A 72089-nucleotide genomic window follows, 5' to 3' on the forward strand; every position below is an offset into this window, starting at 1 on the left:
ACAAACACTCATTGAAGATACTGGTAATCAATCATAGCTCTCTTTTTCACTAAGCTTGGGTTTAGCATCAACATTCTTCTTATACAGTGCTCCAGGCAGCCATCCCCAATCAACTGACATTGATTTGAGATGGAAAAAATTTGCTATCCGTTGCCTGTTCAGTAAATCTATCACCTACCTGTTTCGTATAAAATCACGGAGGAAAAACAGAACATGATTGAGACAATTAGAATGAAATAAATAAATGTCATTTTTTAAAAAGGGAAAAGAAAAAACGAGAATAAGATACTTTTCCAGTCCTTGCATACTCTAGCAAGAAAAGAAATCTGAGATACAGATGGTGGCCACAGCCCTTGTTTCTAGAATTAGTCATGCAGCCACAACTGGCATTGAAGGGTCTCTTCATTGGTACCATTACTAAGTATTATTATTTAACATATACAGTGTGCTACACAGTTTTAAATACTTTATACAATTATCTCATTTAATTCTTATGGCAATTATGGGAAGTTATTTTCGCCATTGCACAGATGAGGAAGCTGAGGATTAGTAAGGTTAAGTAACTTGTCCTAAGTGATGAGTGAGTGACAGAGATGATACTCAAACTTAGATCTGTCTGATGCCAAAGCTGTGCTCTTGATCTTTAGGCAATATAACTTATATTTCAATGGCTCCTTTGTTTTTGGCAAAAAATTTTGCTGCCTGGAGAACCAGTGAGGTCACCTCCTTGAGACCCTCCCTCCCTCTCCCACCACTTAATAAAAGCAGTTGACTTCTGCCTGGTTTTCCAGTAAGAGCAAACACTACTGTGTTTATGCCTATAACCCTTGTATCTTAGATGCACATGTGTGAAGGGCCTGGGCAATCATGCACTACAGTACACTTCTGCCAGATCCAGCCCCCACCCAGCAATTGAGAAAATCTCTACACTGGGCAGCAGGCTGGCATCATCTCACTGTGCAGGAAGGAGGCTCCCCACACACAGATAAATAAGGTATTGTGTAAAGTAAAGAAAGCCAAGACTTTCTCTGGTTAGGCTTTATTCAACAGATATCTAGTGAATTCTGTGTCAAGCACGTGCTGAGTGCTGGGAGAATTAGGATGAATAAGACATCTCTGCTGCCTTCAAGGTGCTTAAAGACATCAGAATAGTCCAGAGTTCCACAGTACACATTTTCCAGTGTCGTTTGCCATCCTGGGGCAAGATTAAGTTCATTTAGGAACTCAACACACATCCATCAATCTTGGACTGAAGTGACTAGTTTCCTCATTGTCCTTCTCAGCAGCAACTTTTAGCTGAGATCTCTTGAAGAAGCTGCTCCAGCCATTTCTGTTATCAGTGTGTTTGGCTGGGTCCTGCTAATCTTGATTGTGTCCCTCTTGATTGCTACTTTCCTAGTATGATGGAGTCTTCAACATCTCTCTCAGATGATCTTTCCCTGATTATACTGAACAGTATACAGACTGAGGAATCAAGTGTCCTGAGTTTGGACCTCAGCTCTGCTATCTACTCTCTGTATTATTCTGGGAAAGTCACTTTCCCTCTCTGGGCTTTATGCCTTTAGGTGACAATAGCTTCCACAACCTTGGTATTGCAGTTATCATAGACATTCATAAATTTTCTGGAATGTCAGGCTACGTCAGGTGTTTTAGCAACATCTCTTTTCCTTGACAGGGGGAGTCTTTTTGTAGTTGCTCTGGCTATTTACAGCTTTATTGCCTCCGAATGGGTCAGCCAATGTCAGAGTTTATTTAGCTACTTGTTTCTCCAAGTGTGGTCTGTGGACCAGTAGTGTTGACATCACCTGGGAGCTTATTAACAATGTAGAATCTCAGACCCTAGCCAGCCATGCTGAATTAGGATCTTCAGTTTTAAGGACCCCCAGGTGATTGGTCCTTACAATAAAGTTTGGGAAGCAGGAAGCCCAATGCACATGAGAATCATATTGATTCCTAGAGCAATTAAATCAGAACCACTGCGGTTGAGTTCTGGGTACTCAGGTGCTCAGGTGAATTTTAGCATGCAGCTAGAGTTGAGATTCTCTGAAAAGCCTTACACAGAGTGGAACCTCTTTGTGTAGAATGGGAGACAGAAAATGGGCCTCTAATTCAGCCAGGGGGAAGGATCAGGACAGAGAAAGCCTTCTGGAGGTAATGCTTGAATTGCTTGGAGAACACATAGGGTCAGCTAGGCGGAAAGGAGCTGAAGGACCCTCCTGGTGCATTGACTATGGGGGAGGCAACTGCTAGTTCACGTGGCTGGAGCGTGGGGCTGGGGGTGCTGCAGGAGAGGAGGCAGGGGCCACCTATGCCATGCTTGAGAGTTTATACTTTATCTCAGGGACAGTGGAGTGGATTGGGTTGATGGCTGAAAACATTGTTTTAAGCATAGAATGATGTAATTCGATTTGCATTTTAGGAAGCTCCCTCTTTCCGCAGATGTGGCAGATTGTTTGAAGGTGGAGGAGAATGGAAACAGAGAGAACACTCTGGGGACTATCTAAAATAAGAAACAAACTAATGTGAGGGTCAGGAAGGATAGAAAGGCGGAGAGAAATGGTGACATTCTTAGTTGGTGACTAATTTTATGAAAGAAGATAACGAGGGAGAAGTTTAGAGTGATTTCAAGATTTCTGTTGTGGTAGTGTGGGGGATGTTAGGCAGGTCACCAAGATAAGGTATAAAATATAAGAGAAAGAACAGGCTTGTGGGAGGAAGTAAAGAAAAGGAGAAAGGAGGAGAAGATGTGCAAGACTTTTCCATGTTTAAGTTGCCTGTAAGATGAACTAGTGTAGGTGTCTAGGAAGCAGTTGGATATCAAAGCTCAGAGGGATGATCTGGCCTAGAAATGTAGGCTTGAGAATTATTCATAAATGAAAAAGTAATCCAATGCTTGTATTTAAAGGCAGTCTTCCAGGGAGAGGGTAAAGAATCAGAAAAGTAGAGAGCCTTGTGTGGGGAATCAATCATTTGAAGATCAGAAGAAGAGAGAGGTCCCATTTGCAGACTGAAGAAGTAGCCTGAGAGGTAAGCAGAAAACTAGAGGGGAGGGTGTCACAGAGACCAAAGAGAAAAGAGCACCGGAGGATGGTACATAGAAGTCAAGAAGGATGCGGAGGGAAAATATCCCTGGACCCAACAACCAGACCATTCTCAAGACAATGAGACCTGATGATTGTTTGTGGCATTAGTTAGAGCAGCGTCATTAGTGTGCCAGATGTAGATTCTTGCTCGATACATAATGGCTTGCATTCAAGCAACTAATTTTTCATTTCAACAACTCTTTATTGAATGCCTGGTCTGTGCTACAATCATAAATAAGTGTAGGACTCTGGTCTCTAGGAATTCACTGAGCCTCAGTAAGCTTTTCCAGTGCAGACACTGAGCCCTCTGTCCCCTGGACTGCCCTCAGGATGGCTGAAGACAGATGCACAGATGCAGCCAGCTGCACAGATGCAGCCACTTACTTGTTGGGCCCCTATGATATGCTGGGAACCATGCCAGCCACTTGGGATACAAACACACGTGTTTATTGTGTGAACTGATTCTCTGACCTTCTGGGGTTCTTTGGGTGAGATAGATGGATATTTAAACTATTTCACTAAATTTTAGTACTTTAGTAGAAGTTTCAAGAAGATGTCTTATGGAGAACATTCATTGAGCTTCAAATATATGCCTAGGTAAACTAATAGTGTGAATTATTTATTGTGCTTCTGCTTGGAAAATCAGCTCCAGCTTGTGAACACAGGCTATGGAGTTGCAGGATATAATCACATGGGAGTAGGCTGACTCCACATGGCTGTTGTCAAGATAAAGCTTTGGAATACGTTCCTTTAGCATCATTTGAGTAGTTTCACAGACACTTTACAGAGTGAGGTGCGGGGGAAGGTGGTTATCAGGGACAGGTGGCTAAGATTTCATTGTCTCATCATATAGGCTCATATAGGCTTCAAGTTCTAGGAAGCATTATTGGTATGAAGATGGCAGAAGAGGTGCAAACTTTCATTGAATAGCTTTGGCTGCTTGCAGTTAAGTTTAGGTCAGAGGTGCTTTTCTCTTTGAGTGTGTCTGGGGGAGAATCCTACTGTGTGAAAGTCACTCTAAATGTTTCAGACTGAACAACCTTTGAATGGCCTGGGAAGCCAGATCTGCATTTTGGGGAGTTTGGAGGTTGTTTCTAGGTTCTTTCTGAAGATGGGGTGACTGGCTGGGAAGCCCATGATCTTCTTCTTGACCATGTGCAAAATCACCAAGGCTGAGGGTTGAAATAGCAGCATATGAGCATCTTTATATGTAGCTGCTCTCTGTTTCCTTGAAGGGAAGGATGAGGTTCAATGTTATGTCAAAGCACACATTTGGAAGGTGATTCAATCTAACACATAGAATGTTTACAAAATTCCTTTTTATACATCTGGAGGTCAAAGATGAATATGACGCTCTACTCAAGAAAAACAGCCTGGTCATGGAGATGACAAAAAACAACTAAGTCTAGTCCAACAAATGCATAACATAATTTGGAAACCTAAGAGAGTGGTTGATTCTTCTGTGGGCTATGCTTGGGAGGAGGCGGTCGAGAAAGTCAGAGAGAAGGTGGCGCTAGTGCTGGCCTTGCAGGATGAGCAGAGACTCCCAGCAAGGGGCATCCTGGAAAGAAGAGCAATAGCAACGGCACTGGAAACTGGTGATGCCCAAATAGGACCCAAGTAGGCAGCTTTGTTTAGGGGATTCAGTCCTAAGAAATACTCTCAGTGTTCAGAGGCATGAACTCAGACTGTTGGACTAGAAGAGACCTCATTGTGGTCATGCATCCCAGCCCCTCAGTGAACAAGGAAGGAAACTAGTTGAGGATCTGAGAGGTGGGGCCTACAAAGTCAACATGAGGTCTTGGGCCTGAGCCAGGATTTGAAGCATTTCTTTACTCACAGTGCTTTCCCCAATATAGTCACTGCCTTTAGCCTCTCTCCCATGTCTTCTAACTTATTATTACTCATGCATGAAGACAGCAAAGATTTAAAATAAATCCCAATGTTCATGGACTGCAATACTGTTGGCAAAGTAAGACTGGGCAAAACCTGCCCTTTTAAGCCACAAACACTACAAGCCACAGACTCCAAGACTGGTTTCAGCTCTACTCTGGTTACTTTAGGGAAGATTCTGTTCAGTGAAATCCAATTTAAGACATGTTTATTGAATCTACACTGTGTGCAAAACCCAGAGGAAATCAGACCTTCCATTTCAGGACCAGCATGGAAGTTGCTATGATTTCCTGTCTGGGTTGGAGCAGCCTTGATCATTCTGAGTGTGCTTTGTACTACTATCCTACCCAGAGTGACGCGTATCACAGTATGCTTTGTTTGTAGAAGCTTATGATGGACAAATCTTTGAATTACTGTGAAGTGAATGTGAGTCAAATAATGACAGACTTTTCTGGGTGCCTGGCTGATCTCTGAGGGAATTCCATCCACACTAGGTGCTGTGCCAGATGTTGTGAGTGGCACAGAGCATTTCAGACAGAGCTGGTAGTGGGTTTCTTTTCCACCTCAGGGTCACTGTGAAGCAGTGGTCCCTGGGTTTTCATCAAGAGTAGTTCGGGGCTGGCCTGGTGGCACAGTGGTTAAGTTCACTTGTTCCGCTTCTCAGCAGCCCAGGGTTTACCCGTTTGGGTCCCGGGTGCAGACGTGGCACCACTTGGCAAAAGCCATGCTGTGGTAGGCGTCCCACGTATGAAATGGAGGAAGATGGACATGGATGTTGGCTCAGGGCCAGTCTTCCTCAGCAAAAAGAGGAAGATTGGCAGTAGTTAGCTTAGGGCTAATCTTCCTCAAAAAAAAAAAAAAAGAAAAGAGTAGCTCATGTCCCCATGCCGCCATTGCCAAACATGTGGGAGTCAGTAGCATTTGGTCCATTAAGGGTTTGAATTATCCTCTCTTTATTTCTAACATGTTTATTTACCATTCTAGGAGCTTAGCTATCTGTTCTTTCAACTGATTCTTGGTGCTGCTCTGTTTCTCTTGAGGGCTGTTGCTTAGAACGCTAATGTAGGGGACTGGAATTGGCCACCCCAAGATACGTCTCTTTGGCATGAGGATTATTTTGGGGTGGTTACTTTTAAAAACTGCAGGCAGGAAAGAAACTGAAAAGTAGAGTTTACTTACCCTTTGTTAAGAGACATTTACATTTGTAAAGGAAATCTCCATCTGTAAATGTGTCTCCCTCTCTGTACCAGAAAGAAGAGGGTATGACCTTATCTCTAGAAACTCTCATCAGCGCAGAAGGCAAGGACTTAAATCTGCATAATAATCTTACTCTTGTTTACTGTACTTGTCTGGTAACCTCCTGTATCTGACTCCCCCCATCCCCAACATCCTCCTTTGTCTTTAGCTGAAGATGGTGTTTAAGGTGGTGGCTTTGGCTGTTTTGGCAAGTTGCTCAGGTTGCCTGAGCCTCTCCCATGTATATATGTTATAAAGCTTTGTTTAATTTTCTCCTGTTATTCTGTCTCTTGTGAATTTAATTCATTCTCCAGCCAGAAGAACCCAGAGCGGGTAAAGGAAACGTCTTCCTCCCCTACACTAATAACGTAGTTTTGAAGACATAGACCATCAGGAACACGCCTGGAGTAAAAACAGAGTTAGGTTTATTGGGCTTGCTGCAGCAAGGAAGAATGTACTGGAAAGGAACTGTGGGAGTGCCCTCTTACAGGATTCGGACTTATGTTGGATAATTCCAAGGAGGGATTAGGAGAGTAGGGGCCAGTTCTGGATTGGATGATGTCAAGAAGCAGGGGCAATTTGGTGATTGGGTATCTTAATAAATATTCTCAAAGATGCTGGTGGATTAAACGTAAGCTGGGAGATGTTGTTGGAAGAGAAACAGCAGTCTCTCTCTCGTGTTAGTCAGAAGAGGGGATGTTTTGTCACTGTTAAGTTGCTGGGTGGCCTGGTCTCTGCCTTGTTCCACGCACAGCAGCAGTGTGCCCTTGTCTGAGCACTGTTTACATTCTCTGTTTATGTTCAGTTGGGAACAGCACTGTGGCTGCTGGCAGGGCCATTTTTCATGTTCTCAGTAGCTTCCTCATTTGTAAAATGAGAGGATTGCCTATGATCAGTGGTTTTTAAACTGTGCTCCCCATTCTGTGGAGGAGACTTGGGGGCCCCCAGAGGTGCCTTGGGGAGGCAGAGAGGGCAGGGCTCCTGGTGCTCTGGCTCCTCTATAACAGAGCAGCTGTGATTTTCCAATTTTATATTTGGGAGTTATGTGTTAAACCACATTTTAAACAAAGATTCCTTTGCTAAAAAAGAGCTTGAAAACTGCTGGACTGGATGAACTCTAAGGTCTCTCTAGTGCTTCATGGCACAGAGAAGTAAAACAATTTATCCCAAATTTATAGAGCTAATTGGACTCCATAGCTCATGTTTGAACCTCAGCTCTGCCATTGATTTCAGAATTTTGCTTATTTTATTTTTTCTCACTGTGTTGGGATTTTGGCATGCCATATCGAAAGAGCTGGTGGGACAGACACACTGGACATTTATTTGAATGAGACTCCCCCAGAAACCTCATGGAAAAATTGTATTCTTAAAAAATGAGACTCATATGAGTTTGGCTTAATGGTGTGGGAGGTCAAGAATCAGAGAAAATTAGTAATGGAATCGATTTTTGCCATCCAGTGGGTGAGGTCTGGGGAATTATGGGCTTCACGTTATTACATGATAGGACAAATTTAGCACAGATTAAGCTAGATTCTTGTTTATTCTACAATTCTTTTGGGGATAGCTATGCTTGCATTAATTTTATGAGACTCATGCTTATTTATTTATATTATCAGCCACTTGCTTATTGGATGTCTATTTCCACTTTATCTCTACTGTGGCAATGTGGCTGTTGGAATTTTCCTTTTATTCTATAGAACATTCTTAGTACATTTTGACTCTGTGTGCATATTGGATATTTGAGATCCTAAAGTTTTATGGTTATAAGTTATGTCTTTATAATTATCACCAATCAGACTAGCAATTGATTCAACTCATAACTTGTCTTAATTTGAACTTATTTGAGTTGGCAGTGACGTACTAGAATTTACAGTAGTGATGCTGAGTGATTTTGCTTTCTCTGGGAATTTAATAGCTGCTGTTACCTCCATATTAAACTCTTTGCTCCGTCAAATATGAGATCTGGAACTTCAACTGGTTATATCAACTTGGGGCAACAAAGGACAAACTTGTAAGACTCATCTGAATCTGGAAACAAACTTATTAATGCACCATGAGAGAGAACACTGCTTCTGGAGTCCACTCTTTGATTTTCTGATTGAACCAATTCACCAGAAGGAAGTACCACATACAAACTGATTAGATTACAGATCAGGAGAAGGTTGCTCAGCAAACAGGGCCAGGAGAGTTGCACATTATTAAGCTGTGTTTCTCACTGAGGCATTTTGAGAATTAATTACTTCAGTTAACAAGAGATGTTAGTCTACTTCAGAGGTTGGTAAACCATGGTGCATGGGCCAAATGCAATCTGCTGCCTGTTTTGTGTGTTCTCTGAGCTAAGAATAATTTTTAGATCTTTAAATCACTGACAAGAAAAAAAAAGAACAATGTTTCATGAGATGTTAAAATGATATAAAATTCAAGTTCCAATGTCTATTCTATAAATAAAGTTTTATTAGAACACAGCCACACTCATTTATTTCTGTATCATCTATGGCTGTTTTGTGTTGTAACGACAGAGGTAAGTGGTTGGAAAAGAAACCTTAAGACTGCAGGCTAAAATACTTATTAGCTGGCCCTTTACAGAAAAGGTTAGATGACCCTTGGTCTATATGATAGTGTTACATAATAAAAACGTTAAGAACTGCTCTTGATAAATAATCTCATTGATTTATGACTGCCTGCTGGTGAACAAATTTATTCTAATTTTGGGGGGTAAAATCTTTTGGAATCAGCATATTTTGTCTTATAGACAGGACCAGCGAGGGGCTTTAAACTTCTTCCTCTCCACATATTTTTTTGTTGAGAGGTGCATTTTCCAGTTATGGCGTTGGTCTTTACTGTTTTTATGGAAAAAAATCAAATTCTGTATCCCAGTTGTCGTTTTTCTCCATGTTTCTGCTCATGGCTGTTTTGCCCATAGCCAGGTTTATGCACGTTAATTTAGCTCGTAGGTACTGGGGAAGTGAGTGTGCTTAGGCTTGAAGGTATTGGCGTCAAGTAAGGAATGCGTGGAAGTCGGATCCAACCCAAGAATGCAAGGTTCCCAGGGGCAGGAGGAAGGAGACAGAAGACCTTAATAGAGTCATGGTGATAATTTGTCAGCAGATGCAGGCCAGCAAAACGCTCCTGCTTGAAATTTCAGGGAACTGCTTCGGTTGCAGTTTACATTGCAGTTTACATTGAATCTGGAGTAACTGGGTGAAAAATGCCTATTTTTCTTTTCCACGTTCTGGGTCACTGAAGGATAGAATGAATTAATCTTTGGTTTGGGTAGATGCAGAGAAGAGAATCTGAGTTTTCGAGGAGCAAGGCTAATGTGTGAGTGCTGTTTGTTATGAGCTACCAAGAATTCACAAGAAGACAACTAAATTTCCAGGTAAGAACCCCTCCCTAGGGACAAAGAATTCTAAATTGAGGAGCATATTTTGCAATTGCAGGCTCATTCCATCTGTCTTTCCTAATCATACTTGTTACTTACTGTGGAATATGGGTTGTTATGGTGATGTAAGGACAGAAACCATCTGCCTTGCAGAATCTTAGAAAACTTTATGGACTCTATAATGTTTGGCAAAAAGAAGGGAGGAGAGGGTGTGACATCTGAAGACCGGCTCCAAAGTATAAACTTTCACCACGATTTATGTAAGTTACATTCCACTCTTCCTTCATGGCATAATCTTTCACAGTATTCATCTAGTTCTACTCTCTCTTGTCACTCTAAAAACCTCCAAAAAGTCTGTTGAGTAAGAAAGTACTGCCCCGTAAGTCTGACGACCAGTATACTGACGCCATTCCATGAGTAGCACCTTCTTAAGCCTTCCCCAACCTGGTAATTTTGAACATCTGGTTGATCAAGTGAAAATAGCATCCTGTATGTCATCAACTTTGTAACAAATAGACTCTATATTTTCAGTATAATTGCTGAGGGAATTTATTAGCATTTGCCTCTCTAGTGAGAGACAATACAGATTTTCACACTATCCAGCTCACCTTCACAGAAGAGTGGACTTAAATCAAGAAAGTTGTAGGGCCGGCTCTGTGGCCAAGTGGTTAAGTTCTTGCGCTCCGCTGCGGCAGCCCAGGGTTCCGATCCTGGGCGCGGACATGGCAGCGCTCGTCAGGCCACGTTGAGGCGGCATCCCACATCCCACAACTAGAAGGACCTGCAACTAAGATATGCAACTATGTATGGGGGGTTTGGGAAGATAAAGCAGAAAAAAAAAAAAAAAGAAAGTTGTGAGAATCTTTACCATATTCCCTTCTAACGATATATACTAATCACAGGCATGAAGACGTTGACCTGTTGTATGAGTTTAGTCAGTTTCCTGATCTCTTGACCATTAACGTGACTTTCTTGTTACTAGAAATTTCTAAGAAAAAGAAACAGTAAAAATGAAATCATAGAAATAGAATAAACTAGAAGACAATATTTTATCACAGAGTAGAGAAGGACTTTCTAAGCACAAATGCAAAGGGGGAAACCATAAAAAATCTGACTTGTTCTAGAAAAGGGTTTCTCAACTTCAGCACTATTCATGTGTTGGGCTAGATAATTCTTTGTTATGGGAGGCTGAGCGTTGTAGGATGTTTAGCAGCATCCCTGGCCTCTGCTCATTAGATGCTAGTAGTGCTTCTCTAGTCATGACAATCAAAAATGTTTTCAGATATTTCCAAATGTTCCCTATGGGCTAAAATTGCCACTAGTTGGGAACCATTATTCTAGAATGATTGTTTTAGATTCAAGGAGAAAAAAGCCGTCTCAAAGTCAAGTCATGGGGTCTTATAATATGCCTGCCTGAGGCTTCATCTTGGAAATGTACAATTTCAAGGAAACAAGGTGCTAAAGAGGCTGGCTCAGGTCTCTGTATCTCTCTAGTAGGGTTTGTGGAGTTTCTCTCAGGGCAGCACTGCTTGTGTTCTTGGGCTCATCCTTTGTCCTTTCTCTACTCCCTGGCTACCTTTGCTTATTCCATTTCTGATCCTGTCTCCCTTCTGCTTGCCTATTCCTTTAGTTTTCCAACTCTTCCTGTGGAATCTGTTCCTTCAGATCCTGCCCTGCTGCTATCTGTAAAAGATAGAAATTTAGCTCCACTAATGACCACATCTCTGCTATGATGTCAGGCTGCATGACAGGCATAGGTTGAAGGTCAACCTATGGAGCAGCTGTTCTTGGGTCAGGTGCATACCTCTCCTCCTCCAGTTGGGACCAGGAAGGAAGGGGTCACAGTATAAAGCATGGGTGCCAGGCAGCAGGAGCCATGGACTGCTGACTCACTCACAAGGAGGTGTGGACAGGTAGGTGCTGACTGAGATCTCTAGACTAAAGAGAAGTTTAAAAAAATTCCATCTATCAAAAAAACCACACACAAAACACAAACAAACCCCATAAGCATAACTAATTTACATGAAGTAAACTGAGTAGAAAATGGTAACATGAGATCACAATAAAAAGTGATTTTATGAATCAGTGTATAAAGACAATATGCAAAGGGCAGGAACGAGCAAACTCATGAAACAAGAACTACAATGACCACAAATATTGAAAAAATTTTCACACAAAGTATAAAAGAAAAGCAAATTATTACAAAGCAAATATAAAATTTAGCCTTCCAAATTATTCAAAAATTAAAAATGATAATCTTTCATCCAATGTTGGTGAAAGATTAGGAAAACTGTCATTCTGGCACCAAAAGGGAAATTGCTGATGTTAGTGAAAATCAGTTCAGCTAGTTTTTGGGTACAATCTGGCAATATAGATGAAAGCTTCAAAAATGTTCACACCTTTTGAGTTGGTATTTTCCTTCTAAGAATTTACCTTAAGTAAATATTCAGAGATGTGAGTAAAGAATTATATATGAAGATGAAACGTTCATCAGAGCATGTTTTATTTTAACAAAATAGTGGAATTAACTTAAGTATCTGCAAGGGGATTGATTAAAATATTTTCAAAGCATATTTAATGATATGAGAAATGCTCAGAATATTATATTTAGTGAAATGAACAAGTTACAAAGCTATTTCTAGTATCATTCCAATTTTGCATGCATTTGTAGTGAAACACACAGAGTCAAAGCTGGGAGGAAATCTTTCAAATATTTAACAGTGGCTATCTATAGTTGACAGGATGAGTGATTTTTATCTTCTTTTAGCTTTTCTGTATCTTCTAAACTTTCTACAATGAGTCCATTTCTCTGTATATAATAAAAAAAAAGTGATTAAAAAATGCACCCCTTGCAAGTGATAAGTATTAAGATGACTAATAGGCTGTCTTCCAAGAGGCCTCCCAGAGTGAGAATTCATTGCAGTCCAGGGTCCAGCCCTTCAGATTGAGAAATTCATTTTTTTTATCTCACTAAACGCAGAAACGTTTCTCAGGGCAGACTCTCACTTACTAAGCTTACAGAGACTGAAATCTAAAACCAGAATGCAATGAATTAAGTTACAATAAGAAATAGAACTGTGGAGAAAACTAGACACTTGTGTCCTCTGGCTAACTTGTCTTCTCTCTGTAGCTCATGGTATGGGAAATCAGATTATAAACATAATATTGTCCTGTAAGCAGGTGATCAGAACTAGGAGTGTTAATTATAAGATCTTAATGTTTCATGGCATCAAGTTTTGATTGCATGAGGCAGCCTGGTCCACAGGAGGGCTAGACACACCATCAGGACCAGATAAGTTGAGTCCTCCTATGTGGACTGAGATTGAACAGGTATTGCCAAAGTTTGCCTTGACCATTTTAAAATCATGGTCATCTTCTTTCTTTAATTATCTGCAGTGTTTCAGGTGGGCTTCACATGGGCACACACCCACCTGCACACATTCTAAGGTAAGATTCAAGTCTCAATTTATTTAATAAAGGATACAGAACTTAGCTGAAGGGAGGGGCTGTGCAGAAACGGAGCAAACATCCTGTGTCTCAACCCAACTTCCCAAGACCTGAGAACCCCCACTGGGCGGGTGTGCATCCAGCAGTGACATTGTGCAGATCTTGCCAAAACTGAGAGTCTTAACTTTGAGTTGCAACACTGTCCCCTTTAGACTTGGGGCTTATACATCACCCATCTTTATACGTATGTGTGTGTATGTACATATAAACATGCATATATGCATTTATGTCTCATTGTTCTTGGTATAGTGGATATCTAGGCTTGATAGAGCAGGAATCTATGCTTGGAGGTGGAATTTTATTGAAGAGAAAGAGGGAGAAAAGTTCTGGAACAATTGTAGTGTGTAGGGAAGTGGAATGGAGAAACAAACCTCCTTTATGCTACTCAAGAAATGTAAATAAAACACTTGACTTCCTGAAATTACTTTTTTGTCTGCTGACTGTGTTTCTTTGGAGATGATATTGTTCTGAGAACTAGACCATATGAATCATTGTTTTATTTCTATTCATGTTTCATTAATTTCTGTTTAATTAATATATGTGCACATGCTTAAAGTCTATATAAAACAAAATGAAAAGTAAGCCTCCCTCCCATCTCTGACCCTGAGTTGCCAAGTTCTCTTTCCCCGATGCAGCCATGCTCTCAGTTTACCTCTGTTCTTCCAGAGATAGTCCATATATTGAAAAACATGTGTGTATAAGTGACCTCTTGCCTTAAAAAAAAAAGTAAAGTATTATGCTCATTGTTCAGATCCCTGCTTTTTAATTTAAAAACGTGTGTGTGGGGGCCGGCCTGGTGGAGTAGTGGTTAAGTTTGCACCCTTTGCTTTGGCAGTGGAGTTTGTGAGTTTGGATCCCAGGCGCAGACCTACACACTGCTCCTCAAGTCATACTGTGGTGTCCCACATAAATAGAAAATTGGCACAGATGTTAACTCAGGGACAATCTTCCTCAAGCAAAAAGAGGAAAATTGGGAACAGATGTTAGCTCAGGTCCAATCTTCCTCACCAAAAAAAAAAAAAGTGTGTACGTGTGTGTATGTGTGTGTGTATACAGTCATGTGCCATGTGATGACATTTTGGTCAATGACAGATCACATATATGACAGTGGTCCCATAAGATTACAATGGAGCTGAAAAATTCCTGTCACTTACTCACATTGTAACATCATAGTGCAATGCATTACTCGTGTTTATGGTGAAGCTAGTGCAAACAAACCTACCACACTACCAGTTGTATAAAAGTATAGCACACACAATTATGTACAGTACGTAATACTTGATAATAATAAATGACCATGTTGCTGGTTTATGTATTTATTATGCTGTGCTTTTTATCATTATTTTAGAGTGTATTCTTTCTGCTTATTACAAAAGGTTTACTATAAAATAGTCTGCTGTGTTATGCTGGCAGCAGCCTCATACTTTTCATGTGATTGCATCATTTTCTCTTGTGCTTGATTTAATCTCATGTTGTTTTGCTCATTATGGTCCCTAAGTCTAAAAAATCCACAGATAATGTTGCCAGTAAGTGACCACCTTGAGTGACTGACCTGGAAACAAAATCAAAAGTGATTAAGGGCCATCAAGGTAGAAAATTAGTGATGGTTGTTGCTCGCCAGTCAGGTATGTCCCATTCCACCATAGCTGTGATCTAGAAGAACAAGAACAAAGTGATGGAAGCTGTTAAAGGATCTGCTGCATTGAAGGAGACTAACAAAAATTCGAGAAGGGCCTATATCAGACATGGAGACGTGTCTAGTGACCTGGATTGAAGACCAGAAACAGTGTATCCCTCTCAGCACCGTGTTGACCACTGCCAAAGCAAAAAGTTTGTTTGCAATGTTGAAAGAAAAGGCTGGACTCGACTACGATGTTGAACTTACTGCTGGCTCGGAGTAGTTTAAATGATCCTAGAATCATTAAGCATTACATAATGTGAAAGTGAGGGGTGGGCCTGTGAGTGCTGATATGAAGGCAGCTGAAGAATTTTTGGAAACTCTAGATAAGTTGATTGTGGAGAAAATTACATGTCAGATATGAAATCTCCATATTCTGGAAACGGATGCCTGAAAGGAATTTCATCCATAATGAGGCCAAGTCAATGCCAGGTTTCAAGGCTTTTAAGGACAGGATAACAGTCTTGCTAGGGAGCAATGTTGGAGGCTACAAATTGAAGCTCTCTGTGATCTGGCACAGTGAGAACCCCAGGGCCTTCAAGCATATCAATAAGCACGCACTGCCAGTGTACTAGAGGAACAATGGGAAGTCATGGATGAGCCAGCTCCTCTTCCAAGATGCCCTCCTGAATTGCTATACCAGTGAAATGGAGAAGTGCTGTTGAGAGAATAACATTCCTTTGAAGATTTTGCTTATTGTTGATACTTCTCCTAGACATCCTCCTTTTATTGGGAATCTTAGTCCCAACATCAAAGCAGTGTTTCTCTCTCCAAACACCACCTCTTTGATCTAACCAATGGATCAAGGAGTTATAGCAGGTTTTAAGTCCTACAACCTGAGGGGGAACTTTGCCCAGGCTATTGCTGCAACTGAGGAAGACACGGATGCAATTCTGGAAGGATTACAACATCTGTAACTGCATCAAGATCCTTGCTTGGGCTTGGGGTGATGTCACCAAGGAGTGTATGAATGGCATCTAGAAGAAGACACTCAAGGGGTTCATCCATGACTTCAAAGGATTTGCCAGGAATGAAGAGGTTGCAAAAATCAACAAGGCTGTAGTTGAGACGGCAGACAACTTTAACCTGTGGATAAGGCGTGTGGATAAGGATGACATTGAGGAGCTCCTAGAGGTGGTTCCTGAGGAATTGACTGATGAGTTGTTGGAGCTGGAACAGGAACGCATAGCTGAAGAAGAGGCTAGAAAAAAGGAGACTGCAGGAGAAGAAAAAGAAGAACCCCCAAGAAAATTCACAGTGAAAGTTTAGCAGAAGCATTTGCAGACATCAAGAAACTCCTTAAAAAGTTTGAAAACATAGACCTCAACATGAGAAGATTTTCATTAATAGAGAGGAATGTTCATGGGGCGTTATCTGCTTACAAGCAAATCTATGATGGAAAAAGAAACAGACCAAGCCGAAAAGAGTGACACCTCCTCAAGAAGAGCCTCAAGCAGGTCCTTCAGGAGATATTCTAGAAGGCATTGTTGTCCTAGGAGATGACAGCTCCGTGTGTGTTATTGTCCTGAAGACCTTCCAGTGGGACAAGATGTGGAGGGGGAAGACAGTGACATCAATGATTCTGACCCTGTGTAGGCCTGGGCTAATGTGTGTGTTTGTGTCTTACGTTTTAAACTTTTTTTCTTAATAACTAAGAAAAAATAAAAAATTTTGAAAATAGAAAGCTTACAGAACAAAGATATAAAGAAAGAAAATATTTTGGTACAGCTCTACAATGTGTTTGTGTTTTAAGCTGTATTATTACAAAAGAGTCAAAAAGTTAAAAAAATTAAGAAGTTTATAAAGTAAAGTTGCAGTAAGCTAAGGTTAATTTATTATTGAAAAAAAGAACATTTTAAAAAATAACTTTAGTGTAGCCTCAGCGTGCAGTGCTTATGAAGTCTACAGTGGGGTGCGCGACGTCCTAGGCCTTCACATGCACTCACCACTCTCTCACTGACTCACCCAGAGCAACTTCCAGTCCAGCTGGCTCCATTCCTGTTGAGTGCCCTATACAGATGTACCATTTTTTATCTTTTATATCCTATTTTTACTGTACTTTTTCTATGTTTTGATATGTTTCGATACATAAATATCGTTGTGTTACAAATGCCTACAGTATTCAGTGTGTAGCATGCGATACAGGTTTGTAGTCTAAGAGCAATAGGCTATACCATACAGCCTTGGTGTGTAGTAGGTTATACCATCTAGGTTTGTGTAAGTACATTCTATGATGTTTGCACAGTGATAAAATCGCCTAACAATGCATTTCTCAGAACATATCCTCTTCACTAAGCGACGCACGACTGCACATATATATATGTATCTGCTTCATTTAAAAGTATAAATCATACCTTTATAAGCATTGCAGATACATGAATGAGAAGGTGCTGTCTCACTGCTATTGTAAGCAGTGGCTATGTTTCGATGCAGTGTCTTACCGATGATTTCTGACCGGTGATCCCTGCCTGCTCACTTGCCATTCTGGCGTCCTCACTATGTTTCAGCCCATTGTAGGTGGACATAGTCCAGTGGGGAGTCAAATGCAGTGAGAGAAGTGAGATATGCTCTGTTTGGTGGAATCCAACGATCAGAGAAATGAGATATGAGACAGAAGGGAGGACTACTACTGTCCGAGAAGTCTTCACTGAATTTAAGTTCAGTGGATTTCTACCCAAATCTCCCTTTAGGTCTCTCCCAGACCCCAGACAGCACAGCCAGAGCGTCTCTGGATTACACACAACTCTTCGCCATCAAGAAGCTCACAGCACATCATATAGTACGACTTTTGTATATTAGCTTAGTAACCCTCAGAATAGCAATTTTACTTTCAAGTACCTCACCTTGGACTTGTTCATACATTATACTCATAATGGAAGGCTGAAAAAGCTATTTTTCATATTCTCCCAGGCGAAGTGAAAATGGTTTTCTCAAGTGCGTCTAAATAACCGTGGAGACGAAACTCAGTTACCACTGTTTCCAATCTCCTCACTGGATACCGCCCTTTATACAGCGGCCGTTCAAACTTTGAGCCTATGAGACACACATAACAAAAACCAGTGATGTTTCTTTTAATATCCGTGGTAGGACTCGGGCATTTTTTTTCAATTATAGTTGGGGGAAAAAAGAAAATTACAAGGCTAGAGAGATGAAACAGATTCCCCATAAGACACTTTATTTATTTATTCAGGCTTTTCTCATCTCCTTTCTCAGTCTACATCTCCCTCCTTCCCACCACGTTAACTGAGAAAGTAATTATAGACAACACCAAAGAGCATATAAACACTTCCAAAGCCAATTCCTGTTATAAATGAGCCTTTAGGAAGTAAAGAGCCTTGCAGCAGTTTTAAAAATCTCTGAACCTGGCTGGGATGTCAGGACTAAGGATTTGATCCATAAAAAATTTTTAAACAGCTCCATAGAAATTGTAACCATCTGTTTACAACTTTAAAATGCATATCTGAATTGAGATAAACCTGGCATTGGATGCATATGCTGTTGATGCAAATAAAGCATTTTTTCACAGAATACAATTTACTTAAATGAGGAAGCAAGTTAGATATGGTGGGGTCTCAATGTTTCATTTTAGCAAATTGCCTCGAAGTAATGTTACGATTTTAAAATTTGCTTGGGTCTCATTCTGCACCAGGTTTCCCTGGGTAGGCTGTTCCAGTGAATGCCAACACTAGGATGACTTTCCCTCTTTGGCCTCAATTGTACTGATTCTTCTGAATACAAGAATATGGATATTTTGGGACACCTAGAGTCAAAGAGTAACTGAAGGATTTTATTCACCTTTTGTTTCCTGTCAAATAACATGTCACATTATCTTCGGATATTATCTTTGCTTTCAAATAACGCCTCCTACAACTAGCTCCTCTGAACTCAGAACATGGTTTAAGCACTTCGGGGATTTTGAGCTGCCTTGCATATTGGTGTTCACACTGGGATTTTGTCTGCAGCCCATTGTGGGTACTGAACCCTTGTGGGGACTGTAGGATGGCTATTGCAGCACAAGGTGGGAGAACATTCTGAGCCCGTTTATTACCTTCCTTAGGTCTGACATATATCCTATCCTAACATGCCTTTGCCTTATATGGGATTCCAAGGAACATGTTTTCTGTTTATGTTTTTAGACATTTCTACACCCATGTAAATATCAAGCAAGCAGAATTTCTAGTCAAAATATATCCACTTTGCATGTCTTAATATTTTTTTCTTGGAGTGGATAGGTATCATATAGATTGTTGCATATTTTGTATCTGTAGATTTTGAAGACGTACAGCAATCTTGGCAGCGTCATGCTTAAGGACAGGGGTTCCACATGCTCCTGTGAGAAGGAAACATCATTACAAGATGGAGCCAAGGATCAGAGACCCTGTTTAGGGAGGTGGCCCCAGGCCCTCCTCGTACACAGATTAGTTATTTGAAATTCCACCCAGTCATGGTAGGAAGCAAGAAAGGCTTCAGAGATGAATTGAATGAGTACACAGCAAGCATTCCTGGTCTGATTCACAGGGAATTGTTTGCTGAATATAGCATAGTGGTGTTTTTGAATATAGCGTATTAATAAAAAAATTTAAGTGTAGTAAAGCCAACAGATTAGGAGATGATTGACATTGAAAAGGTAGTTTAATACTCATAGTTCCCAAGAGGAGAGGACGTTTCTTTTCTTCATTTTTTTTTTTTTTTTCCTGAGGAAGGTTAGCCCTGAGCTAATATCTGCTGCCAATCCTCCTCATTTTGCTGAGGATGACCAGCCTTGAGCTAACATCTGTGCCCATCTTCCTCCATTTTATTTGTGGGACGCCTGTCACAGTATGGCTTGCCAAGTAGTGCCATGTCTGCACCTGGCATCCAAACTGGCGAACCCTGGGCCGCCGAAGTGGAATGTGCACACTTAACCGCCGTGCCACCGGGCTGGCTTCAGGAGAGGGCATTTCATACCATGGGGGGCTACATAGGGAAGCACTGGGGTTGGTCAGGAGGCAGAGGAAAGGGTGAAACTGTGAGCAAGAATCTTTATTGTGGTTTCCCTGGAAGGAATGCATGAGGCAAGGTACAGAGACTTAGCATTGCCTAGTTTGAATAATTTCAGTGGCTCTGGGGCATAGGCACTATTCCTAGCCTGGTATCTGGCCATAGGGTAATTAGGGCAGATGGATAGTGGTCCAGAGTGTGAGAGCCTGAGAGAGGAGGTGGTTGGGGGTGTGAACTCTGGATTGGTTGGTTTGTATTTGAAAAGCATGCTCTTGGGAGGAGAACACCTCCCAAGGAAGGGAGTGTTGGGTGACAAGGGAGGCAGGAAGCCAAGGCAAAGTGACTAGATCATATTGTTGTATTGTCAGATACAAGGCATGTCTGACATATGCATGTAGGGCAAGTGTTAAAGCATCAAGTTTACAGAAGCTAGAAACATAGTTAATACAATGGTTAAAAGCACAGATTCCAAAATCAGACTGCCTGAGTGTGAATCTTGGCTCCCCACTGTGTATGTTGGCCATGTATCATTGGGCACATTTCATAACTCATTTAATCTTTATAATAACTCAAGAGGGCAGATACTATTATCAGACCCATTTTGCATGTGGGATAATGGAGACTCAGAGAGGGTAATACATGAAAATTCTTAGGACAGTCCCTGGGGTCCAGTAAGTGTCCAATAAGTATTTGCTACTATTATTTTTGCTATTATCATTATTGGTATTTTCTGGGGACTAAGCCAGTTGTGGTTAACCTACTACACATATACGATGGACAAAGTTGGTACGACTGTGACCTTGAAGATTGGGATCACTGAGTCAAGTTAATATTATTTTTGGCAGGGGATGTCCTACTATACAACAAAGAACCATCAAACCTTTCTTTGGAGCAAATAAATGTCATGTTTGTGACCAAGGAACCGGGCAAAGAGGAGGATCTGAGGATCTGGTCAACAACTAACATGGTGTTTTAAATGATTTTCAGACAAGAAGAAACTATGTGTTCTGTTTTGCAGAAATTGATGCCCCCATTTTGCAGATGTTGCTGTCTTACAGAGAAACTCACACGTTTGCAGCAAGACTCCTGCAAAATGTTCCAGGACCAAGTGTCCTGAAGTTACCTTAACTTATTAGCATGCTAAATTCTCCTCCTCTTGGAGGGTCCAAACAGCCATTTTTAGATCATGTGATGTATGTAGTAACATGTTTACCTGCTATGCATGCACCTTAAAAGAATACAATTGTTATACCGTTGTTGCAAATAAACCTGTTATCTTCTGCTCTCTTGTGTATAAAGTCTCCATCAGCACTGAGCTCTGAGGGACACTGCATTGGGAGCCCTTCCAGGTGTTCTCCATTGCTTGTGCAAGCAATAAACCTCTTCTTCACCCACTTCTGCCTTTGTTGTGCTTTTTGGCTCTGCACTCACCAAGAGATGAACCCATTGAGTTTGGTTACATGGTGAGTGGAACCATCTGGAACTATCCACATACAGAAGATGATGGTTCACTGGCTCTTCTGAGAGGCTCTTCTCTGTGGCCTTGGCCTGGAAAATGAATGCACTTCCCTTTACCTTGTCCACCCTCCAAAGGCAAGTCTCAACAAAAACAGCAATATAGTCTCAAGTCAGGCTTCTAGAGTACAACAAAACCTGCTGTGGGTATAGGATATAATGAATGGAACAGGTGGGCATCCAGGTGCTGTGGTGAGAGACAAGCTGTGTACTGAGACAAGGATGCATCAAGCAGGTACAGAATCTAAGTATAGAATTTAGGGTATGAGTCTTAATTCTGAATGCTGGACCTAGCCTGTCCTTAGCCTTTGTCCTTACCTGGCTCCCGAGGAAGTCTTGGAAGCATTTTTATTCAAGTTCCAAGTTCTGAAATACTTCTTGTTTTAACTGAGATTCACATAGCAAATCTTCAGCTACTCAGGAAACAGAGCCTGTCTGAACAACTTCTAATGACTTAACTTTTTTCCTTCTCTAACCATCCTCTTTGTTACCATTGCTTTTTGGTGTGAAGGATACTTCTGTGTTTTCTGAGCATATTTCTTGCTCATTTAACCAAATGTATATATCCTCAGGATGCATAGCCAATGATATTGAACTTCAACATTGTTCAGTTGGATCGTTAGGTTCAGTGGAAGGAAGAAATGGGTTTGAGGATGCATTTTCAGCAGGAATAGTGGAAATTTGGAAAAAATGCGTTCCTACGTTCAACAGTACAGGCTAAACCCTCCTCTGTACAAGTGCACAGATAACAGTGTGAGTGACCCTGTAGGAACTGCGCTGGGGTGACAATGTTCCACTTGATCTGATTACAAGGAATTCTTGACAATGAATAATGAGCAGAGTAGATACTGCTCCCAGCAACTACCAATGCAGGAATCACTCTTCTTGATGAAAGTACCAGATTGTTCTGCAAACCAGTGAGCAGGGCTCTGTGGAAACAGAACATACATTTATTTTGGAGAAACATAAGTTTAGGACAGTCAGTAATACTCCCAATTTCATTTCCTCCACAGCAATGTTTTAAACAAGGTTTCCCCCGATTCCTAGTTCTGGGGAAGAGTTTTTTAACCTATTCTTCAGAAGGCGTAAAAAGAAGCAATGAGCCAAAAACAGACCTAATACTTCTCTTTAAGAAGAGTAGAAATTGATCTTTGTACCTAGCAGATGAATTTATTCTTGACTTACGGAGGCCATTAGTTCTGAGACTTAATGTATGACGATTCCTTAGGACATAGAAAGGATGCCTTCTTTTCTTGCCAGAGTAGAAACATTTGAAACCCTTTGCCTAAGACTTCATACCAATTCTCTTTTAAGATTCATAAACCTGGGTTGAAGCCCAAGTTCTATGCCAGCTAGGTTGGATGGACTTGAGTAAATCATTTAATTTCTCTGGAGGTCCAACTCCTTCATCAGCATCAGTTTAACTTAAAGACTTAAAAAATAAGTCATCATGTTTATTGTATAGAATTCAGAAATGTCAGGGAACAAAAAGAAGAAACTAAAAGGTAATCATAGTTTCATCACTTAGAAAAAGCAGTCTTAGAAGCTGGTGAATATCTTTTCCTCCCTTTCTTCCTCCTTCTTTTGTTCCCTCTCTCCCTTCCTTCCTTTTATCCATTTGTCTGTTCATCCCTTCATCCATCCCTCCCCCCCCCACCCATCCACTCACACATTCAATAGAATCATAATATGCGTAGGGTTGTATAATTTGCTTTCTCTTCTCAACAATGTTCATGAATGTCTTTCTGTGTCACTATTGTGGGTTACCTTTTTGTTGTCTCTAGAAAGGAAGATCTGCACAATCCAATGTAACTTAGTCAACTAATTTGTAAGTTAGTTTATAGATATTTCAGTAATATAAAAGTAATATTATTAATATTTTGGTATTTGTCTTTATCTTTTTAAGGGAAAAAGTAAACCTAGTCCAGTCTCAGGCTCATACCTTCTAATTTGTAAATGGATACTTCTCATTTTTTCCCACTGTGCAATTCCAGCACATTCTGTAACAAGAAGGAGTAAGCTCCCATGTAAACTGGGATTTGAGAAAACCACAGATTCTTGGTGCAAAATGTTACTTGTGTGACAATGTTATTTAAACCTCTTCCTGATATTTAAAGTTTATGGTTTGTGTCTGTCCTTCCAGCAGAGCCTGTCCGTCCAGACTCCGGAGAGGCGGAGTCCCATGTTCTACAGTGTGGGGAATCCCACTGGCCATACCCAGTGTTTTTCCCTTTATCAAGATTAATTTTTAAGAGCTTCTTGTGACATTAAAAAAAAAATGTATATTTTCCCTTTTAAAAAAGTAAGGCATGTTTTTTGAGGAATATTTGGAAAATACAGAAAACTATGGAGAAGAAATACAGTGATAAGTCCATTTCTTTGTGCAATTATATGGCACATACAGTTACTTTTTAAATGAAAAATGCTTATAAAAATTCAGAGAGTATTCAGAGATAATGAGAAGTAAGTCCTTTCCCACCCTACGCTTTCAGACTTCCTCCACAGGAGTGACCACGATCAGAATGTTTGCATGTGCTCCATATATTTTCCTATTTATTTACATGTTTTTCAAAGACGGCTTTAATGGCTTCATGTTATTCCTTTGTGCAGATGATGCAACTTTCTTCTACTATTATCTGATTGGTGGAAATTCATGTTGTTTCTAATGTTTATTGTAGTATATCCTTAAAATATATGAGTGCTAAATCCTAAGGTCTTTGCAAATCCCAATTCTGCAAGTACCTTTAAGTTGAGGGTCAAAGCACAAAAAAGGCTTTGCTTTACATTTTTATAATCTCATTGTGATGGTTTTAACTTGAAAAGGAAAAAGCTTATGAATATATTGTCCTGATGGTTTGTGGTCATTGAACATAATCCAGAGTTGGCAATGAACCTATCTTTTCTTCTATATTCAAAAGAGAATAGTCCACTACTTTTTTTATTCAAATTCCAAAAATCATCCACTATATAAATTTATAAAGGAACCAGGCTACCTTCTGCAGCCTGCAATTCAATATTTGAAATTGGGGCTGAAATGAAAAATTACAACAATTGCTCTAAAAGTTTCAGGTTACTATTAGTATACCTGTAAACTTTCCTCAGACCGTTCAGACAACATTGGGTCTCACCTCCATCTTTATTTGAACTCATAACATGTGACATTATAAATTCAGAAATTAAGCTGGATTGCCAATACAGAACTACTTCTGGAGGCAGTGCATGAATGCCAATTAGCAACCTTAAAATATCCCCAGACATCAAACATTTTCCGAAATAGCTCTGTTATAATAAATACATCTGTAAATCATCCTTTTATGGTCACAATTCATGTGTACACACAGTTCCAACGGTGTGAGAAGATGTAGGGAGTGAGAACAATCATTTTCACCCTTCCTTGAACCTTCCTGGCCACCGGAGAGAACTCAGGTAGACCTGTTGAATGTAGAGTGCCTGTGTCTTCAGTACTTTACTGTAGATAAGAGGTGGACTCATGACTTAGTAACTTTATTTCTCTTAGACATACAAGGTCCTAGTCCAAATGGAAGTTTTTACTTAGGCCCTGGGCTTGTTAGGGCTCAGGTGGAATCAGGATCTCCCACGTGATTCCATTTGAAGCTGCAGGAGGGCCCTTAGCCCTGTTTTACCCATCTCCTTGAACTTCTGAAATTCTACAGTTAGGGCACATTCCTTGGACAAAGCAACTATCCACTCAAATGTCTTCTTTTAAAATGGATTTACTGTGCAGGGTGAGATTAAAAATACAGATCTGTATCTTGGGATCTAGATATCTAGGTAAGAGAAAACTGTACGGGCACTACGTTAACCTACTGGACAGTGAATCTTAGTATAAACAAATTTACAAAACTTAGAACAAATGTATAATTGATCAACAATGAGTCTTAGCCTTGATTCTATTGCCTTGAGGATTCTGAGGCTCCAATTGCAGGGAGTTCTGTGTCTCAATGACAATTTCTACCATGGATTTGGAGGGAGGAAGCTGTGGCATTCAGGCTGATTTTTGGCTATGCAGGGGCTCAGATCCTTTGGTAATGGATCCATAGTCTATTTTTTAATAAAAATTGGGATGAAAAGTATGGCAGGAAGATTTTTATGCTATTTCGGGTGCAAAAAGGCACAATTTAGATGTGGAAATAGTGGAATTTCTTGTATAGTTTTATGACTTATGGGAACAATCAAACCTTTGAAATGAAGGCTGTCCTGGAAAATCCATGGCTAAAAAAGTATGCTGGAGGGGCTGGCCCGGTGGCACAGCAGTTAAGTTCCCACATTCCTCGTGGGCGGCCTGGGGTTCTCCGGTTCGGATCCCGGGTTCAGACATGCTCACAGCTGTCAAGACATGCTGCGGTAGGCGTCCCACATATAAAATAGAGGAAGATGGGCATGGATGTTAGCTCAGGGCTAGTCTTCCTCAGCAAAAAAAGAGGAAGATTGGCAGCAGATGTTGGCTCATGGCTAATCTTCCCCAGAAAAAAAAGTCTGCTGGATTAGCTGGATCCATAGCCTTGAAGAAGTGCTCATGCTGACAGAGGGATGTGAGAGAGAAGGAAGGACTCTTTCAGAAGATGTGATACTACTCAGGAAGCTCAGGCTTGGGCAGGAAATTCTTGTGTTGAGACATGTCCCAGTGTAGCTCCTAAAGAGAGTGTTCGTAAGCTGCCTTCTGTCTTGGTGTGGGCGCAATTTTCACTACTTAGGCTGTGAAGACAGGTGTCCCTCCAGACTGACCCTGGCCTTTAAAAGAACAGAAATGACTTTACTATGGCTAACCAAGTGAAAGATTCACTGTCACCCACATCTGAGAAAACCAGACCAAGGAGCAGGAGAGGTCATTTGAAATGATCATCTGGTCATTCGTCCAATATTCATTGGGTCAGTTAGAAACTGGCAAAATTTTGAACTACTCAGCTCTTCCCTTGGCTCCACTAGGCTGTTGCTGAATTCCCTTCCTGCACCCTCCACTTTTTCCAGCCACCCAGGGGTGCCATTTTAGTGCAGAGTAGAGCCAAGAAGGACCTTATGCACCAAACATTGAAAACAGCCCCCAGGAGTTGTTACAAACCTCCTCCCAGGTTTGTGGCATTTGGAGGAAAAGAAATAAAGGGCCTATCTCCACCTTAGCCTTCTTTCATATCTCCTTCTTTCCTTCTTATTTCCTCCTGAGCTGCTGACCCCAGGGTGCAACGTTACCTGGCATTCCTTTTGCTCTTTGCCCATTGATGCTCGGGCCAGCAGTGGGCACTATTTGCCCCAATTGCTTAGCTTTATCCCAACCATTCTGATGCCGTGTACATAGCTGATGCTATAAGAGTGAGTGCTTAGGGAGTCAATATTCTGCTGGCTGTGGCCAGCCTTTGGCCTCCAAGTTCTTAGAGAGCTCTCACCTGCTTCTGCTTGGCCTCTCACCATCCTGATCAGGGAATTGGCACCCTCCTATCTTGGATGGTTTCTAGCTCTGGGTAGAATGGTGAACTAACCTCAAACTTTCATGATCATTGACCCCTTTGGATTCTGACTTAAAGAACTTAGCTTGGAGGGGGTGGGTGTTGATGCAGAGACTGTTTCCTCTTCCACCTCTCCTGTGCAGAAGACATCAGGCATCCGGTCCTCTTCAACGAGGGTGGCTGGAGAAAATTAACACAGCCTTCTGCACAGGTGTATGCTCATTGGTGCTAGCTCTTGATTTTACCTACAATGCCTCTAATTTCTGGAAAATCTTCTACCCTATATTCAAGAAAATTTCTGTCTCCCACATTACTGAAATTAGCTCCCACTTCTCATTCATGATGCCCTCGTCTTCCGTATCCTCACTTCCCACTCCCCAACTTCTTTATATCCATTTTCCTAGATTGCTTCTGGAGTAATAGCACATAGGTCTCAGAATAGTTTAAAAGTCTTGAGTTATTCTTTAGTTTAAAATAGTATGAGGAGAGCTTATGGGATGACTCTGCTGTAACTCGGTTCAGCTTGTTCCAGGCCCTTGTGCCATTGTGGAATCCTTTCTGGTTCCTCCTAAGTCCTTATGTCTCTCCTTTAGCATTTTCTGAATCTCAGGTCAGCCCTCAATGCCAAGTCAGTGCCTCTCTCTCTTTTTCAGGGTCCAGATTGTAGACTATGCTCTAACTCTAGTACGATGTGAAGATGGGATTTCTGTAGAGTAAAAAAAACTACTTGGGAAAGAGAGAATGGGAGAAGAAGGTGAAAAGATGCCTCTGTTGGAATGAGGAGAAGAGGAGGAGCAACAAAGAAACGCACATGGAGTAAGACAAATTGGCCCATTTTACCATTTTTTTAGACTTGGCTTCTCTTACACAGTAGGTAGTTTCATGTAACAAGTTCATTTGGAATCACACTACCTTGGTTCAGATTTCAACTCTACTGCTTACTGTTGCTGTGTGACTTTGTATCAGTTGCTTAACCTCTCTGGCCTCAGGTTTCTCATCTGTAAAACAAGGATAATGATACTATCTATGTTATGGGTAGTCATGAGCACAGCATGCTTGTTCATCAGGGCAATAACTCCTCACTCAGTTTCCCCAGGCCCTCCAATACAGGGGGTAATCCATGGAACAGGAGGGAACACTGGCTTGGATCAAGAGGTCTAGGGTTCAGAGAGCTAAATTTCTCCTGCTATAAAAAGAGGGTCATACTGCAAAATCTACCTATTTGCCCAGGCTATGCTGGCGATCTAATGAGAATGGCAACTACAGAGTGCTGTTCACACATTAGTAGAAGTCATTACCTGCTCTGTTGGTGGAGGGACCAGAGTATCTGTGTGTGAGTGTGTGCATGTGTTCCTGTGTGCTCAGGCAGAAAAGGGATTCACTTTAAGCACGTGGGTATTGTTGCTATTCCTATTATTTTTGAATCTTTGGGCCAATGTAAGATTGCTTGCAGCAAAACATGTGTATATACTCACTTTCCTGAGGCAACCACTGTCAGCTCGTGTTAGTCTGAGAGCTCCAAGAAACAGAGCCAACCTGGGATTAGATGTGCAAGAGATCTATTGGGGAAAACGCCTGTGGGAACAATGAGGAGTGAGTCAGAGGAGACGAGGAGAGCCTTTGGACCATAATGCAGGGCTGAGCCCTGTGAAGGAGGAAAGGAAGGAAGGAAGCAAGGTCTTAGATTGTGATAAAGTTCTAAGAAAGTTTAGATGGGGCAAATGGGGAGTCTTTGAGACTGTCTCCTGTCAGGAGTTGTGCATCTCCCAGCAACGGGCCTGCTGTGTTAGTCACTGTCTGGGATCAGCCTCTGGGGAAAGTGGCTTTGGTGCTAACACAGGATGGATTTCAGAGCACAGCAGCTAGGGCCCATCGGTCAGTTGTGCTCCTGGCACTAGAAGATCTAAGAGGTACATAGTCAAGGCCTCTGCAGTGCACAGTCTTTCAGACTGTTTCCTATGCCCGTGTAATCTCATATATTATACACACATATATCTGCATGAATATGTATACATATCTACATAAACATTTATGGTTTCGTGCATGGGGCCATACTCTACATTTTGTTTTACAACTCGCATTTTTCATTGAATAATAATTGCTTATGAATATCATATCAGTACATAAATCTTTCGTGTTTTTTTTAATGACCGAATGCAATTTCATTGTTTGGCTGTACTTAGTTTTATTCAACCAATCCTCAACTGATTAGCATTTGAATTCTTTCTAGCTTTTCACTATTACAAATAAGGCTATAAAAACCACTCTCACATTCATACCTTCATGAACATATGTCACTTTTTAAATAGGGTAAATTCCTATAATTGAAATTCCTGAGTCAAAGGGCATGAAATGTAAACTTTTGATGGATACTGCCAAATTGACATCCCAATAGTTTCAAAAATTTGTTCTTCCCTAAGCAGGATATGACAGTGCCCCTTCACCCACCACTATACTGATGCTGGGTATTGTCATTCTTTTTAATTTTGCCAATTTTTTGAGTGAAAAATGAGCACGTAGGCTTTAAATCAGTCAGTTTAAGGGGGGGGGGCTAACATCCGCGATCCCTAAAACTTTCCACTGGTGGATCTATGGTGGGACCATCCTCTGTTGGGAGTCTGGGTTTGACTTATCTGGGCTTGGAACTCAACTCAGAAGTGGAGAAACAAGCTGTAAATTGTCTCCTTGCGCCATTTCTCAGCTCTCAGGCACAGACCCTGAAAAGGTGCCCGACGTGACACCATTTGAGACTTTTCCCTTTGAAACCTGAGAAAACTTCCAAACCCTGAGCCCTCTGTTAAAGTGAAGATACTCTCTTTGACTCTCAGGTATAATCCAACATCAGTGTATTACAGATGGAAAACTAAATTCTTTCCTAGACAGCGCTTCAACCAGGGCCACAGAACTAGTGAATGATGGAGTTCAGACTAAAACCAGATTTTCTGGCTTCCAGTCTAGCTCTCTGCACTGTGAGAATACAGATAGCAGTTAGTTTATCATAATTACAGCTAGAAATGCTGGTGTTAGCAAACTCCATGAAAACCATCAAGGTAGTTAAATAAAATACAGAAAATGAAAGCTGAAAGCACTGAATGTTCAATATTTGAAGAATCACAATTTATATATTCATGTCACCATGTCGCGTGTATTGAATCAAATACTGCGGTTACAAAAATTAAAAAGGTAAAAATGTTTGACTATCATGTTTTAGGGAAAATGCCTACGTTGCTTTGGCACTCTGACAAGTAATCTTTATGTGTAGTTACTCTGCGTATATAAATACATATTAGTAGCAGCTTTGGTGGCATAGATAGTTTAAGGAGTTGTCAAAAGACCTAGTTTAAGGAGTTGTCAAAAGACCTTCATAATTTCAAATTTAACCTAATAATGTGGAATGTAAACAAGTCCCTCTAAGGAGGAAGTACTCCTCTCCATGATCCCTCAAGGCTGGCTGACAGCATCCTTTGATCACATCGCTCTTGTATCCTGGGATGTAGTTTATTTTAATCTGGGAATCTGAATTCTTAGAGACTAATTAGGGTCTCTGAGTATTTGTACCAATCTTGGACTTTGAACCAAAAAGACAAGAACAATTCTGGTTAAGAACAACTGACCATCCCACTCCTTAATTGGAGATAGAAGTTCTGGCCTCTCGTTTCTGCTCTCATAGGAATCTGTTAACAGTAAGTCGTGAGTCCACTTTGTCTTTGTTATATTTTTGCTTTGATTTTCTTCTGCACCATCCTGAGGGATTTTAGTCCTTATTTAGGATCTGTCTTTTGTCGAGCCCCCATTTTTCCAATTTTATAAAACTTCTTTTTGGGTCTAAGCTCTGAGATCACGCTGCTTTTTTTCTTAAGTTTTTTTTATTGTAAACTAAAACACAGATGATAAAAGCCATATAAAGCAAATGTATGGATTAAAGAGTTACTGTGAGGCAAGTACTCTTGTAAATATCACAGGCTAGGAAACCGAACTTTGCCATCCAGCCCAGAAGTTCCTCCACATGCCCTGTTACAATTGCCGTCCTCTCCCTCCCTCCAAAGCTCCGAAGTAACCACTCACTGGGCTTTCACCGTAATCTCTTCTTGCAGCCCTAAACTAAACACTGTATTTTAGTCCTGTCCATTTTTATTTGATTTTAGTCTCTCAATTTACAGTGTTCTTCCATCCCTTTATTTTCCTTATAATTTGTCTGTTGAAGAACCTGAGGCATTTGACCAACATTACCCGCTGCTATTACCCGTTACTGTAGCGTTACCTACAGCCTGGATTTTGCTGACTGAATGTTTACGGTGCAGTTCACCGTGCTCCTCTGTCCTTTGAATTTCCTGCAAGTTGGCAGCTGGTGCAAAGTATTTACCAGATTTATTGCTAATCCCTTTGGCAAGACTGTAGGTGGTTGTGTGGTCTTTCATCAGGAGGCACATAATGTCTGAGTGTTCATCTTTTTGTGATACTAGCAGTGGTTTATACTCAGTATCCAAATCCATTAATTTATTGACAGTAGACAGATAGTAATATTTTATTCTTTATTCTTCATTTATTAGTTAAAATACTTTTATAAAGAGACGCTTGCCCTCATGTACTATTTGGTTACCCAGTGGTATACTTCATATAAGAAAGGCAAGATAAATGCAAAAATGTACTGTGAAGTTTATAACATGCATAAAAGTACAATGTATGACAAAAATAGCAAAAAGGATGTACTTATGTAATGTCCCTGTCCATCCTTTGTAAAAGTCCTTGTTCTGAAGTCTCCTTTGTCTGAAATTAATATAGCTCTCTAGCTTTCTTATGCTTATTGTGTCTGTGGTATGTCTTTGTCGATCAGTTTACTTCTAACTTATCTATATCTTTATATTTAAAATGAGATGGCATAACATTGGTTTTTGCTTTTTAAAATCTAACCTGACAATCTTTTTTTTAAAAACTTGAGGTGTTTAGAGACACAAATGGTAAATAAAGAGAAAAATGAGAAAACCATCATAGAGAACTATCAAACTGAATTGGTAATCCAAAATATAGAGGATGAGAAACAAGAAGAACAAAAACAGGTCAATGGGATAGAATTGAAAGCCCAAAAATAAAATCACATATCTCTGGACAGCTAATCTTTGACAAAGGAGCTAAGCACATATAATGGAGAAAGGAAAGTCTCTTCCATAAATTGTGTTGAGGAAACTGGACAGCCATATGCAAAAGAATGAAAGTAGACCATTATCTTTCACATACACAAAAATTAACTAAAAAAGGATCAAAGGTTTGAAGGTAAGACCTGAAACCATAAAACTACTAGGAGAAAATATAGGCAGTACACTCTTTGACATCAGTCTTAGAAGGATCTTTTTGAATACCATGTCTACTTGGACACGGGAAAGAAAAGAAAAAAATAAACAAGAGGGACTTCAGACTAAAAAGCTTCTGCAAGGCAAAGGAAACCAAGAACAAAATGAAAAGACAAGCCACCAACTTGGAGAAAATGTTTGCTAATCATATTTCCAATAAGAGGTTAATCTCCAAAATATATAAAGAACTCACACAACTCAACAACAAATAAACAAACAACCCAATCAAAAAATGGGCAGAGGATATGAACAGACATTTTCCCAAAGAAGATATACAGATGGCTAATAGGTACATTAAAGATGTTCAACGTCACTAATCATCAGGGAAATGCAAATCAAAACTACACTAAGATATCACCTTATACCCATTAGAATGCCTATAATCACCAAGACAAAAAATAACAATGTTGGAGAGGATGTGGAGAAAAGGGAACCCTTATACACTGCTGGTGGGAATGCAAACTAGTGCAGTCACTATGGGAAGCAGTTATGGAGATTTCTCAAAAAAATTAAAAATAGAAATACCATATGACCCAGCTATTGCACTACTGGGTATTTATCCAATGAACTTGAAATCAACAATTCAGAGAGATGTATGCACCCCTATGTTCATTGCAACATTACTCACAATAGCCAAGATGTGGAAGCAACACAGGTGCCCATTAACTGATGACTGGATAAAGAAGATGTGGTATATATATACAATAGAATACAACTCAGCCATAAGAAAAGACAAAATTTTCCCATTTACAACATGGATGGACCTTGAGGGTATTATGTTAAGTGAAATACGCCAGACAGAGAAAGACAAATACCTTATGATTTTGCTTCTATGTGGAAGATAAACTAACACACAGACAAGGAGAACATTTTAATGGTTACCAGAAGGGAAGGGGGTTGGTGGGTGGGCGCAAGGGGTGAAGGGGCACCTATATATGGTGACTGACAAAAGGTAGTGTACAACTGAAATTTTACAATGTTATAAACTAATATGACCTCAATAAAATAGAAAAAAATTGAGGTGTTTAGGCCATTTACATTTAATATAATTATGTATATGGTTGCATTTAAATCTACCCTCTTGCTAGTTGTTTTCCATTTGTTCCATCTGTCCTTTGCTCCTTTCCATTCTCTTTTCCTACCTGCTTTTGGTTTAATTGAGTATTTTTTTGGATTCCATTTATATCCACTGTGGTGATATAGTTTTACTATAGCTGTATAATGTTGTATATATACATATACACATATAGATATATACACACATGTAAGTATATATCTACATATGCACAGATATAGTTACACTTCTTTTAGTTTTTAGTTGTTGGGATAGAATTTAAAAATATATATGTGTATATGTACATACATATAATATATACATTTAACTTATTACAGTCTACCGTCAAATAATATGATAGTGTAAGGACCATACAACAGTACACTTTCATTTCTTCCTTCACATCCTTTGTGCATTTATTATCGTATTTTACTTCTATGTATATTTATAGGCCTCATAATAAGTTTTAATCTTTTTTTCACTTTAGATAGCCAGTTATCTTTTAAAGATATTAAAAGTAAGAAAAATTATATTTACTCTCATTTGTCTTTACAATATCCAATGCTCTTTCTTTCTTCATATAAATCCAATTCTTCATCTGGTGTTATACTCTTTCTGCCTGAAGAACTTCCTTTAGCATTTCTTGTAGTACAGATTTATTAGCACTGAGTTCTCTTATCTTTTGTTTGTTTGAAAAAGTGTTTTTATCTCCTCTTCGTTTTTGAAAGACAGTTTCACTGGGTATAGAATTCTGGAATGACTAATTTTTATTTTCATTTTTAAAGATTTTCCTTTGTCTTATGGTTTGCATAGTTTTGGATGAAGTATCTGTTATAATTCTTATCTTGCTTTTACATGTGATGTTTCTTTTTTCTTTGACTGTCTTCAAATTTTCTCTTTATGTTTGGTTTTTATCAAGTTGATTATCATGTATCCTGCTTTGTTTTTTAAAAAATTTATGTTTCTTTGATTTCTCTGAGGTGTCTGTATCCATGGTTTGTTGTCTTTCACTAATTTTGGAAGGCTCTCAGCTTTTATTATTCAGATATTTCCTCTTCCCCTTTCTCACTCTTACTCCTCCTTTTTAGGGCTCCAATTTTATATATGTTAGGTTATTTGATATTTTCCCACAGTTCTTGGATGCTCTGTGCTCTGCTCTTTTTTTTTCACTCTTATTTTTCTCTTTGTTCTTTCATTATACTTTCTCTTTACCTGTATTCAAATTCACATATTCTGATATGTCCAGTCTGCTCATAGAACTGTTGAGGGCATTTTTCATCTCTAATATTGTATTTTTATTTCTAGCATTTCCATTTGACTATTTAAAATAGTTTCCATACTTCTCCTGAAATTTCTCATTTGTTCATGTGTAATGCCCACAATTTCCACCAGATACTTTAACATATTATTAATTATTATTTTAAAATTCACATTTGATAGTTCCACTAGCTTGGTTCTCATTGGGCTTGGTTCTTTTGATTACTTTCTCTCTTGACAATGGATGAGGGTGTGTTTCTTTTTCGTGTGTCTCATAATTTTTGTTATTGGATCCTGGACATTGTGTGTAGAATAGCGAGACTGAGGAAAATAGAATTTGTCCTTGAAAATGGGCTGTCCTCTTCTTCTGTCAGATTGAGTTAATCCTGTCAATAGCTGAGCTTTTTCTTGGCTGTTGTTGTAGTTATCTGCAGTCTGACACAGACCTCAAATTCCTTCAGCATTAGGCTGCTGGCACATTGTACTCTGCGTGGCCCTGAGGCTGCAGCAGTGTTTTTTCAGAATTTAGTCTACTCTCAGCTTCCACATCTATGCCACTGAGGGGTCTCTTGCCATGCTCTAGCTCCTCCTCAGAGGCAAACTGCTGTTGTTTCTCATTGCCAGGCTTGTGATAGGGGCAAGATTCAGGTTTTTTTCCTTTTTTTTGGAAAAAATATATTACCTTTCAAAAACTCTCCATGGAAATTTGTAATGGTAGAATTTTCCTTCTGAGAATCTCCAGTCCTGGAAAAGTATCTTCCCTTTTAGTTAGTCTAACCCTGAGATTTCATTTATATTCAGAAAGCATCTAGGGTACATGCCAAGTTAGATCAAGTTATATCATTTGTTATGGCATATAAAATGGTTTATTAAGATTTCTATCACAGCTATTTAATGGACTACTACTTTCTTATTGGTCAAAATATGGAGTATCTGTTTCTTTAACTTTCTGAAAGATGAAATAAAGAGTGAAATGAGTCAGGTACTAAGCCCTTCCAATTCTTTTTGTAGGTGTGCAGAGTTTAAATAATAAATGGAGTGGGAAATTTTTTGGAATTCTGCTTTTAGTAGAAAATGACTTCCAAGGAGGTAGGCATTGATAATGTTAGGCAGATTGGGTGTAAAATCTTGGCTAGCTGGGTGGCTTTCAACAATTTAATTACTCTACCTGAATCGCAGTTTTACCATCTGAGAAATGAGCTTATATTCTGTACTCACAGAGAGGATTTATAAAGAGTCAAAAAAACCTAGGTAAATTTCCTAGTTCAGAGCTTGGGCATGGTAGTTGTTTTGTGAATGTTGGTTCCCTTCTCCCTCCTTTTAATAGATGTTTCCTATCACTTCTAAAATTGATACCTTTAATTTGTTTAGCTCTTTGTCATTATTATTTCAGTAGTCAGTGGTTTCCCAAGCAACAATAGCCTAGGCAATGTAATTAAGGCATAAATCAATGTTAAATTTTTGTTCTGACTTACAGCGGTACTAGCAAAGTCTCTACTGTCTTTGTTCCCAAATGCCTCTAATCTCATCTAGAGTGTCACCCTGAGAGCTTCTGAATGCCTGTCTCCCTGGCTAGCTCATGGCGTTCCTGCCACTGTGGTCGCTTTCCATAGCCTGGTGTCCTTCTTCCCTACCTTAAATGCTTCTCACTTGACATTACCGGTATTGGACAGCAGTAGCTTTGCTCTATTTGTGGTCAGACTCAAAGGGTATGGCATACCCTCCCTGCACCTTTCTTAGCTTTTTGAAATTGGGGCATGGGATGGACTGACTTTATATTTTCAGTTCCCTTCAGTGGGCTCAGCTTTTTACTTTGCCTGAGCTTTCTTTTTTTTTTTCCTGAAAAGTACAACTGTTGTTTTATTTTCCCAGAATTTATTCTCTCTTCTTCTCAGATATGTAGTTCTCTTCTTTTGAAAATGACTATTTATCCATTCCCATGGTTCTACTCTACATGTGTGGGGGCTACCATGTCCTTACATGCCACAGGTTCCTGGGCCCCAAGCTGTCTAGGTGGCTACCTTTTAAGTCACAGCACTGTGCCTACCTGGTCACGGTTATAGGTCCAGGTGTAGCTACAAAATTCAAGAGTTCCAAGATTCAAGATTCTGCGTTTACCACAGGAGTTTTCAAGGTGGAACTGACAAAGGAGATTAAGTCCCTTCATAGTAGTGAAGCTTTGGGTTTGATTGAGAGTCTTGCCTTCCCCATTTGATGTACTGCTCCAGGGGTAAATTGACAGATTTTTCTTTCCTGATGGCATGGGAGGTCTTAACCCTTGTCTTAGTCAGTTTGGGCTGCTTAAAAACATTACCATAAATTGAGTAGTTTATAAACAACAGAAACTTATTTCTCAGAGTTTCGGAGGCTGGAAGTCTGAAATCAGGGTGCAGCATGGTCGGGTCCTGGTGAGAGCCCTCTTCCGGGCTGCAGACTGCCGTCTTCTGATTGTATCCTCACATGGCAGAGAGGGGGCTGGCTTGCTCTCTGGCCTCTTCTTCTAAGGGCACTAATTCCGTTCATGAAGGCTCCACCTTCATGACCTAATTACCTCCCAAAGGCCCTACCTCTAAATACCATCATATTTGAGATTGGGGTTTCAACATATAAATTCAGGAGGACACAAACATTCACTCCATTGCAACCCCTGAGGCACAGGCTTTTTCCTACATGCCTAGAAAGACACTTCCAGATCTCTGATTCATTGTAGATATGCAACTTAAGCTCTTGCTATATATTATTTGCTCCTTAGAACATCCTGTGGGAAAATCAGGGCAGATACAATCTCATACAATCTCAGTCTGTCTCTGTCGTACTCTCTCTCTTTGTTTCTCTTTCTTTCTTAGACATTGAGATTAAAAGTGGCAAAATGCATTGTCCAATATCACACAAGTAGAATATTGCAGTCAAAATTATAAGTTGAGATTCCTAATTTTAAGTTTAGTGTTCTTTCCACTTTACTATAAAGACTCTTTGTGACTTTTATAATCTCCATTAAAAAATATTATCCAAATATGTTGCCTGATGTTGTCTCAAAATTATATCACTTTTGTGTTCCATCATTTTTTTAAACCTTACCTAAGTACTTCCTTAGGGTTTTCATCCCTTGTCTGCTAGACTCCCCTACAAATTTCTTGATCCATTGTGCTGCTCCTCATCTGTCTTCCAATAATCCTTGGTGATTTCTTGGAGGTTCTATCTCTTTCTATCTCCTATTTGTATTTGTTACTTGTTCTTACTGACTACAAACCTGGGTATATAGATGCCTGAGGTTTTCAGGTTATTCTTTGGTTGCTTTGAGGTTATATTTCTTCACATCAGAGGATATTATTCCAGGAAAACAATCTAGGTCTTCCATAGGATGGAAGAGAGAGAGTACAGAAAACGAAGTAGAAAAATTGATGAAGAAAACTTGCTGTACCACAGACATATTCTTTGCAGAAGGCTGCCTTTGTATAGCCCTAAGCAGCCATCACTCTCTGTTCTTACTCTGCCCACTGACCTATTCTGCTAGGTCTGTGGTATTCATGAAAGTCAGGTTGTAGATGTAAGACCAGCAATAACCGACTTCTGTCTGTTTCAGGGTCACAGGCACTTACCTTAACCCGAGACGGACTGGGGATGGTTCAAGCAGGCAGAATGGTGTCAGTCGTGAAGGGGGAAATAGCTTTGTAACTCACAGAATGTCAGGAGACTCTTTATTGTCACCGTTGGAGGACTTTAGGATCCTTCTTGGGTCCACTGCTTTATCTATGATTGCCTTTTATGCAACATTGAATAATATTCTTATAGGAAAGTATTCTTGAGTGAAAGAATGCTCTGTATAAGTACTGAATTGGTCAGTGTGGTGGTTTTAAAATAGGTCCTAATATTCTTTGATATCTCTCCCTCACTTCCAGATATAGAGCTTAATTGCCCTTCCCTTGAGGTAGGGCTGGACCTAGTGCTTTGCTTATAACAAATAGAATATGCCAGAAGTGATAGTGTGTGATGTCTGAAATTGGGACATAAAAGGCATTTTAACTTCCTCTTGTTCTCTTTCTTGGATCATCCATTTTGGGGAAAGCCTATTTCCCCATTAAATCAGCCTGATGGAAAGACCCATGTGGCTAGGAACTGAGGCTCTTCTGGCCACAGTCAAGTGAGTAAGTCATCTGGAAGTGGATTGTCCAGCCACAGTCAAGCCTTCACATGACTGCAACCCTCAGTGGCATCTTGGCTGTAGCCTCATGAGAGTTCTTGAGCCAGATCACGCAGTTAAGCTGCTCCTGAATTCCTGACCCCAGAAACTGTAATAGGAAATGTTTTTTGTTTAAATCCACTAAATTTGCAGGCAATTTGTTGTATAGCTATAGATAAACAGATTTTGGTCATGTTCATTTGGACTTGATTTAGATGCCAATGTACTGGATTTCAAGTTGATGACATAAAGGGCTGAGACTTTTGAGGGATCTTGGGAAGTGAGTCCATTTTGCATGTGGTAGGAATATAAATAATTTCTGACCAAAGGGCAGCTATGGAAGTTTTAAAATATGTCCACAAATTCTTTGATGCTCCTCTCTTCAAAGGAAGGGTCTAATTCTATTCTCCTCCTTCAGCAATGAATAACTAATACAATTGACTTCTTCAGAGGTGGATTCATGGGTTTGCAAGCTGTGCAGTTGCAGGGGGCCCCTTGCTCGGATGGGCCCTACACTTGGCTTAAGGCTCAGTTGTTGCATCTTGAAAATCTTAATAGTTTTTGAACCATGGGCCCCACATTTAAATTTTTCACTAGACCTCACAAACTGTGTGGTCATTCCTTCTTTTTTAATTACTATTGTGGTAACATCAGTTCATAACATTATATAAATTTCAGGTGTCCATCATAATATATTTCGAATTTTGTGTAGATTATATCATGTTCACCACCGAAAGACTAAATTACAATCCATCATGACACACATGCACCTAATCACCCCTTTCTCCCACTTGCCACCCTTCTTCCCCTCTGGTAACCACCAATCTAATCTCTTTTGCTATGTGTTTGTTGGTCGTTGTTTTTATCTTCTACTTATGAGTGAGATCACATGGTATTTGACTTTCTCCCTCTGACTTATTTCACTTAGCATAATACCCTCAAGGTCCATCCATATTGTTACACATGGCTGGATTTCATCACTTCTTATGGCTGAGTAGCATTCCATTGTGTATATATACCACATATTGTTTATCCTTTTGTCCCTTGATGGGCACCTCGGTTGCTTCCAAGTCTTGGCTATTATGAATAAGGCTGCAATGAAGATAGGGGTGCATGTATCTTTATGCATTTGTGTTTTCAAGTTCTTTGGATAAATACCCAGCAGCGAAATAGCTGGATCATACGGTAGAGATATTCTTAATTTTCTGAGGAATCCCCATACTGTTTTTCATGGTGGCTGCACCAGTTTGCACTCCCACCAGTAGTATATGAGAGTTTCCTTCTCTCCACATCCTCTCCAAACTTATTTTTTCCTGTCCTGTTAATTATAGCCATTCTGATGGGACTGAGGTGATATCTCATTGTAGTTTTGACTTGCATTTCCCTGGTAGTTAATGATGTTGAACATCTTTTCATGAGCCTGTTGGCCATCCGTGTATCTTCTTTGGAGAAATCTCTGTTCAGATCTTTTGCTCATCTTTTAATTGGTTTCTTAGTTTCTTTTGTTGTTGAGATGGATGAATTCTTTGTATATTTTGGATATTAATATTTGGATATTAACCACTTATCTGATACATGGTTTGCAAATATCTTCTCCCAATTGTTATGTTGTCTTTTCGTCTTGTTGATGGTTTCCTTTGCTGTGCAGAAGGTTTTTAGTTTGATGTGGTCCCAATTGTTCATTTTTTTATTTGTTTCCCTTGCCTGGTCAGACGTGGTATATGAAAAGATGCTGCTAAGGCGGATGTCTAAAAACGTACTGCCTATGTTTTCTTCTGGAAGTTTAATGGTTTCAGATCTTACATTCAAGTCTTTAATCTGAGTTAATTTTTGTGTATGTTGTATGATAATGGTCTGCTTTCATTCTTTTGCATGTGGCTGTCCAGTTTTCCCATCATTTATTGAAGAGACTCTCCTTTCTCCATTGTATGTTCTTGGCTCCCTTGCAGAAAATTAGGTGTCCATAGATGTGTGGGTTTATTTCTGGGATCTAAATTCTGTTCCATTTATCTGTGTGTCTGTTTTTGTGCTGGTACCATGCTGTTTTGGTTTCTATAGCTTTGTAGTATATTTTGAAATTGGGGAGTGTGATGCTTCCAGCTATGTTCTTTTTTCTCAGGATTTCTTTGGTTATTCGGGGTCTTTTGTTATTCCATATAAATTTTAGGATTCTTTGTTCTATTTCTGTGAAAAATGTTGTTGGAACTTTGATAGAGATTGCATTGAATCTATAGATTGCTTTAGGAAGTATGGACATTTTAACTATGTTAATTCTTCCTATCCAAGAGCATGGAATATCATTCCATTTCTTTGTGTCTTCTTCAATTTCTTTCAACAATGTTTTAGTTTCCAGTGTACAGATCTTTCACATCTTTGGTTAAGTTTATTCCTAGGTACTTTATTCTTTTTGTTGCAATTGTAAATGGGATTGTATTTTTCTTTTTCTTTTTCTTTTAGGAATATTAGCCCTGAGCTAATGTCTGCCACCAATCCTCCTCTTTTTGCTGAGGAAGATTGGCCCTCAGCTAATATTCATGCCCATCTTCCTCTACTTTATATGTGGGATGCCTGCCACAGCATGGCTTGACAAATGGTGCATAGGTCTGCACCCAGTATCCAAACTAGCAAATCCTGGGCCACCGAAGAGGAATGTGTGAACTTAACTGCTGTGCCACGAGGCCAGCCCCCAGGACTGTATTCTTAATTTCTCTTTTTGCTACTTCATTGCTAGTGTATAGAAATGCAACTGATTTTTGTATGTTGATTTTGTATCCTTTATCTTTACCATATTCATCTATTATTTCTAAAAGTTTTTTAGTAGATTCTTCAGGGTTTTCTATATATAAAATCATGTCATTTGCAAATAGAAACAGTTTCACTTCTTCTTTTCCAATTTAGATCCCTTTTATTTCTTTTTCTTGCCTGATTGCTCTGGCTAAGACTTCCAATACTATGTTAAAGAAGAGTGGTGACAGTGGGCATCCTTGTCTGGTTCCTGCTTTTAGAGGCATAGCTTTCAGTTTTTCTCCATTGAGAATGATATTAACTGTGGGTTTGTCATATGTGGCCTTTATTATGTTGGGGCATTTTCCTTCTATGCTCATTTTATTTACAATTTTTATCATAAATGGATCCTGTATCTTGTCAAATGCTTTCTCTGCATCTATTGAGATGATCATGTGATTTTTACTCTTCACTTTGTTAATGTGATGTATCACGTTGATTGACTTGTGGATGCTTAACCATCCCTGCATCCCCCCTGGAATAAATCTCACTTGATCACGGTGGATGATCTTTTAAATGTACTGTTGTATTCAATTTCCTAGTATTTTGTTGAGGATTTTTACATTGATGTTCATCAGTGATATTGGCCTGTATTATTCTTTTTTTATGTTGTCCTTGTCTGGTTTTGGTATCAGGGTAATGTTGGCTTCATAGAATGAGTTAGGAAGCTTTCCCTCCTCTTCAATTTTTTGGAAGATTTTAAGAAGGATAGGTATTAAGTCTCCTTTGAATGTTTGGTAGAATTCACCAGAGAAGCCATCTGGTCCTGGACTTTTATTTTTTGGGAGATTTTTGATTACTCTTTTGATCTCCTTACTGGTGATTGGCCTATTCAAATTCTCTATTCTTCTTGATCGAGTTTTGGAAGGTTGTATGATTCTAAGAATTTATCCATTTCTTCTAGATTATCTAATTTGCTTGCATATAGCTTTTTATAGTATTCTTTTACAATTTTTTGTATTTCTGAGGTATCTGTTGTAATTTCTCCTCTTTCATTTCTGATTTTATTTATTTGAGCATTCTCTCTTTTTTCCTTGGTGAATCTAGTTAAAGGTTTGTCAATTTTGTTTCTTTTCAAAGAACCAGTTCTTAGTTTCATTGATTTTTTTCTACTATTTTTGTCTTATTTCATTTATTTCTGCTCTGATTTTTATTGTTTCCTTTCTTATGCTCATTTTGGGCTTTGTTTGTTCTTCTTTTTCCAGTTCCTTTAGGTGCACTGTTAGATGGTTTATTTGGGGTTTTTTTTGTTTGTTGAAGTAGGCCTGAATTGCTGTAAACTTCCCTCTTAGAACCACTTTTGCTGTACCCCATAGATTTTGGCATGTTGTATTTTTATTTTCATTTGTTTCCAGGAATTTTTTGATTTCTCCTTTGATTTCTTCATTGACTCACTCTTTGATCAGTAGCATTTTGTTTAATTTCCATGTATTTGTGGCTTTTCTGATTTTCTTCCTGTCGTTGATTTCTAGTTTCATACCTTTGTGGTCAGAAAAGATGCTTGGTATTATTTTGATCTTCTTAAATTTACTGAGACTTGTTTTGTGGCCTAATATGTGATCAATCCTGGAGAATGTTCCATGGGCATTTGAAAACAATGTGTATTCTCTGGTTTTTGGATGGAATGTTCTATATATATATATCTCCTAAGTCTATCTCTCATAATGTGTCATTTAAGGCCAATGTTTCCTTATTGATCTTCTGTTTTGATGATCTATCCATTGGTGTGTTAAAGTCCTCTACTATTATTCTATTACTGTCTATTTCTCCTTTTATTTCTGTTAATAATTGCTTTATATATTTAGGAGCTCCTATGTTGGGTACATAGACATGTACAATTGTTATATCCTCTTGTTGAATTGTTCCCTTTATCATTACGTGGTGCCCTTCTTTGTCTCTTGTTACAGTTTTTGTTCTAAACTCTATTTTGTCTGACATAAGTATTGCTACCCCAGCTTTCTTTTCTTTGCCATTTGCATGGAATATCTTTTTCTATCCCTTCACTTTCAGTTTATCAGTGTCTTTAGGTCTGAAGTGTGTGTCTTGTGTGCAGCATATATATGGGTCTTGTTTTTTTATCCAATCAGCCACGCTATGCCTTTTGATTAGAGCATTTAGTCTGTTGACATTTAAAGAAGTTATTGATAGATATGTATTTATTGCCATTTTGTTACTTTTTTCCTGGGTGTTTTAGGAGTTCTTCTCTGTTCCTTTCTTCTTCTCTTGCTCTCTTCCCTTGTGGTTTGATGGCTTTCTTTGAAATATATTTGGCTTCCTTTCTCTTACTTGTTTGTGTTTTTATTATAGGTTTCTGGTTTGTGATTACCATGAGGTTCATATGTAATAGTCTATGGATATAGCAATCTATATCGAGTTGATACTCTGTTTAGTTTGACCTTTTTCTAAAAGCTCTACTCTTTTACTCCCCTCCACCCAAATTTTATGTTTTTGATATGATATCTAACCTCTTATTTTGAGTGTGTGTATTCATTTTGAGTGTGTGTATCCTCTTCTCTACGTGGTTGATCTGCTACCTTTACTGTATTTTTGCCTTTACCAGTGATTTTATTGCCTCTTTTTTTTTTTTTTATAATTTTCTTATTCCTGTTCGTGGTCTTCTCTTTCTCATTTAAGTAAGTCCCTTTAGCATTTCTTGTAGAACTGGTTTCTTGGTGATAAATTCCTTTAATTTTTGCTTGTCTGGGAAACTCTTTATTTCTCCTTCCATTCTGAATAACCTTGCCAGGTAGGGTATTCTTGGATGTAGGTTTTTCCCTTTAAACACTTTAAATATATTGTGCCACTCTCTCCTAGTCTGTAGAGTTTTGGCTGAGAAGTCAAAGAAGTTTCATGAGAAACCTTATGGGGTTTCCTTTGTATGTCACTTGTTGCCTTTCTGTTGCTGCTTTTAGGATTCTCTCTTTATGTTTAATTTTGGACATTTTAATTATAATGTGTCTTGTTGTGGGCTTCTTTGAGTTTATCTTGTTTGGTGCTTTCTGTGCTTCCTGTATTTGGATGTCTGTTTCCTTCCTTAGGTTAGGAAAGTTTTCAGCTATTATTTCTTCAAATGAATTTCTGCTCTTTTGTCTCTCTCTTCTGCTTCTGGGACATCTATACTATGAATGTTAGTGTGCTTGATATTGTCCCCGAGTTCCCTTAGATTATTCTCATTCTTTTAAATTTTTTTCTTTTATTTGTTTAGCTTGGGTGATCCCCTCTAGTCTTTTGTCCAACTTGCTGATCCGTTCTTCCATATCATCTACTCAGCTATTGAGTCACTCTAATGAATTTTTCATTTCCAGTACTGTATTCTTCATTTCTGATTGTTTCTTTTTTATATTTTCCAATTCTTTGTTGATGTTCTCACTGTGTTCATCCAGTCTTCTCCTAAGATCAGTGAGCATCCTTATGACTTTTTGTTTGAACTCTTTCTCAGGTAGATTGTTTATTTTTGTTTCATTTAGTTCTTTTTCTGGGGTTTTGTCCTATTCCCTTGCTTGTAATGTATTCCTTTGCCTCTTCATTTTGCCTGTTTCTCTGTGCTTATATCTCTATATTAGGTGGGTCAGCTATGTCTCCTGATCTTGGAGAAGTGTCCTTATGTAAGAGATGCCTTTTGAGCCCCATAGTGTGCTTCCCTGTGCTCATCAGTTCCAAATGTCCCAGGAGTGACCCTTGTGTGGGCTACCGGTGTCCTTCTGCTAAGGCTGGGTTGCTCTTGCTGCAGGTACCCAGGGATTCTAGGCTTTCCCTGCCAGCTGGCTGTTTGTAAATCGGGTTTAGGGAGCTCCAGCACAGTTGGCTACAAGGTCTAATAGAACATTCCTCTTGCAATTTTTCTATTAAGTGCTTAGGCCCCCAGTTTGGCTGGTTGCTAGGCTCAGGGGCTTACAATTGCTGTAGGCCTCCAGTCTGCAAGGCTGTTGTTAGCTATCTCAGGATTGCAGCTGAGTAGGACTGGCCCCAGGCAGGGGAACACCCAATTGTTTCAGGCTTTGGAAGGTGAGGCCAATCCCCTATGAGGCTGTCTGAGAAGGACATGTCTTCTGCCACTGATAAGCCCCACTGCTCACAGGTCCACACACACCATCAATACAGTCCTGGCCCATGTATATGACCTGACTCCCTGTAGTGTACTGAGTCACCCCAGTGCAGAGGTCCCCACACTCTCCACCAACACTCCCCACAGTCCACCTGCTCCTCATGCAGGCCCTGCCCCACAGAGGTGGACACACTCCCTTGTCTGCAAAGGATTGAGGCACCCAGTCTATGTAGGCCAACAAGTAGCCTGAGGGCTTGCTGTTGGGTGGGGCCAGTCCCTAGGGCAGGCTGCCTGCCTTGTTGGAAATGGATAAAATCAGTGCTCTAGTGGGTGTGGCAGAACCCTGGGCTAACAGGCCAGGGGAAGAACTCCAAGGCATCTGCCAGCATCTGTGTCAGCACGCCTGTACTAGGTCACAACAATGTCTGCCACCAACGTCTCAGTCCCCAGAGAGGTCTCACCTCTCAATGAGAGGCACTCAGAGCCTATCAGGTGAATCTCTTTTCACCAAAGGGCTGTTCACTTTTCTTTCTGAGATGGGTGAATTCGTGCATGGGCCCTTTAAGAGCTGGGTTTTTCTGCTTATGTCCAGTAGCTTTTCTGGGGATATTCCCCATTGCAGTTAATATCCAGTAAAAGCAGATATTATGAGACTCATCTCAGTTGTTCTGAGTCTGAAGTATGCTTATAGTGGTAATGCGCTCCTGCTCAGGTGCCCCACTCCCCACAGAAGGCTGTGTACCTTAGGTTTGCTCCCAGCAGGCTGGCTGTGAAGCTCTGTGGCTCACAAAGGTGGCTTTTTTCTCTCCAGAAAGGATTTTCTCCCACTTCCACCTCATTCAGGACTGTCCCTTGTTGTGGGAGTTCTTTTTATCCAGTTTTCAGTTCTCTGTCAGGGGTAATTTTTCTAAGAATAGTTGTAACCTGGTTGTGTTCATGGCAGGAGGTGATTTCAGAGTCCGTCTACACTGCTGTCTTGATGAGATCTCCTATGTGGTCATTCCTGAGCTGCTTCTTCTGCCCTAACCTTGAGGTCACTGGCCTTTCTTGATAGTTGACTTAACTTCTATCCATAGAGACCTAGTGAGCTCACTTTCTCTTGTCTTTGGGAATGTGGGAAGCGGCTGTTCATTTCACTTCACCTTAGGAAAAAGCTAATTTTCTCCTGATCCCTTGAGCCATCAGCCCAATTGGTGACCCCAGAATTCGAGGTTTTACTCAGTTAATGTCCATGGTCAGTGTCCCATGGTCCCTGTGGTCCTCCCTGAGCTCAGGTACTTCATTTAGCCCAGTCCTAATTCTCCCCATGTCTGCCTTTGTCTCTGTTCCTTTATGGGGCCACAGAGCATCCAAAACCTGTTGTTTCTTTTTTTTTTCCTCCAGGGTTCACCACACCTTTCTTCACTTTCTGGAAAGAACATTTCCAAGCTTCTGAACTAGATCATTCTTTGATAACATTAAATTTAACTTAATTACAGTTAAGTATTATTTCTATCCAGGTTGGACACATTCTTATATTCATTATAATTATACTTGAGAGAAGAAGAGATTTGAGTTCTTGTGGAACAGAGATTCACTCTTTTTGAGAATGTCCAAAGCTTCCCTAAAAAGTCAGCAAATGGGGCAGCTCTTAAAAATGATATTGTTTTCTGCTCCTAAGGAGCTATTCCACTGAGCAATAGCTCTCAAACAGGGACTCGTAGTGTGAATGTCTTTTCCAGTCTGGTCTCAGGGTTGTAGAATTTCCTACATTCTCAGAAATCCTGCAAACATCATAAAGTCAGAACTTAGGCTATTATCTTATCTTCAGCACTTTCTATGTGACTAATGTAGTTTAACCTGCAAAATGCCAACTTGGGAGACGTTTGACACTCAGAGTCTGATTGAAGAATTTGCAGCCATGACTTGGTTTTTTTGATTGACCCAATTGTAAGCCATTTGACTTCCTCTTCAGAGAAAACTGGTTATAAAATAGGACATACTTTCAAAGGTGAGGGTACTGTCTTTACTTGCCTCTCTCTCTAAGGTTACACCCAATCTCCTTTGACATGGAGATGTCAAGAAGATCTCTGGGTACGCGCTAGGAAACAATTCAAAGGATCTTAGAGGCTTTTGGAGATGAGAGAGGGTTGAGGGCCTCGTTAAGCCATGTAGAATTTGTCCAAATGCCCACTAGGGGCAGTCTGACCTTAATTAGGTCAATATTTATTCAGGCCCACATATAGGGTAAAACCTTATTATTTTAGCTATCCTAGTAGCAGACACGGAGATGCATGGCTCAGATTCCCTTCCAAGAAAGGACTTCTTGCTCAGTTGTAAGGAGTGTGGTTCACTGGCAGCCTCCTGCTGTTGACGTCTTCGGGTCCACCTCAGCTTTTGAGCTGGGACTCCCCTAATGGGTGATCTTTCTTCAAAGATTCTCACCAAGTGGGCAGAGGCTTTGTCCGATATGCATTACAGTCTGCTGCCCCTCCCTGCCCAATCCTACTTTCTTCCTTTTTTTCCCCCACAGGTATTACTGTTTAATTTGCATTCTTTGCTCTGTCTCAGCCTCTGCTTCCCAGAGGACCTAACTTACACAGTGGTTCCAAGAGTCTTTGAAGAAAACAGGTGGTAAGATGAGGTTTTGGGCCTGGATCACTCATTGTCTGGTTGGCAGTGAGAACCCTATCCCAGCTGGTATGTGGGGGCATAGATAGTCTCTGGCATAAGATGTTGGCTCAGTTATAAAAACTTTGTCGGTGAATTGAGAGAATGTTCCAATGCAATGGTTTAGACATTTGAAAAGTACAGGGGAAAAAATTCATACAATAAAAATGGAATTGGCTGGTTGTTATTAAGTTGCATTGGTGCTCATTAAAGGGATAGTAAAAAGCTGAGGGCAGTTAAAAATTGATAACTAAGGAAGTCAGAAGTCCTTTTTAGTAGCTTAAAAAGAGGCCTTTAACTCCAGCATTGGGAGAGAAGAAAAAGACCAAACTCAGGATTAAATAGAGTCTTGAGGTTCAAAAACTAATGATTATGCAGCTGAGGTAGGTCTGTCCTGCCAAAGTCAGGGCCCTGGGTGAGAAAACTTTCTCCATCCTGACACATGTGATGGGGATGATTTGTTGCCTATCTCCCTCATGTTGGTTCGTTTAAAATCCTCTGAATTGTCAGAGCTTACAGAGGTGGTCCCTTTCCCTAGTAAGTGCAAATATACACCCCTTTCATGTGAGAAGCCATTGAAGCCATTCCCCAGCTAGATAAGAGGTTTTCCCTCACCCCCATCAAGATATGGCTCCACCTCTTCTCTTGGCTGCTAGACCTACAACTAGGGTTGAGTCATAGCATTTCCAACTTGAGGTTGTCCTGGGTCTGATAAGGAAGGAATGGTATTATACTCTAAAGGAGTTACAAGCGCTTGTCAGCATGTACTGACAGGAGCCAGGGGAGTATTAATGGTACTGGATTTTGAAGGTTCTTGACGGGCCACGATATAAGATTGGGTAAGGAGGACTTTACTGACTTGGAGGCACTTTATCAGGACAAAGGATTTAACACTTTGGCAAAGACTCCAGGGCATAGTGCAAATTCACTGCTAGGGTAGCTTGTAGAAGCAGGAGAAAATGATGGCCCATGCTGAGTAAGTGAAGTGGAAATGCCAGAATTGCCATTGCAGATACCAGAGGAAGGAAACAAAAGTCTCAGGGAGGGGGCCATGCTGGAGTGGAGATATGTGAGGTCAGAAGATCCATCAGAGGAGAATGTTCCATGGGAAGGAGAAGATGACATGCATAATTTACCAAGCCTCCAGGAAGGCACTTGTAAGAGGTGTACTAGCATTATGAAGAATTTTGGTGTTGGCTGTCTTTGCAGAGCAGGGCTGATGGTAGGAGAAGCTATCATAGAACTTAACTCATTGATAGCAATGGATTTCGAAGGTACCATAGTCCAAATTTAGGAATGGTGCTTGGGTCCATATACATGTTGATATGAAAGACTGCCATCTTTGAATGGGCTCCAAAACAAGAAAGGCTTCTGCGACATGTCTAGGTTGCAGCACAAGCAGCTCTGTTGCTTGGCTATTTGATCTGGCAATATCGTTGTGAGAAGAAAAATGCAGATCCCTGAGTTTTTGGAGCAAAGCCATAGTGCCTTTTGAAAAAATCTCTTGACACCCTAATAGTATCTTGTAAAGACAGAATACTTGGTCATAGTGGCACTAAGTAACCATGAGTTCAGAACTTCCCATCGTTTGTAAGGTGTTGTTGAGCCACCAAGTCATAAAATCAGGTGTACCCAGCAGCATTCCATTGTAAGTTGGAAGTGGTACATCTAGGACCTAGAACAAGTAGGACCGGGGGGACAAACAACTTACATGAGTAAGTAGCCCAGAGCCCCATGGCACCCACCAGAGTTGTACCAGGAGCCCTTTCCTTACCACTCTTACGGCATTTAACATATTGCCCCACCAGAAGACGCGGTCTAGTAGAGTGTTGGAACAGTCTGCTGAAGGTGCAGCTGAAGCACAGGTCAGAGGCAATACTCTGAGGATGTGGTGCCACCCTCCAGGATGCAGTACACACACATTATTAGAGCCCTCTGTATGAAGCCATGTCCCGAAAAGAAAGAATATGTGGGTTCAGGAACCAACTTAAGCAGATGGATTGAAATGCATTTTATAATGATTTATTTAAAAGAGCGAGGCTTATTAAGCAAATTAATGGTTAAAAAGGAAATGTTTGTCTAATGACAATGAGTGACAACATTTCCCTGATATCACTAGAGTGCTGTTTACAGGTACAGCTTTGCCCCTGGATTAGTTAAATTTTGCCTTCACTTATGAGAATGTTTAATGTACCAAATGTGAGGAAAAGAACTTAAAGTAAATCTTTGAAAGAAATAGAATTTTCTTCCTCAAAATCTGTTGTATAAATGAGATTTTACTGATACAAAGACTACACTCCTGTGAAATCCCTGAATTAGATGGAAAATAAAGACTTTGATGACTCCTTCCCTAGTAATGTAACATGAGTTACAATCCTGCTCATGCTCTTCCCTCCCTTCTTCCTTCTGCTGCCCAATCAGAACTCCATCTTTAAGACCCAGTATTATCAAGATGCTTTCTCTGACTGCTCCAGGGACGTGATCTGTCTTACCTTTTCATTCTTAGAAAATGCTTGAACCGACTCTACATTCCTGGCATTTGGTTAGAAAATGTTTTATAAGTTAATTAATATTATCTTGACTCTTCAAATGAATTTTAAGTGCTTCAAAGCCAGGATGATGGTTTATTCATATTTTTATTTGCCACTTTGTGTCTGGTCAGAGTCTGGGAGAGACAAAACACTCAATACATATAGATTACTTTTTCTTGTTGGGAGCATCCATTCAATTGCCTATGGCATGGACCAAGGAATGAGCTTTGTTTTTTTAAAGGAAAGATTTCACTCAATTATTGTGTTCAATTTTTCACAATTCAAGACCTATTTATGTTAGTATACAGATGTACAACCTTACCTAGTTCACTTTACCTCTCTAGCCTTAAATTCCTCATTTGTAAATTAAAGAAAGTACGTTATAAAATCAACTAACATTTACTGAATACTTCCTATGACCTAGACACCTGGTTAAGTAATTTCTATGTACTATTTATTCAATTCTCATTTTCTAGAATTGAATTCCCTGGTTTAAAGAATTTTTTAAATTAATTGCCCACAACTACTAGCTATTAAGTAGTAGAGCTAGACTTGAATCCAGTCCTGAATAACTCTGAAACCCATGCTCTCAACTGCTCACTATCTTGCCTCAGGTTTAAAAGCTAGTGAGCTAGCTTTCTAGTTCTATTTCCAGCTCTAGAATTTCATGAGCCTAGTTCTCAAATGGAGCAAGTCAACATTGTCTTTCTGCACTTAGTGGATTCTTGAACACAAAGAGAGAGAAAAGAGCTCTACTGCTTTATGAACACATCACTTCTCAGGCTCGTTTTAGGGCTTTAGGAAACATTACGCAACTGGTAGATATGGGAAGGCTAAATGTCAGCAGAACTGCAAAGAACCAGAATGCCTAAAGATATTGAACTAGTTTAATTGACTCAGAGTTAAACATGGACTCTTATTTCAACCTATACTGAATCTTCTTTTCTCAGGTAGTATACGATTAACCTAAGAGTTCTCTTCAGAATCTCCTAGTACCTTAATGTTGTTATTTGGGAAATGAATCATCACACAGCCTCAGATCTTGGTGGGACAAGTTGGTATATAAATAGAACAGTAAGTAGTAAAATTATAATATGGAATTAGAGAATATAGAAGGCATATGGAGATTTGGTTGAGTGTATCTTGTCCCAAGAATAACCTGTTTTTGTTTGTTTTAATTAGGTTCTTGAGGCAATCAATAAATTAATATTTACTGAGTGCTTACTGTGCAAGTCCACCCCTGCGTCAGGTGCTACGGACAACACAAAACTCTAAAAAATTACCTCTGCGTTCAAGTAGCTTATATCCTACCTCAGAATAAGAGATATGAATACATGAAAAAATTAGTGAAAAACATAACATTATACATGATTAAGTACTAAGTTCTATCTGAAGGAATGTAAGCGCTGGAGGTGCCCAAGACAGCCATTGTGGCTGCCATGCCCTGATTCCCTCCTACATTCAATGGTCTATTCAGGGCAATATCATGGTCTTTGTGTGGAGAGACTGTTGACTGGATCAGAGGTGGTCAGCGACCCTGAGGCAGCCAGTCTATAGGCTAGCCAGCTACCTATAATACGGCCTGGGCCAAACAACAAAACAACAAGCCAAGGGAGCTGGCTCAGACTCTTTTGGGAGTTTGCGCGAGAAAATAGTGAGGGTCTGGACGTTGTGAGTTGAGGGCTGAGTCTTAGATTCTTTCCTTCCTTCTCTGTTGGGAGATGGGAGCAAATGAGGGAACATAGTCTTAGTCAGCAAAGGCTTTAACATTGGAAAGAGATAGATGAAGAGCAGAGAGTGAGGAAGCTAGTTGCTGGAGAGACATGGACACAGGAAAGTTGCTAAGTGATGTTGATGGCAGATCACTTTATACGCCCTACTGAAGATCCGTGAAATTCTTCTCCCTAAAGTTACCTTGGAACCATATTCGCCTGCATCGAGGTCTAGATTTTGGTTGTCCTGGGACTCGTGTGCTTGTGCATCCTTTCAAGGAGCCCAGTATTACTGGAAATGATTTGAGTGAATTTCTATTTCTCCTAACCAGATAAACAGTGCTACAGGAGATTGGGGGAAAAGTGAAAGCTGTAATAAGGGGGTGTTTGATTTGTGTAGCGAGAGTCTAGATGAAGACGTTTCTTTGTGATTTTATTTTTCATTCTGAAACACTTTATGGGCTTCAAAAATTCTGGTGCATTTAAAGTTCCAATGAATCCAGAATTTACTGCCATTCATTCGCAACTGACAGTGCATTGATTATCCTCATGTATGAATGGTTGGCTTGTTAGCTTTTGAGCTAAAAGTGAGAAATTTCTTCAGTTCGGTATGGAATGGTTTTGTACATTGTGTCCTTAACTCCTATTAGTACAGCTCTAAGCGTATCCATTATCGAAGTATCAAAACAATATTTCTGAAAATTACCTTTTTTTTTAAACAATAGAACTGAAGGTCTTTCAACTTCTTCCCCCAAGGATTAAAATAGCTGATGTTCAAAAGAATCCACAAAAGTGATTATTTTTTATAGCTCCTCAGGAGTAAGACCCTCCTTAGGTGGAGAACCCTTCATCTAAGTGTAAGTGAGTCATAAAGGTTATGAAGTTGGCAAGGAACTCTGCAGCACATGCTGAGCCCTGTGTGTCTCATCTTGCCTGGAGTTTGATATATGCAAAGGAAGCTCCATTCACAACTGCTGTTCCCTCTGGTTGACAAAGATGAAAAGCTTAGCAATACTGGAGGTGGAGGAAGCAGGTTTTGTTCTTTCTTGACAGATTATATTCCAAGCAGTCTGGTGAGAGGGGGAGGAAAGCAGGTCTCGAGTAAAAATAGAACCCCTTTAATTCTGAAAATGGTAAGAGAAAATTAAAATAGCAAGAACAAGAGCCAGTCCCGGAGGCAGACAATTTGTGACACAAACATTGATGAAATAGACAAGGAAAGTGATTACAGGAAAATGCGGAGTTAACGTGGAAGGAACTTTCCTTCTACCCCACGTCATTTACTTGTAAACTCCTGACACTCAGCCAAAGTGGTAAGTGTGGACCATAGAATGTCTGGGATTGAATATACATGAGGAGATACTTGCCATCTTTGTCAACTCTGACCGATTCTCTCCTCTGATCCCATGCAACCATACAAATTCCTCCCAAAGTGTGCAAGACAAGGATCTATGGCGAAAGTAGGGTGCCTGGGCTAGCCAGAGTGGCTACCATGGCTGGGGGTGGAGCAGAGTTTTCCATAAGACTTAGGAGCTCTTGGAACTCTTTTGTACTTTTTCCAAAAAACGGTGGATTTATCTGCCTAAGAAAAGTCTTATTTAATTAGACAAGCAGCAGCCATGGAATTGTGGAAAAGAAATACTAGAGGCAAATAGCTCATGCTTTGCTGTGAATTTAGACAGGTGAGATGAGTGACTGAGAGTGTCAAGAAAAGGTGCCATGAGGGAACAATGAGAAGAAATCTAGTTTAGCCTGCCCAGCAGCCAAGCAGTCAAGCAAGAAGCTTTTATCAAACACCAGAACCTACTCAGCCTGAATTTAGGACCCTGGGAGAAATAGTCAAGTAGGTCCTTCAGTCTAGATAGGAAGACAAAACCTATTTGTGTGTGTGTGTGTGTGCACATGCGTGTGTGTAGAAATAAATTAAATACTGTAGAACATCATAAAATCAAAAGTAACCTTGCTTGGTTAGACAGTTAGTGATATGTAAATTCTGAAGGGATGGATATTATCAAGGTTTGGAATAGTCTGAAGATTTGGGGGACCACCTCAGCACGGTCCCTAGCTTCCTTCTCTTGCCACTTCTAGCGCTCTGTCTCTACCCTCTCCCTCTACTTAGCGAAAGAAGGAGCACCTTGGAACATGTTCTCTCATTTATGGACAAGTTCAATTTTTATAGAATATAAAGTTTTAAGGGGGCAGAGGCCAGTGTAGGCTATGTGGCTGGGCAGGTAACAATAATGATAATGGTGATGTTGATGATGATAGCTAATGTTTAGGCATTGCTTCTAAGCACTTTATTTTTATTTTTTTATTGAGGTATAATTGACATACAACATTATATTAGTTTCAGGTGCACAACATAATGATTTGATGCTTGTGTATATTACAAAATGATCCCACAACAAGTCTAGTTAACACCCATCACCATACATAGTTACAGAATGTTTTTCTTGTGATGAGAACTTTTAAGATTTACTCTCTTAGCAACTTTCAAACATGCAATACAGCATTGTTGACTACAGTTGTCATGCTCTGTGTACATTACATCCCCATGACTTATTTATTTTATAACCGGAAGTTCGTGCCTTTTGATTCCCTTCATCTGTTTCAGCCACCCCCCACCCTTGGCCTCTGTCAACCAACAATCTGTTCCCTGTATCTGAGAGCTTTTTTTTTTAGATTCCACGTATAAGTGAGATCATACAGTATTTGACTTTCTCTGACTTATTTCACTTGGCATACTGCTCTCAAGGTTCATCTATGTTGTCGCAAATGGCAAGATTTCATTCCTTTTCATGGATGAATAATATTCCATTGTATGTATATATTCCACATGTTCTTTATCCATTCATCTGTTGATGGACACTTAGGTTGTTTCCATATCTAGGCTATTGTAAATAATGCTGCAATGAACATGGAGGTGTACACATCTTTTCAGGTTAGTGTTTTCATTTTCTTTGGATAAATACCCAGAAGTCGGATTGCTGGATCATATGGTAGTTCTATTTTTAATTTTTTGAGGAACCTCCAAACTGTTTTCCATATTGGCTGCATTAATTTGCATTCCCACCAACAGTCTACAAGGGTTCCCTTTTCTCCACATCCTCACCAACACTTGGTATTTCTTGTCTTTTTGATAATGTCCATTCTAACAAGTGTAGGTGATATCTTATTGTAGTTACGATGTGTATTTCCCTGATGATTAGTGATGTTGAGCATGTTTTCAGGTACCTGTTGTCCGCCTGATGTCTTTTTTGGAAAAATGTCTATTCAGATCCCTTGCCCATTTTTTAATTGGACTTTTTTTTTTTTGCTATTAAGTCATATGAGTTCTTTATTTTTGATATTAACCCCTTATCAGATACATGATTTGCAAATGTTTTCTCCCATTCTATAGGTTGTCTTTTCATTTTGTTGACGGTTTCCTTTGCTGTGCAGAAGCTTTTTAGTTTGATATAGTCTCTAGGCACTTTAAATTTGTTAATAATTATAATATTTCAACAAGTCTATGACGCAGTCATAATAATAACAATATAATGAAATCAACAACAATAACTGTCTTAGCCTTTCTTTGTTCCCAAGACAACAGAAACTTAGGCAGAAGCTGCTGTGCTGTTATTTTATTAGGAAATGCAATCTCAGGTAGCAGGAATGAGGGACTAAGGTGAATAATGCAGGCAAGGAGGGAGAGCCCAAAGAAGATGCTATCCAGCTGTCCCCCAGTAATTAGTTTCTCAAACCATGGGACCAGGTCTCTGAGGAGTTATGTAAATTGTGTTTCAGAACTGTCCCTGTGTGGGAAAGGGGAGATGGGGAAGAATTTACCTACTGACCCTTGCCTCCCATTGTCAAGGGTGTTAACTTCCGTGCATTTCCTGACTGTGCAGTTGTGCCTATGGGCATCAATTAGGGTCCTGCAGCAGCATCAACAGGGCAGCACTTGGGTGAGAAGAAAGGAAAGGGGCAAGGCACAGGTAGAAGATGAGGTCCTGTCAAGCTGCAACTGCTTAAATTGGAGATGAAAGAATGCAGAGCTGTAGAAGACTGTGGAAGGTATGAGGAACTGGGGTGTTGTGTAGCCAGACTCTGATATTGTTCCCCACTTGTATCATGCAGATTATGCCCTCCATGATATCCAGTTCCCTTATTACTAAAGGGATAAAGGGAACAATTTTTCTTTTCTTTCTTTTTCTTTTTTTGTGAGAACTCTATTCCATCCATTCTTTACTGAGAGAGGAATTACAAGTGTAATCAGTTATGAAGTCCCTTTCATGGTGGTGGCTAGCTGTGATCCCTGAGTCACATAATAGAGTTAGCGAAACAGGCACAATTTCCATTGTAGCCACTTTCTTGAAGTCTTAGTTGATATTTAAATCTACCTTTTCTGACACCAGTTTCCCTCAGCCTCAGTCAGATCTTCAGCTGGTCTGGGTAAATTGGCCTGTGGGATGATGCAGACATTCATCCCTTACAAATCTAAACCCTTAGGTTTTTTGCCCTCATTTGGCTGTGGTTGCCGCAATTGCCCTTTTATACTGATATAATTGGGTATGGAAACCTACAGAAGTAATCCAGGGCATCCCCTGGATTCCAGACATACTCTTCCTTGTTCCCATTGGATGGGGGCAACCTTGGCTTTTCACGTAATTCTCTTGCCATTTCAATAACTCCTTCTGTGTCTGCTGGTTTACTCACATGAAGATCAAATTGATCGGGTGGTAGTCACAGCTTTAAGTTCAGTAGAATCCTTGCTGTGCGCTGTCACAGAAGAGCTTCCTACCCTCTCCCCTGAACTAGGATTTCCAGCCTATTAGTGGCTAACGTTATGGGGTAGGAAGCAAAATTCCCCAACGGGTTCCTTGGGAAGGGATAATTAGAGGGCCCACTCTCACTTCCACCTGTTGCTTCTCAGACTCGTGTATTGTAGCTATTAGGGATGGAACACCATAAATATATGTGTCTATTTTCCTGTATATCCCTGTATATTCTCATGTATCCCTAATAGCTAGAAGACGTGAAGTTGTATACAACTTCACAAGGTGTTATTCCCAAGCTGGTGTCTTGTGTGAGTGTCGTGTGTCGGGTTCCCTGGAAAGCTGACTTTGAGATGGAGATTAGTGTGTAGGAGGTTTATTAGGCAGTGCTTTGGGATCACCACCTGTGGAAGGGAAAGAATGTAAAGGAACCAGGATTGGGCAGAGAGAGAAGTTGGGCTGTGATGCAGTTCCCGGAAAGGCCCCGTCAGGCCGATGCAAAGACCCTTCAGAATTCTTCAGATTTGGAGTGAGGAGGCTGAGCCTTTATACCCCTATGTCGATCAGTCATGATTACCCAGGGAAGGAGTCATGCCCTTGGGTGAGTGGATCTCTTTACTGGGGACAATTGCTAAAAAAGGGCTGACAGCTGAGGGCTCTCTGTTATCAGCATTCCCAGCACCTGTGAGAATATGTCCTTCATCCCTGAAGAGGAATTTTGGTAGTGTATCATTGCATCTACCTCACTGAGCCATTTATTTTTTTGGTGAGGATGATTGGCCCTGAGCCAACATCCATTGCCAGCCTTTCTCTTTTTTGCTTGAGGAAGATTTTCCCTGAGCTAACATCTGTGCCAATCTCCCTCTGTTTTGTATATGGGATGCTGCCACAGCATGGTTTGATGAGTGGTGTGTAGGTCTGCGCCCAGGATCCAAACCCCTGAACCCTGGGCTGCTGAAGCAGATTGTGCGAACTTAACCACTACTCCACTGGGCTGGCACCTTCTTAGGGTTTTTCTTGCACCTTCCAGCATAATGAATTTTTCTAGGGTATCCATAGTATTTACCATGTTAGTGCAATTAATATAATGTCATCGATATAGAGAAATGCTAATATGTTCTGTGTAATGTCAAGACGATCAGGGTCGGGTCCCTATGGATTATTTTATTTTATTTTTTTTGAGGAAGATTAGCCCTGAGCTAACATCTGCTGCCAATTCTCCTCTTTTTGCTGAGGAAGACTGGCCCTGAGCTAACATCTGTGCCCATCTTCCTCTACTTTATATGTGGGACACCTGCCACAGCATGGCTTGCCAAGTGGTGCCATGTTCATACCTGGGATCCAAACCAGCAAACCCCAGGCTGCCAAAGCAGAACGTGTACACTTAACCACTGTGCCACCAGGCCGGCCCCCCTGTGGATTATTTTGACAGAGAATAGGAGAGTTAGCTTGGTCCTTGGTCAGGAGGGTTAAAGTATAATTCTGTCCTTGCCTCTCTTTTGATTTTTAAATCCTCTTTATTGATGAAGATAGATAAGAATACGTTCACTAGATCAATAGCTGCGGTGCAAGTGCCTGAGGCCATTTTGTTTTGCTCCAACAGAGATGCCACATCTGGAAATTGCATCTGGACTTGAAGCTCCCACCTGTTTAAACTTATGTAGTCTACTGTTGCCTGCCACATTTCATCTGGTTTTCTCAGGTGCCAAAATACTGAAGGAGGATGTGATGGAGAGTACTACTCTTGTTTTCTTTAAGCCTTGGAGCGTAGTGCTAATCTCTGAAGCTCCTCTTGGGATACAGTAGTGTTTGAGACTTACTATTTCAGCCAAGGCTGGGGCAGTTTCAGAGGCTTCCACTAGGCCTTTCCTGCCATAATGGTTCTTATGCCTTAAGTTAGACAGCATTGTGAGGATTCTTTTGGGCCTACGTATATCTATCCAATTATGTACTTGGGAATGGGGAATAAGCATAGGAGAGGTCTGCAGTCCCGTTGGATCCTCTCTAAAATGGTCTTGGTGTGATATTCCACTTATCACCTGGCCTCCATAGGCATTCACTTTAAGCAGAGAATTATTATGGCATTTTGTGTTTCTTATTATTAGTGGCAGCTCAGATCCTGTATCTCACAATCCTCAAAAATTTTGGATATTCTGAACATTTGTTTTCCTGATGTACAATTACCCTGGAAAATGGCTTCAGATCTTTTGGGGGAAGACCTGGGGAAGTATTCATTGTATAATAAATGGGTTACATGGTTCTTCTTGAGAGCATCTGGCTTTCTCTTCAGTAAATGTTTTCTGAATCTAAGAACAAAAGAAGAACAAGAAAATAAAAATGTCATGGAAGCCAAGGATCTAGAAAATTCAAGGAGACTGCTATGTATTTACCTAAAGCAGTTTCCTTTACCTCCTGGGCACATAGCTAAATGACTTTTCTCTGGCAGTTGCTTGAGACCATGTGCCTGTGTTTTGACCAATAGAATGCAGGCAGTGCAACGTACACCGCTTGTACATGGGATGCTAGTTCCATAGAAATCTCCCATATGATTTTCTATCTCCTTATTTCACTCATCACAGGGCACAAAACAAAAAGATGAGGTGCACCAAAGGCACATTTTGCCCGATTCCTGCTTTCCCCTTTTTCTTCTCTCAGGCATCCAGTGACTCATGCTCTTTAGATGAGGGATGATTGGAGTTGGAGTTAGGAGTCCTGGGCCTGTGTCTTGGTTTTTATCATCTTCTAGCACCCCAGGCCAGGCATGTAATCTTGACCATCTTAGTTACTTCATCTACAAAATGAAGCATTGGCTATGGTGGTCTCTAAGCTTCTTCTAATTCCTTAAATTGTAGAATACCAAATACAGTCTGAAATTGATTCACAGTAAATAGCCAATGACTGATTTTTGGGGTTACCCATTCTAGGGGGTCTTTCATTTTAGCACGTGTGAAAGCCACATCCTGGCTTGGCTTGTTTTGCTGGGGAGTTAGAACAGTCTTGGTCCTGACTCTACTGAATTCCATTCCTTTTTCACTTTAAATTCTACTGCAGATTGATGCTGGTCCTGAAGATTAGTTTGGGGCCTTGATGTCCCAGGGGATCTGCAGCAAGGCAACATTCTAGGATGCACTTAATCTGTGTGAGAGTGCACAGCAGGCCTGTGTACTTATGTCCTCCAGAAAATAGGATTGAGCATTCAAGGAAAGTTCCCATGAATGGAACTTTTCTGCTTAACATCTTCTACTAAAATAACATTTTCTTTTCTGGTCTTAAAGAAATCCTCCTAAGAACAAATAAAACGTTCACACCAAGGAAGAACACTTTATAATCATAATTATGTTACTCTAAAAAGCTATAATAAACTTTAAGCAAGTGCTTCCTATTTTATTTCACTGCAAACAATTTATAAGCAGAACTGTCCTCTTGACATGATAATGAAGGAGCAGTCACACATGTCAGCTGGGGCAATTATGTTCTTCAGATGTCTGCCGTGAGTATTATATGATTCCTTCCTGCTGACACCTTATCAACTGTGACATGCATATTAAAAAGAACACCCAAGAGAGCTAACTTTAAACGCTTGAGTACTTTCCAGAAGTTCCATTTGTAGGAAAAAGCCTTGTATCACCTCTTCCAAGACAGTCTTCTCTTTGCTACCTGTTTTTCCTTGGGCCTCAAATGGAAAAAAAAATAGAAAAATCTACACAGAAACATATTTTGATAATAAACATTAGCCTAGTGATTCAGGGCCTTAAAAATATATGTGACTCATTATCTCAGTAAATAAAAAATCTGGAGTCAGACAGATATGGGTTGAATTTCAGCTCTTTCATTTCTTAGCTTTTTGACTTTGGTCAAGGGACAAACTCTGAGCTTCACATATGAAAAAGTAAAGAAATAGATTATATTGTTCAGATTGCAGGGAGAACTGAATGAGAGAACAAAGACTGGGGCACTAAGCTTAGGCTCTGTCACACGAACACTGAAATGTTAGCTGCCCTCCTTCTCACACGTTTTTAGCAGGACCCAGGGAATGCCTGGTCTGTGTGTGCTTCGGACATTACCCTAAGCCCCACGGCCTTTCTTTTGAGGAGGAGGAATGGGGGTTGACAGGGGCTAGGGAGCATCTTGCACCTCAGTCCAGCTTCAAAATTCTCGGTCTGCAGGTTAAACATTTTCCCTCTGCTCTTCCTTTCCCATCTCTCCTTTCTCAAGACCCAAGCCATCTGGCCCAGCTCCTCAGAGCTTTCATCAGCCATCGTCAGTGTCAACTGCCCGTAGGCCTCGCAAGGAGTGAGTTTCCCCATTAGTCACTGTTTTCTGCCAGGGAGCACCTCTGACTCTTCAGTGTTGCTCTCTTCTGGCGCCTGCCTCCTCAGACGCCCAGGACACCAAGCGACCCGGCACCCCTCTGCTCCTCTCCTCTCCCAGCGCAGCCTTCTTGAGTGTCTTTTAAGCAAGTACAAACACTTCCAGGTTGAAGATGATTCCAGCACTCCTCCAAAGGCCTTTCCAGAGCATTATTATCTGGATGCTCAAGACTCTTTTTTGAGTGAATAACCTAAATCTCTTTTTGATATCTCAAATCTTGTCCCTCTCATTCTGTTCATTTTGGGCACCAAATTCCATCAGGTCCTCAAACCGTCCCTTTTCTAGCCTTGATTCATTTAATAGGAAGGAAAGGAGATCCTACATGAAAAGATTAATCATCTTTGTTTCTCTATTCTGAATTCTCTCCAGCTCAACCACCTCTTTTTTAATGTTTGGGGAACAAAACCCACAATCTTCTAAGAATGTTTTGCTGTATAAAGAAAAAATCACATCTGGGCCCTTGGTCATCATACTGCTTTTGTTACACCCTGGAATCTGTAACCTTATTTTTCTTCCAAAGCACTGAATTTCTAACAGGTATTCAAAATCTCATGCCGTAACTGGTCAATTTCTGCTAGTCTTACTGGTAACTGTTCACTTTTATATCTGTTCATTACTAATAACAATTTATTTTTATTTGTGAGATGTTTGTGTACACGTGTGTGTGTGTGTGAGAGAAAGGTAGAAAGTGACAGAAAGAGAAATTTTGAACTGTTTCTCATTCAGTCACTCATTTATTCGTTCATTTACTCTAGAGCACTTTCTTGTCCCTTAAGTGTCCCTTAGGTGATAGTGAGGGCTATCCTGTGTGATCTTAGGCAAGTAGAGACTTACCCTCTTTGGGTCTTAGAATCTCCACCTGTAAAATGGAAGGGTAGGACTAGATCTATAAAGCACTTTCTAATGTTAGTATTCCAAGGGCCTATTCTGTTTTATATTTTACATGTGCCTTTCTTTAAATTAACTGATGCTACTATACCAGGGTCATCTATAGGGTATGATAAATAGGGATGATTATGTCAGATTTCAAACTTCTGTGTGTATGTGTACAAGTGTGTGTGGGTGCATCCTGCTGTTGAGAAAGATAAGTTCACCAGCTAGACAGTCAGTGGAGGACCAGGAAGTGATGCATCAATTGACAGGCCTCTACCCACAAATTAGGATATAAGCTTTCCAGAATCCTATTCTTCCTTCCTCCCACCATCATCCAGAAATTAGGGTTGAGTGCCTGGTAACAATATTTTCCTTTTTGCGTAGACTGCACAGTTCTTCTTTAAATGCCTTCCTTCTTTAAGATTGTCCTCGACTATCATATTAATGCAATTTCTGTAGCCTGAGGCATGAGAAGAAGAAGTGAATTATTTTTCTTCACCTTTCCTGGGAAGGAGCTGGTGATTACTTGTTATAAGTTGTGTTTTTGATAATTCATATTGGCCCGGATTCTGGAGATGCAGACTTGGGTGTGAGCCTTGGCTCTACCACTTACTAGGTATATGGCTTTGGACAAATCATGCCATCCCTCTCAGATTTGTGTTTCCCCATTTGACAGGTGAAGAAAATAACTACTTTGCAGTGTTGTTGAAGAATTGGGGAAGGGGGAAGATTATAGATAATATACGTGTAATTCCCACACATAGTAGCTACTCTATTACTCTTGTTCTTGTGTTCAACTGTATCAATAAAGGATGCAAGTAGGCTCTAGGTCTTTTTCTGGAAACAATAACCCAAGTAAGTCACTTTGAGTTAAGGACAAGCAACCCCCCGAGAGTTCTGGGATCCAGACTGAGTTCTCCTTGCTTGCCTCCCCAAGTCTCCGAGGTTCAGACTCTGAAGCTGCACTGACTCAGGAGGGACTTATCTCTGGCTTTCCCATTCCTGCTGCTCCTGTTTGGATAACCTGCCCTTCTGTCAAATTAATGCAGGGTGATTTGTGGTTTCCAAAGCTATTTGATTGCACTAGTTAGTGTTTAATTTTCTGAGCGATTATAAATTGATCATTTGATGATTTGTTCCAGCATCACCCAGGGTATGTGACGTTAAGCTGACTTATCTATCATTTTCAGGGTCATTCTTCGTTTCTCCTTTCTACGTTGATCCTGACATTTGCTTTTTTCCAAAACATGGGCACTTCTCTAATGGAATTTATTAAAAAATGCTAAATAGCAGCTTGACAGTGATGTCCACCCATTGATTTAAATGTCCCATCACCACCAGCCCTTGTCCTGGAGGGAACTGGAATGTAAGAAGAGCCCTCTTCTTGTCAATTTGGAGGTCTGTGGCAGGAGGTCTTTAATTTAACCCTTATTCTCACTGTTTTCTACCTTTGCTTTCAGACTTTCAAGGCACATGTACATGCCTTGTACAAGACAGTGTAAACCCTTACTTATTTTAATTGAGAAGACTCAATTAACTTCACCCGAGGGGGCCTGCAGTTACTAAGGTGACTTTCCTGTCCTGCCACCTAAAAGGAAGGGCAGCTGCTGCTCTGCTGGAATAATTTGATGTGGCAGCTGCTTTGTTGCAATGAATAGTCATTGAGATCAAGCTGGGGAGAAACTCAAACATCTCTTGTTAATGCAATAACGCCTAACATTTATTGAGTACTTCCTATAGTCCAGGCACTGGGCTAAGTACTTTATATGGATTATCTCATTTAGCGCTGAAAACATCCTTATGAATTAGATTCTATTATTATCCTTATTTTACTCATGAGCCTGGTTTCAGCTCCGGGCTCTATGTCACATTGGGGTGAACTTGGCCAAGTACCGAGTACAGCTCCCAGACTTCACCTTGACTATCTGGCCTTTCTGTAATACCACCAGGTGTTACAAACCTCAGAAATGGTCTGAAAAATCATGGCTAGAATTAGAGAATCTACCTCTGAGCAACTAAAGTCACCTCTACAGATCACTTATCTAGCCACTCGTTTAAGGCAAGTTTTCACGTCACCGGCCTATTCCAAGCTTCCAGATCCCCCATTGTTAGTCATTGATAAAGGCAGGACCTGCAGGACAGCAAGAAGAAAAGATGGCATGTTTTTGAGTCTTGCATAGGCTCTTTTCACTGATGAAAAACATCTACTAGAGATTGCCTTGTGCCCATCCTGTGCTGACTCTCTATAAAATCCATGGTGTATGGTGAGCACATGGGTTGACACATGTATGGACATAAAAAGTGTCTGAACAGGGTGCAGGGTAGAAGGAGTGGAGTATGCAGACCTAGTCAACATGTGAATCTAAAATATACATTTAAATCTAGAGAAATGGAAGAGTGCATAGGGCTAATTTGGCGAAAAAACTCTTTCTCAGCATTTTCTAATCAGAATAGTTGTTCAGAATGTTTATTTTTTTAAAAACAGATGTCAGTCACCAGTATAATAAACATCTGCAGTATACTGATAACACATAATACCCAAATATAGCAAATGTGTAAAAATAAACATTTTTAATCCCCCTACATATTAAGAGGACTGATATCTTATTAGATGCTTTTCCTAAGTCAACACACGACTCCTTCCCTTTCTCTTGGAATAGGGGTGAGGCCATTCTTTTTTGACATTCTAAATGGTAAGTCCAATGGTTTCTTGTTCCTGAAATTTCTCCAGCTGTGTAATATCAGAAACTAATAAATACTAACTCTATTCCGTTTCCCGTAACACCATTCTGGTTTTGGGTATGAAGGATGGGGAAGGTTTGATGTTATAGGAATTGAATATAATTAATTCAACAGAAACTCTCCTTTTAATTTTTAAGCCACGTAAACTTAACAATTCTTTCTAACAGTAAAGGAAGCAGGTATGTGGATGATAAGGAGACAGAAGCCAGTTCTGGAAGCTTTTATAGGTAATATTTTTTTATGAGGCAATATAAGTAGTATGTTAATAAATTAGTTTAACTAATTTACATCTAATTCTCACAGGTTAAGTTGAAAATTAAATTATCTAATTAATGGAGAATGATGGTGAAATTCTAGAACCCAGAACCCAGTGAGTTTAGAACCTGGAACTCTTGTATTTTAAACAAAAGAGCACTAGGAAGTATATCAATATTTGGATTTATAAGATCAGTGTTTTTCCCCCTGACTCAGGAAAGACTTTCGAATCTGAGAACAGCTGGCGGAGGTGAATAGGAGACTTGGGATAATCCTGGAGTTTCTACGCGAGTTAGAGATACAGTCTGTTTGTATAGATACAACCGTTTCTCTAAAATGTCTAAAATTAATGAGATTATTTAGATTCATTGACAGAATTAGAATCCATTCTGTCTACCAAACAAGCTTTTTTGTGGCTTTATATTCTCATGTGTACTTGGACCCAAACCCATGTCTTTGACCAGCAATGAGAGGCAAGACAAAGGAAGGCTAGGGATGCGGGTAAGAAATCTCGTTTGTAACAAATCTCAAATATACCCCTTCCTTTCTGTTCCCTTTACCACAACTCCAGTTCAGGATCTTATGTCATACCCAGTGTTGCCTATTAATGTTAACGAAGATGATAGCAATAGAGCTAACATTTATTAAGTGCTTACTATGTGTTGTGTAACAAGTGCTTTGCACACATTAACTCACTTAATCCTCACAACCAATTTCTGAAATAGGTAACATTTCTATGCTCACTTTACAGATGTGGAAATGGGCTTGAGGTGGTTGAGTAACCTGCCTACATTCACGCAGTAAGTGTCAGAGCAGGAATCCCCTATCAGGCAGTTGGGCTCCAGAGCCCAAGTCTGTAATCACTAACGCTCATTGTCTTCCAACTGAATGTCTTGCCTCTTGGCTAGCCTTGCGCTGCTGTCAGATTTAATGTTCTCAAATACTTCTTTGAACATTTTATTCCTGTGCTCGAAAGCCTTCTTGGCTTCTTCCCAAACACAGAGTAAAGTCCCAACTCTTCAGCCGGGCACTCCACTGTCTGGTTCCAGCCTAGCCGGCCAGCACCACCTCCGCTAGTGCTCTCAGTGACCTCCCCCTCCTGGCTGGCAGGCCCGTTCACTGACTCTCTCACCCCCACTCTTCTCTGCCCTGAGCTTACCAGGTGCTTTTCATTGCTCTGAATCTTTGGTTATGCCATTTCCTCTGCCAAGTGTTTTCTCCCCCTCTTCTCTTTTCCAGCGATTCAAACTCAGTACAAGACTTGCACTCAGCAGAGAGTGACCAGGAGGTGATGGGATTCTGAGCCATGACCAGAGACATGGGAATGTTTAGCCTGGAGGAGAGAAAAACCATAAGGACAAAACCAGCCATCTTTAATTAAAAGGCTGCCATGTGGAACAGGTTTAGAGTAGTTTTGTCCAGCCTGAGGCTGCGACAGCTAAGACTTGTGGTTAGAAAGAAGTAAATGGAAGACAGCATGTTTTTTCAACTTTGGGGAGTTCTGGTTTTTAACTTAAGATCTGATTTTAAATTTAAATTTTAGTTCTGATTTTAAACTTAAGATTGCTAAGGAATAGGTTGTCTTTACAAAAGCGATCAAACTATATTCTGTGGCCCACTGCTGGTCCACAAAGGTCTTCCTGATGGGTCAAAAACAGATCCAAATTCAAATTCTTTCTTTACATGGCATCCACCCAGAGGACACAATTCAGTGGATTTTATTTTGTTAGCAACAGAAGGTGTCTGAATTAAGGCTTATTAAATTTCACTATTCCTAAACTAAAATATGTGCACTTAGCAGCTTACTGAGGAGTAGTAATTAACAAATGGCGTTCAGCAATTGATGGCCTGGCAAAACTATTGTGCGTACTTAGAGATAGAAGTTAAGAACTTTCAGGAAAATCCCAGACACATCGGTTCATAATTAATTGCTGCCTTTCTTTTTAAACTATGATAACTTGATGAGCTTTACAACAAACTTTGTTTGAATTAAAAATTATTAGTTTAGCATCATTATTATCTATTTAGTTAATTGTGTGAATTGTTACATTAACACTATAGTATATAGTGGGTATATTTGCTTTAAGAGCATTTTGCACTTATAGTTTTCCATTAACTAGACTTTAAAACCATATATTTAGCTCAAATATGAGTTATCCTTACCTCTATTGCCATATCTCTATCTCTATGTGCATATAAAGCCACCCCCCTTCCATTTCCAAATTGCTTTGCTTATTCAATGGTTTCATTATCACTATCACCACCCCATTCCCACAAGAAGGCGATGGACCCCAAGGTCTTTTGCATCTCCTGAGGATACTTTTGACAAAAATGTCTACTTGATGGTATCTTTTGTAGAAAGGATTCAAAAACCAGAAGGATAATTCACTGAAATGGTCTTTGTGCTTTCTTCTGATTTTGTTATTTTATGCTTTTCAGACTTAATTCTGCAGTGAAACTTGGTGACCATTCACTGTTTTGAACTCAAAGGCCCCATCACATATTTTAACATTCACACAGTTTTCTTTCCACCAATAGAAGTTACAGCGTGACTGGAAGTGCACCGGGCAGGGTTTCCGACTCCCACTTTGCTAGAAAGGGCTTCTCTTGGATCCAAAGCTTTGGAAATATGAGGAGAGAAGGAAAGGAGATGTGTACCTTCTTCAATACAAATCAATTTAATTTCTGTTGTTATTGAACAATTCTCTTTTATAAACAGGCCTTTAATTTTTAAGATCAGCTAGTGCTTTGACAGAGTAGTTTAAAAAAGGAGTGATTATTCATGCAGATAGCACCAAGGTATTCCAAGAGAACTTCATTTTATACTATTATAGGCTTTCCCTAAAAGAAACAGTAATCTTTGTGTTGAGCATGGGGAACAAACTATTTCTTCAATACAAATCTAATTTATACTGGCCAGCTGATTGGTGCTTGGAGTCAGATCATTGAACATGATGTTAATTATTCACTGAGGTACTTGGAAGGACAGAATTTGCATTCTCCTGCAGTCAAGATTGATGGGGTTTTGCATTTGTACTATAGGAATAGCTTCCAACTCAATGCTAAAACTCAATATCATCTTAATAAAAATTTTGATAAAAGCACCAATAATTTGAACTTTCTCATATCCACAGAACATTTGTTTTATTGGACCCTTATGTTCCATTAAAAGTGTGTTGAAAATATTCTTTTTTATATCTAATCATATGGATATGGCTTTAAAAAAGTCTCAAGAACATTTCAAATAAAAGGTCATAATCATTGTAATAGAGCTTAAAAAACTTGTGATTTGGAGAAGAAAATTGCGACTCATATCTTTGTAAAAGACATTTACTGTGGCACATCTTTAGCATTTTGGTTCTCAGATAAGAAAATATTGGGATTGTAACCATCTTTAGTAGAAATGAAAGTAATATTCCCATAGATAAGAAATGCCAAGCACAAAACAGACTTGTCTTAAATCAGGAATATGTTTGGAGATATGGTATAAAGCCAGGCTCTTTGCTCTCCTATAACAGACTTAGTCTGAGATTCTGACTTGTGTCTACAGCCACAAACAGACCTATGGAGGGCAGGCCACCGCCACTGCCACTCCATTTATCTTGCACTCTCAGGGGCATGTGGAATGCTGTTCCAACACCTGCTGGAGGGGAGCCAGGGCAGGCATGTCTGACATTTTTGTGCTTCCCTCAGGAGGGAGAAATGGCCAATGGTACTGACTGATGTTTTTCTGTATCATGTTTTGAAAAGGTTGTACATGTTTTGGAAGGAGATACTTCTAGGAGAAGGTATGTGTGTGTGTGTGTGCGTGTGTTGGGGGGTTGTATTGGTTAGGATGCCTCTGGTCACAAGTAACAGACAGCCTAAAGTCCTGCAGATGTAAACAATAAGGAGACATATCTCACATAACTGGGAGCCCAGAGGCAAAGCAGGCTCCAGGTATGGTGATAGAGGTTCAGTGATCATCAAGGACCCTTGTTCTTTCCATTTCTCTGCTACCTTCTAGGGATGTTTCCCCTGTGTTTGCAAAATGATCACTAGTGGTGGTCAGGGTACATACTTCCTTATTTACAACCAGTGGCAGGAGAAAGAGTGAACAGAGCCTCTCCCTCAACCATGGGATGAGCATTCTTTCTTTTGGTAGGATTGGCTCATCCCAGGTCACATGCCCATATCAGGGCAGTAATCACTGTCAGGAAAATGCTGTGTGCAGGTTGGCTTACATTTACCAGGATTTTAGTAAATGGGGTAGATGCCTGGACAACTCTGGGGTTCTGTTAGAAATGATAAAAAGGAGAGATGGATGCTGGGCAAGAAACCAAAGTGTCTTCTACAAAGAAGAGGAGTTTTCTTCTTTATTTAGGGAAAGCCTGTATCTGGAGAACCATTCACTCAGAGTCTTACCTTAGTAGCTTGCCTTCCTATCTCCATTCCTCCTTTCTGTCTCTTGAACTTTAATAAATTCTATAGTATACACTGGTATTGCTATGATGGCTTGATAATGATTGGTTTTTGTGTGTTCTATATGTTACAAATCTCTTCAGGTATGTTTATCTCCTCCAAGTTTGAGGTAATGGAGAAAATGCTTGTGATACATCTTGCCCCATGTTCCTCTAGAAAAACTGTATTTGTACTATCTCCATGTGAGTGTCAGATTTTCCATTCCTTGGGTCGCATCAAATTAGAAAATAGGTTAAGAAATAATAGTATGTTTTAATTTGAATTTAATTTTGCTTATGATGTTTTCACTTGTAGAAGTTTAAGAGGTTTGTAGAACCAAATCTGTTTCTTCCCTTTGTGATTTCTTCCATTGTTTTAACATGTAGAAAATCCTTATTCACTGAGAAATCAAATAAATATGTGCATATATTTTTCTCTTATTTGGTGGTTTCAATTGTACATCTAATTTTTATGTATATTTGGGTCATTTGGTTATATGGTATGATCTAAGGATCTAGAAATTTCTTCCAAAAATGAATTTTCCAACTACTATTGAAAAAATCCTTTTCCAATTTGATTAATGAAACCATCTCTATATATTTGGCTCTTAAATGTATATCAACATTTACTTTTAGAAAATATTATTTTAACAGTATTTTAGGTATTGTAGTTTTATAATGTATTCCAATATTTGTAAGGATTGGACATCCCCCATTTGTGAAAATAGCAGAAACAAAGTTTAAAAAAAGACTGTATTTACAAACAAATTTTAGAACCACTTTGGCAATCTCTTAATTCTGTTGCAATTTTGATGGGCATTTTATTAAATCTATAAATTAATTTGGAAAGACCAATTATTTTTACAATAGTTAACCACCCCATGCACAATCATGCCAAATTTTACAAGTTAAGTCATTTATATGTTTAACATTTAAAATATTTTCTTCAATTTTTTTCAGCTGTTATTGTTACTGGGTTTCCTCCCTTATTTCTGGAGTAACGTGAAGTTAGATTTTTCTTTTTGTGTATTTGTGATAAATTAAGCTATATTTTCAGAATTATTCATTTGAATAGTCAGTGGATTTCATCATTTAATTTGAAAGGAAACTACTTTCTTCCTTGGAGTAAGTAAGGTGGGCACAGGTGGAATCACCCCAGGGAACTCAGCTACCCTTCCTTCTGAGGAACAGTAGTGAAGGGTTAGAGTGGTGGACAGCTTTCATCCCAGATACCAGACGAGCAGAAATGGCCCGCATAATGGTAGGTGAGAGTACAGGGGCTCCTTCTCTTCCACCTGTTGGTGGTAGCACAGGACTCATGTTGTCTTCATCTCTGGGGACACAGGACAGGGGATTGTGCCCCTGTAGCATTTTCTGAGAACCATAGCACTCATAAGTATGATGATGTAATTCCTAGTTTGCCCAGGACCGCTCTGTTTTAGAGCTGACTATGGCTACTGTCCTAGTACAATTGTCAATTGTTAATAGTTTCCTCTTTCACTTTCAGAAGTTTTCTGGTCTGGATGATGGATCACACAGTCCCCCTACTCACACTGCAGCGTGAAGCAGAGGCTGCAGTGACACTGACCACTGTACCCTTAGACTGAGAATTGAGATGAGGAGAACAGGAGCTTAACACTTAATGGAGCCTTTGTTGCCACAAGTGCAAGATTCGGACTGCAAATTAGGAGTGGTAAAGGTCACCTGTGTGAGCATAAGCCCCCTACTCCTGTTTACAGGGCTGCATGTTTGTTGGAGACAGAAGTGGCAGAGGAGCAGGCTTTTATCAGCCTTTGGACCAATCCCTGCATCAAGAAGCAAAGCCTTCTTTTCAGAGCCCTGAGCTATTACATTTACTTACTTGGAATGGAACGGTGTTTGGTGCATCCTGGAGCAGGAACTAGGTGAATCACCTCAAACCCAAGCAACAAGTAAGGTTGATGCTGAGAAGGCGTTGGGAGAGGGGATTTTGGAGAGTAACTCTGGGGGAACCCATGCCCTTCCCGCTATTGAAGGGGCTGAGCAGCAGCATCAGATGCCAGATGTCGTTGCCATGCAGGACTTGACGACCTCACACTAGACGTCATCACCTCTCCCAATGCCTTCTCCTCAGACATCACAGACAGAAGTGCAGACTCTTGGAAACACGGCTCATGAAGGAGGTCTTGAATTAGGCTTGGCCATGCCCGACCACTTAAGCTGTTGGCGTTTTGTTTGTAGGGCATGGGGACATAGAGGGAGCATATTAGGCTCCTGGGATTTAGTCTCATCATTTCCCTTAAACAGCATCTCCCCAAGTGTGTTCTGCAGAACTCCAGTTCTGAGGGGTGATAAGAGCTGGACTAAGAAAAAGGGG

The sequence above is a fragment of the Equus quagga genome, chromosome 2, assembly GCF_021613505.1.
Source record: "Equus quagga isolate Etosha38 chromosome 2, UCLA_HA_Equagga_1.0, whole genome shotgun sequence".
In the NCBI taxonomy this organism is placed as follows: domain Eukaryota; kingdom Metazoa; phylum Chordata; class Mammalia; order Perissodactyla; family Equidae; genus Equus; species Equus quagga.